The following is a 65,612-nucleotide window of genomic DNA, read 5'->3' on the forward strand; positions in this document are numbered from 1 at the left end:
GCTAGCACAGACATTTGACACTCTGGGGACACATTGCTGTCTGGGAGCTTTTGTACAGGCCTGGCCTCCTGTCCAAATAGAGCTGTGGGCTGAGGGCAAGGTGGGGCTTCTGGGGGACTGAGGGGAGAGACGTGACAGGGCTCTGGGGAGAGTAGGATAGGATGGGGCAGGGGCTTCAGCAAGCCAGGCGTCTCCTGTGACAAGATGGCTTGGCATCTTGCCTGAGAAAACCACTTATCCTGTCTGCATGTGAGATGCCCCAGGATACAGGCTCTGTTACCTAAGCAGCAATCTGGGATGGGAGGTGGGAGCCCAATAGGAAGGAGGTGGAAGCACAATGGGAAGGAGGTGGGAGCACAATGGGAAGGAGGTAGGAACACAATGGGAAGGAGGTGGGAGCACAATGGGAAGGGGGTGGGAGCACAATGGGAAGGAGGTGGGAGACAATAGGAAGGGGGTGGAAGCACAATGGGAAGGAGGTGGGAGCACAATGGAAAGGAGGTGGGAACACAATAGGAAGGAGGTGGGAGCACAATAGGAAGGGAGTGGGAGCACAATGGGAAGGAGGTGGGAGACAATAGGAAGGAGGTGGGAGACAATAGGAAGGTGCTACATCCACGGCTGTCTCGCCAGCGTAGCAGAAATGCTGACTGGATGGGCAAATATTGTCGGCAGGATTGGGATTTGTGCTTCCAGGAGCTGTGTGTTCCAGGCGGGTCCCTGGCAACCAGTTGTGGTGTAAAGCTACCTGAGTTGCCATTAGTATTGACTCGACCTGGCTGTCCTTGGAGCCATATGTGTGTCTTTTCCTTTATCTGTGTGTTCTTTGTGATTCTTGCAGATTACCAATAGATCAGACTATTCCAGGCAGTTGCGGATACAAACAAGACTGCTAAGGACATTTTTGAATTCTGCTCCGCTATTAATCAAAGCCTTAAAAAAGTAGCCAGTTTTGAAATTGCCAGAATCATCATTAGGACAATTCCTTGATGATATGGAACAAAAGGAGTTAATTTTACTAGGATACATCTTAGAAGCTTTAGGCATTTACCTTAGAAATATGTACAATTGTAAACAGAAGACCTAGCCTAAACTGACAATATCTAAGCCTGAGAATTGAGAAGGGAGGAAAGTTGAAGTTAGTGATATAAAGTAAACTTCAGAAAGACTCAAGACTATGTATTAGAATTTTCCTAGCAGAAAGCTTTCCCAGGGAGATAGTAGCCTTTTTTCTTTCTCACTCAGGCACACAAGGTCACTTAGCTCAAACCAACCAGCCACCTGCAAGCTGATAAAGATGGTCTAGCTCAAGGGCAGTGATCTCTTTGAAGGCAAGAGGAGAGAGTTTGTTTTGTATAGTGTGAGAAAGCAGAAGTCCTTGTGCCCAAGTCAAAGCATCTTCAAAGATTCTTTTTGTAAATTATTTTATGCTGTTCTTTTCTGTCTTATGATTTGATGATGTATGCCTTTGCCAAGTTCTTTGATTGTAAAAAATATATAATCCTGCACTGAAGTAAGTAAATTGCAACAGCATGTCTCAACATTGAGAGTGTCTGTGTGTCACTTTCCTCGCCGTATCCTGATTTCTCCTGTGCCTTCGCCCTGATTCCCTTACGGTCTGCGTGGCTCCCCTGAGCCGGTCCGTAGCAGGAAGGAGGTGGGAGACAATAGGAAGGGGTGGGAGCACAATGGGAAGGGGGTGGGAGCACAATAGGAAGGACGTGGGAGCACAATAGAAAGGGGGTGGGAGCACAATAGGAAGGAGGTATGAAGGTACAAAGGCCTGGAGACTCCATTCCCACTCCAGGCTCAACAGCTGCCCAGCCCTGTGACTTTGCATGTCTCATGGTGTCCTTTGGCATGTGTGGGAAGGTGACTTGACGCGCCTCAGATGGGACTGGTGGCTGAATATGTGGAACCTGTGTAAAACGAAGGCGCCAACCTTAGGATTTCAAGATGGCAATGGAGAATTCCTTAGTAGACCTGGGGACTGTCACACAGCCCCAGAGAGTGTCATGCCTGTCTGACCTTTACCCCAATCTCTATTTAAATGTTACCTAATCGTAGAGGGCCTGCCCCCTCTCAGCTTCCATCAAAGCCTTCCACTCCTGGACCGGAAGGATCGATCCCCTGCCCTACCCCCACCCGGGAATGTCAGCTCCCAGGCTTCCTGGGTGGCACCTGGTCTCTGTGGTATCTCAGAACATTCTAGACACCCAGAAAGTACTCTGTGAAGATGACTGCAAAGGAGGGATGAGGAGAAGGAGGGAGGGGGCAGATCTTCAGGCCTAAGCTTAGGAAAGCAGTTTCTTGATTAGAACTCAGTTGTCCAAAGGAAACTATCTAGTGATCTAAAGGCTTTGGGAGAGGGGCTGGAGAGACGGACCAGCAGTTAAGAGCCCTGGCTGCTGTTTTAGAGAACCTGGGTCAATTCTCAGCACCCACAGAGCAGCTGCCGACAGTCTAACTTCAGTGTCAGGGAGATCTGATACCCTCTCCTGGCCTCTTTGGGTACTGCATGCAAATGATTTGCAAACAGATGCAGACAAAACACACAAACAAATTTAAGTTTCAGGCTAGCCAGGGCTACATAGTGAGATCTTGTCTCAGAAATAAAATCAATAGTTTTTCTTTCCCTGAAAAAGAAATTGGAAGCATTTTTTTTTTTCTTAAAAATCCGAGTGCCAAGTTACAGGAAGTGTGAATGATTTTGGCCGTGAAACCAGAACCAGTCCACAAGAAGTATCCTAAAAGGTACTGGGGCCCGGAAGGCACAGAAAATCATTTTCTCTAGAACTAGGGGTCCCACCTTGTTGGGTGAGCTGGCCCTTTATGTATATTTGTCCCTAATCCCTTTATTTACACGAATGGCTAAATTCCCTTTAGTGTTTGGAGCTCTCTCTGTCCCTCACACTCTGTAGTGTACACCCACACACCCATGCCCACTCTGAGTGATTCCCTCCACCCCCAGGGTTTAATTCCTGCCTCGTTTCCCACACATCTCTCTGCCTCTGATCTTCGGTTACAGACAGCACTGCACTGGCTGACCTTTCACCTACATCATTTTTTTGCTTAGGGCAGGATATCTGTGGGGCAAAGTCCTAGACCCAGAAGTGTTGAGTCAAAGAGAAATGGTTTGGGGAGCCACGGTGTAGAACAGAGAACCTGGCCTCAAAACTTGCAGAGGGGCTGACTGGTTCTGTTAGTACACAACCTCCTCTCCCCTTTAGCTTGTGTGGCTGGGTCTGCATCAAACTCCGTGGAGGAAGGGTCTGGAAAGATGGAGCAGCAGTTAAGGCTTGGTGGCCATGAGGACAGAAGAAAGCACTGAATCCCTGGGGAGCAGAGTTACAGACGGATGTGAGCCACTGGGTGGGTGCAAAGAATCAAACAGAATTTCCCACAAGAGCAGCAAGTGCTCTTAACCACTGAGTCATCTTCCCAGACCCTTCTTTCCTTCTCTCTCTCTCTCTCTTTCTCTCTCTCTGTTGAAACAGGATCTAGCTTGGAACTCACTATATAGACGAGACTAGCCTTGAGCTCACAAAGGTCTGCCTGCCTCTGCCTCCTGAGTGCTAGGACTGAAAGTGTGTGTCACCACGTCCTGCCGAAGATTTGTTTCTCATTTTTCAGTGTGTGTGTGTGTGTGTGTGTGTGTGTGTGTGTATAAATGCACACGCAGGTAGCCTAAAAGGCCAGCCTCTTCTAATCTAATCTAATCTAGATCTGGAATTACGAGGAATCTTGAGACCCTTAGCCCCCAACATGGAGGCTAAGAACTGATGTCAGGCCCTCTGGAGGAGCAGCAGGAGTGCTAACCCTTGAGCCGTCTCGCTGGCCCCCAAGGACAAACTGGCAGCGTCTGTGTGCTGTGGGCCTTGTATTCTCTTTCCATGTCTCCCCTCCAGCCCAGGGAAGACTAAATAGCAAAACCATATAAATGTATTAACATGGAAACAGGGGACTAGCAGTGGTGGCTCACGCCTTTAATCCCAGCACTCAGGAGGCAGACAGAGGCAGGCGGATCTCTGTGAATTCGAGGCCAGCCTGGTCTACAGAGTGAGTTCCAAGACTGCCAGGGCCACACAGAGAAACCCTGTCTCGAAAAAACTCAAAAATAAATAAATAATCAAAACAAATAAGTAAATGAGGACAGAAATGAACTTCCACAAGAATTCTTGAACTCTGAATGACTCAAGAGAATGTTTGCTTACAAGCCAAACCCATGTGGGTGTGGTTCCTGGTTTTGGTCTTGTTTTCTGGATAGGCGAAAGGATCTTAGGGTGTGGATGGAAGTTGATCAGCAATCTGGTCTACGTGTGGTCCAGGAAATCTCCCTCATCGTTCGTGTGGGGAGCAAGGGAAGTCAGGACGACCGGATTCTAAGCTGGTTTTTAAAGGCCTTCCATCACCTTTATATGGATTTCGAAAGCAGCTATATTTGGAGAAGCGTTGCTCTCTCTGCTGTGACATACATCCATCAGATGTCCTAGAGAGTTGGTCAAACCGAGTTGCACAGTCTCATTAATTTCTGCAGGAGAAGAAGGAGGTACAGTGGGTGGAGAAGTACATAGGCGCAGCCGTGGTTTAGTGACTAGCACTCAGGGACAGCGAGACTCGGTCAGGCTCCCTCTCCTATCTGGAAAAGGCCCTCTTGAGATACATGATCAGGCAAGCATCCTGCTTCTCAACTACAAACCCAGCCCTAAACAAACAGAATACTTCCCAGTCTCAATGCCTGGTTTCCTGAGGCCTCTCAGAGTTTATATCAGGCCCTGGGCTCTGAATTCACTACTTTCCTGTTTGGAACTGAGAGTCCAGGGATCTTTCATAGGCTAGCAAAGACTGGGCGGACCCTTTGACCAGAAGCAGCTTCCAGCCGAAGAAACAGGGCCCAGAATACAGAGGGCTGGGCCAGCACCCAGGTTCTTTGGTGGCAGTCTCGCCAGTATGCAGCACAGACTGACTTTCTTTGGGGACTACCAAGGGACCCATTGAATGAAAGCGATCTGGCTTGGTGCAGGCAGTCTCTTGCTTGGTTTCTAGAGTCCCTAGGACTCTCCTAGAACCCTTCGGCCTGAGGTAGGATGGTCCTGAACCTGTCTATAGTCCAAGACTTCTAGGCATGAAAGGTGGGTCCTCTTCACTGTTTCCCTCTCTCTAAAGCTTTGCCTGTTTTGCTCTAGAATAGCTGGGGCAGAAGGGAATGTGTCAACTCCCCCCACCCTTCCTCCTCTTAACTTTATTGGAACAGGGTCTCCCTCTGTAGGAGCCCTGGTAGCTTAATACTGTATCTGTTAATACTGCATCAGGACGGTCGTGAACTTGCCACAAGCCTCCTGCCTCTGTCTCCTGAGTACTAAATTTACAGTTGTGGGTCACCCCACCCCCCACAGCATCCATGACTGGCTTCACTCTACCGATGGAGCCACATCACCCAGTTCCTCGGCTTCTCCTGTTACTTGCTTATTATATATTTATAAGCAGGGTCACATGTAGCCCAGGCTGGCCTGGGATGCTCTAAGTAGCTAAGAATGACCGTGCACATTTGGTCCACCTAAGGCCTAACCCCCAAACCCTGAGATTACCAATGTGAGCCACCGGCTCATCCAGGGTCATTTCCACACTTTGTTTGCCAAGGCAGTTTCGTAAGAGGAAAAGGCAAGGTGTGGGAAAGGCTTCCATTGACCTGTAAGGGGGCCTCGCTGTCTCTGGATCAAACCGACCCCAAGGCTGCTCCTGTGTGCTTTCTACCCCTCAGTGTCTGCATTTATATCCAGCTGCCGCAGGAGAACCTTGTTTGGGCATGGTGCTTTCAGAGGATAAAAAGCCTCAGACACAATCACTTTTCTTCTCAAGGTTCTGTTTGTCAGCATCTGGAAGCTGAAGACAAGCGTCAAGGGAGTCAAGAGTCAAGTTCCACCTTGGGAACTTGTCGCTTCAGGTCAAGCTGACACGGTTGGAAGCCCAGACACCTTCCTCCCATAGATACTGATGGAGAACCCCCACCCCCTTTACTGTTCCAGGGACACAGGTCCTCACAGGAGAGACATTCCCCACCCTCTGGTACGCACATTATAATTTGTGGGTTGGGACACACACGGAGTCTACATAAATACCATGAGTTTTAAAATTCAGTTTAGGAAATAGGGAGGGGCCAGACAGTACGTCTTTAATCCCAGCACTCCTGAGGCTGGCGGATCTCTGAGTTCAAGGCCAGCCTAGTCTACAGAGTGAGTTCCAAAACAGCCAGGGCTGCCCTCTATGAAGATGAGGGGGAGAGATGCTGGGGGGGAATGACTGTTTTTGGAGGCTCTCACCTCTCTCTACCAGAGGGACAGAATGCACTGTCCCCACCACAGCTCAGGACTGCCTGTGCCCTTTGCACATGCTAGGTGAGATTGCTGAGTCTCCTCAAGAACCATCAGTCAGCATTTCTACCACCCAGCCCTCACCCCACCCACAGATGGGTAACTGAGGCACAGCCAGCAGAACTGGTTGATACTCAAACTCAAGTATGCCTGTCCTCAAGGTTCTTCTTGTCTTTCATCTTTGACATTCAGGAGCCTCTGGCCCAGGCTCTTCTTTAGCCTCAAGGTCACTGGCATCATCACCAGTAAATATTTAAGCACCTAGTGCTGGAGAGAGTCAGGTTACCTCAGGTCACCCAGATGGCCTGGAGGGCTGGACAAAGGGCACAAACAGAGATAGGACATTTCATGTAAGGTCTGAATGGAGGCCGGAATGTTACGGTCCAGAAAATAACCCTGGGAGCAAATGAATCCTCAGATCATCTGCCTCCTGGAGGTCAAGGATGAGGAGCCACTAATTCAGGCTCTAACTGTAGAGTGGAACCACCTCAGACCAGTTCTAGGTGTTTCAAGTCTAATCAAAATGAGAATCTGGGCACCCCACTCTGTTTTTGTTTTAGCAGTGGGGTCTCATGTAGCCCAGGACGGCCTTGAACTATGTACCAAAGGATGGCGATCTTGAACTTCTAATCCTTTTTGAGTGCTTGGATTACAGGCATGCATTTTTGGTTTTTTGAGACAGGGTTTCTCTGTAGTTTTGGAGCCTGTCCTGGAGCTAGCTCTTGTAGACCAGGCTGACCTTGAACTCACAGAGATCCACCAGCCTCTGCCTCCTGAGTGCTGGGATTAAAGGGATATACAACCACCACCCAGCTACTTTTTAAAAATTTTTTTCAAGAGTTTTGCCTTCTCAGGTGGTGACACATGCCTTTAATCCCAGCACTTGTAAGGCAGAGGCAGGCGGATCTCAATGAGTTTGAAGCCAGCCTGGTCTGCAAAGCGAGTTCTGGGATAGCCAGGGCTGTTACACAGAGAAACCCTACCTCGGGGGGTGGGGGCGGGGAGTTTTGACTGCATGTATGTGTGTGTACTACATGACGCTTGGGCAGTGATCCACCGGAACTGGAGTTACAGATGTTTGCAAACCATCATCTGTACCGGATGATGGGTACTGGAAGGTGCACCCAGGTCCTCCGCAAACGCAGTTAATCTGCAAGTGCTCTTAATCACAGAACTAGTCACACACACACACACGCACGCACGCACGCACGCACGCACGCATGCACGCTCCTCAAGTTTTTAAGCATAGCAGTTCATGGAAGGGGCCGGGTATAGAGAGGAGAGACAAGCGGCTTTTGACATCTAAGGAGCAACGGTGAAGCCCTGGGGAACCTGAGGGTCTAAGGCAGAGAACTCAAGTTCGGACTAGGGACTGGCGTATAGTAGGTGTATGGGGAAAGGTAAGCTGAGCGCAGGCCAGAGGGAGGCATGCATAGCACAGCGAACCCCTGCCTGGACCATGATGTTGAGTCTGTCTGTGTTCATTTTTGTTGTTAGTGTGGGCTGCTTGCTGTTTCTCTGGGCCTCAGTTTCTTACAAGGAGCCAACTTCTAATCATTTATGCTTGAACCCACAGGTCAGCATTGGCCTCGACCTTGGCCAGGGAAGCGGTTCTCTGCAGTGGGCAGCCGTTAGTGGCAGAGACTCACAACCCTTATTCACAAAGGGGTGAGAAGAAATTTCCTGGCAGAATGTTTTCCCAGGAAGATAGTGGCCTTCCCCTCTCCCACCTGGGAGATTCCGAGTACAAGGTCACTTAACTCAGCCCAGTCAGTTACCTGGTGATAATAACAAGGAGAAAGCTGACTCAGCAGGATGGGAGGGAGCAAAAGTCCTTGCGCCTGTGCCAAAGCAGCTTTGAAAAGCCTGTTTGTAGTTATGCCTTTAAAAGCTTACTCCACAGAGGAGATACAACTCCTCTCTACCTCACTGCAGCGGGGTCAGAGATGGGTTCCAAACATGTTTGTATCATGCTGATTAAACCTTGCGTATTACAGTCTGGGCCTCTCTGGTGGTCTCTCTCTGGGGGTCGTAATCTGGGCACAATATTGAGAATAAGTGACAGCTGATCATTCAGTCACACACGGGACATTTGTGTCACCACCACTGTATCCACTAAGGCTCAGGGGACATCTCAGAAGAGGGGGTGGAAAGAGACAGAAGCTGGGGAGGGTGCTGTGACTAGCGGTCTTCTGGACGTGGTCTGGCTGCTATGCTCAGCAGCCCCCTGCAGCTGTGGTTATCTGTACAATGTCGGGGTTTGGTGGCTGGCCCGGACCCTCAATTATTTCTACCAGACCCCAACATAAACTATCTCTCTCTGGACTGGCGGGGAGGAGACGACTCACACGGCTTCATGGGGAGGGAGATTCTCAGTGGTCCCTCATGAAGTCCTGAGTTCACATCCTGAAGAATTTCCTCTAGTTTATTCTCCAAACAGCATTTATACCATAACTTAACTGAGGGTGAAATACATCAGCATTCTGTCTCCTAAGTAACCAGGTGAATGGCCTTTTGTCATGTCCACAACTACCTGTCTGCTCTGTACGCTATTACAAAGAAAGGGGCAAAATATCCTGACCTTTGTTAGGTTAGCGACAGCCTGCCTGGCTGATACCTGACCCATCTCAGGTGTGGCCTATGGCTTGATGGCTTGGCTGCCGTGTCATATAGAAATATGGGCAACTCAACGTGGTCAGCAGTCCAGCAGGACTAAGAGGACTCAGTGGGCTATTGTATCTTTAAGGAGGGTGGGGTGGGCAGAAGCAGGCAGATCTCTGTGAGTTCTAGACCAGGGCTACATAGCAAGATCCTATCTGGGGGGGAGAAAGAGAGAACAAGAAGGCGGAAGACGTGATGGAGGGGGTAAGAGAGCAGGACTGGCATGGATATAATCAAAATACATTACTTATAAACAAGGAGTTGCCAAAGGATAGATGAAAGATGCCTGCTTTGTCTTAATGGAACAGACTGAATTAGACCCCTTCGATCCTAACTAGATGGGCTGGACCCTTCAGTGCAATAAGCCCATTTGGAGGACCACAGGTGGGCAGACTCCACCCACTCTCCAAGCCTGGTGGAGGTGCACACATTGGCATCAGTGAGCATCCCCACAGGACCCTGCCAGACTGCTCGCTCTATAGCAGGACACAGTGTGGCTATGGAAATTTCCACTCGGCCCCTCTAGCCCAGCAGGGAAATGAGGCTGTCCTTTTAGCTTCCAAGTGGAAATTTCCACACACAGAGACACAGATATGAACACACAGAGAGGGGAGGGGTGGGGAGAGGGGGGAGAGGGAGAGAGGGAGGAAGAAAAGGAGAGAGTGCGTACCGGCAGGAGATTCAGTGACAAGGAGCTAAAGACAGACAGTGATCCTCACAGCGGAAGGAGATGTGGGACAGCTTCCGGTTCCTGCGACACAGAGGATAGTCAGGGGTCCAGATATCTATCTTTCTTCTAGAAACATTGAGTACGCTACCTGATCCACATTGGAGCTTACTCCAGTTACCAGGGACACGGTTGCTAACAGGGTAGACATCTCTACCTTCCTGAAGGATATCACAGGGGAGAGAGGGTATTTAAGTTTCTCATTGCTGCAACAAGAATCCTGACCAAAAAGGGCTGCTTATGGAAGGAAGCATCTATTCGGCTCCTCCTCCTCTTCTTCTGTAAGAGCTAGTTCTAGGACAGGCTCCAAAGCTACAGAGAAACCCTGTCTTGAAAAAAAAAGTCAAAAAGAAGGAGGAGGAGGGGAGAGGAGGAGGAGAAGGAGAAAGAGGAGGAGAAGAAGAAGGAGAAGAAGAAGAAGAAGGAGAAGAAGAAGAAGAAAGAAGGAGAGGAGGAAGAGGAAGAAGAGAAGGAGGAAGGAGAGAAGGAGGAGGAGGAAGAAACACAAAGCAGACTGTGCGTAGCGCTCTGTCTTCTACAGTCTGGGTCTGGGTCAGCAGCCCCTAGGATGGTACAGTTCACATTTCTTTTTTTGAGTCCCACCCCACAGTCCACACTTACAGTGGAACTTCCCATCTCAATTCACCCAGTCTAGATAATTCCTTGTAGCTACCCTTAATGAGTATTCACCCCGCCCATGACCTTGGGCTATCAGGCTTGTAGCAGAGGTGGAGTTTCTTGTTTACTGACTTGACTTCTTTAAAAAACAGAGACAGGTACTCGCTCGCAGGTCAGGTCCACCGGTTCCATTCACCCCCTGGCAGAGCGGAAAACCTCAGTGGCACTCTACCTTGTTGTTATTCGTGAGTGTTCCCTAATAAATCTTTGATATCCTTTGATTCAGGCGCTCGTGGATCACACACCTGTGCCTACAGCTATGTCTAGAGATTTATTTGTTCAGCAAATCTGGATCCTGTCAAGTGACAGTATTAACTGTCAAGGAGCAGGGATCCACATAAATACTGTGAACGAAAGCTCGGCAAGGTAGGGGATAAAGAAGGATGTTGGGGTCGGCAGTGGCTGTGTTAGAGAAAGCCAGGTGTGTAACAGCAAGGGAATAGCGGGTGCAAAGGCCCTGAGGCAGGGGAGGGCAGCAGAGGAAGAGCTCGGGGTGCTGGGACCCCGCTGGCCTTGTTATGGACTGGATTTCCCGCTTGGTGACATGGAGACCCCATGTGAGGTGTTTTTAGCAGAGGAGTGGCCCCGATCTTAAGAGGCTTCTCAAAGGCTTCTTCCCTTCCTGTGAGGCCCCCATGAGTGTGTCAGTCAGTCGGGAAGAGATTCCTGGGAGATCTTGTGGCCACCACACCTAGATATGTGAGCGGCCAGCACAGGTCCCTGCTCACTCTCCTCTCTCTATGACTCAGTTTCTGATGGGATGGGAGAAAGCAGCATTGACTGGCCAACTCAGGACCCTCAGCCCCAGAGAGCAGCCCTCATCCTGTCACAGCCCTGGGCCTTCTAAGGTGGGAGCCTGGCAAGATCATGTTGGCAGATGATGAGTCTCGGGTGACAATATCGCACTGCAGGACCAAGCTGGGCACGACTCTGAGACAAGCCACATGGCCTCTCGCCTCCTTGGCCCTTCTTGAGGCAGCTGTGGGAGAGCTGAATGTTCTTTCTTTGTGGAACCCAGGTCCCCCCACACCCTAGGGAAGCACTTAGCCACACCCCAACCTGGAAGCTCTGCCTAGCAGAACCTTCCTGAGCTGCCTCTCATGCCAAGTCAGCGAAGTCCAGAGGCCGGCGGGAGACATGATCCTCAGGCATGGGCACCAGGCACCCACCTCCAGAGAGCCGCCAGCCATGCTGGTGGTATGGACAGATGCAGCGGGGACAGGTACCACCCTGGCATGGTGCATGCAGGGTTTGGCACCTGCAGGCCCTGGGTCACCCCCTGTGGGTTGGATTCTGGCAGAACTTTAGAAAGCAGATGTCAATTCCTCGAGGCAGCATGACGCCTGGGTGTCCAGTGATGTAAGGCGCTGTGTTAGCCAGCACAGTGAGCCAACCAGGAACCCTGATCAACAGATTCCCAATGTCTCTCCTGCCCTATGCTAACCACCTGTATACCTGACTCGTGTTGCCGTGTCCCATGGCCAGCTGTGTCTACGTCACGTCAGAGACGAGCGTGGCAATTTATTTTCAATGGAGCCTTGAGGTGGGGAACTTGGCTTTATAGGATCTCAGGACTGCCCATGGGGCACACTCTGTCCAAGGCAAGGGCAGAATTAGGGGGCTAGTGTGGAGGCTGCTGCAGAAACCCTGGTACCAACAGTAGGGGCCAGGCAGGGCGTGGAGGAGAAGAGGTAGGCGGTGCTGGTTTGTGTTCAAGCACACGAATGGCTTGTCCTTCCACTGCCTGCTCGCTTACTTGTCTCCTCTGCCCTGCAGGACACATGACAGGTGCTCCACAGTCACCACTGCAGTCGGACGTTCTTTGTGAGTACCCAGACGGTCACACTGCTCCCGTCCACCACGGCTCTCAGACCCTACCTAATCGCGGCATAGCTGCAGCTTGTGACCTCTCCATCCTCTCTCTCTCTCTCTCTCTCTCTCTCTCTCTCTCTCACACACACACACACACACACACACACACACACACACACACTGCCACATCTCCAATTGGCCCTTCTACATGCAACCTTGGGTGCAACTCCTCGGGTATTATCCACCAAAAAGATCTCTTAAAGTTTGTACGTGTATGTGCAGTCACGCATAGATATATACCACGTGTGTGCATGCCATAGAGAACAGAAGGCTTATGTGTAGGACCCCTTGGAACTGGAGTTGTGGGCAGTTGTGAGCCACTGTGTTAGGCACTGGGAACTGAACCTGGTTCCTCCCCAAGAGCAAGTGATCTTAACTACTGAGCCATCTTTCCAGCCCTGGGCTCCTTCTATTTTTTTTTTCCTTAAATAACCCCTCATTAACCTGGAACTCACTAAGTAGGCCACATTAGCTGACACTGAACATCCAGGATCCTCCTGCCTTCACCTCCCCAGCTCTAGAATTAGCCACACACAACCACACTGTCTTCACATGGGTTCTGAGAACAGAATTCATGTTTGCACGGCACGCACTTGGCTGTATCATCTCTGTAACACTTTTTCTGCTAACTGTACTCAATCCTCACTTCTTCCACGGGACTCAGCTGCTCCCTTCTCCAGGAAACTTGCCTGCTAGTTGCACATTTCTGGGCTGGCATCAGTCCCACCAACGACCCCATCAGCCCCTGTTATACCATGAGGCTCGTCCACGGTCTGCACCTGGATGGATCATGTGTGCTGTCCTGGGACTTGTCCTCCATTCCTAGCACCCAGCATGTGGTAATCTTCTTAAAAAGCACATGCATGAGTGAAGGGTGCAAGACCCTTTCGGGTGCCTGATCACAAGGGCGGGTGACTAGATCAGCCCGTGCCTAGAGCAAGGAGAGGGAGCAAATCAGGAGACGACGTGTTCCCTGTGAACAGAAGAGGCCCAGAAAAAGGTGGCGGGTGGATGGAGTGCAGCCTCTGGAATCAACAGCTCTGGGTTTGAATCCAGCACAGTCGTTATTAGCCACATGACTGACCTTCTTATAAAATGGGGACAAGGACACCACCCTCAGAGAGAATGTGCTGTGGTATTTGGCTCCTGCAGAAGGTTGGGAGAATTGTTGGTGATTCAGATTGCCTCAGGTCGTGTGTGGGTAAGGACTGTGAGAGCAGGTGTGCCCTACCCCACCCGGGATCTCAAACTCCAGCACCTAAAGAACGTGGAAGGTCGGTGGTGCAGAAATCTGGTCTGTCTTCCAGTTTCCACCAGAGGGCGCACTTCTTAAGGCTGGAGTTCCGTCCACTGCATCATTGCTAGTTCTCAGCCCCTGGGATAGTGTCTGCTATATAGTTCTGCAAATATTATTTTTCTATTGGATTTGGGGATTGAACCAAGGTCTTATGCATTCTAAGCACATACTCAAACACCACCCCAGCCCTTAATATATGTTTTGAATGACTGAGTAGATAACTTGGTATAAGTACTACGCTGCTGCTGATCCTCCTCCTCCTCCTCCTCCTCTTTCTCCTCCTCCTCATCCTCTTCCTCCTCCTCCTCCTCTTCCTCCTCCTTTTCCTCCTCCTCCTCCTTCTTGCTCCTTCTCCTTCTTCCTCTTCCTCCTCCTCCTCTTCCTCCTCTTTCTTCCTCCTCCTCTTCCTCCTCCTCCTCCTTCTTGCTCCTCCTCCTTCTTCCTCTTCCTCCTCCTTCTTCCTCTTCCTCTTCCTCCTCCTCCTCCTTCTTGCTCCTCCTCCTTCTTCCTCTTCCTCCTCCTCTTCCTCCTCCTTCTTCCTCTTCCTCCTCCTCCTCTTCCTCCTCCTCTTCCACCTCATCCTTCGTCTTGTATATGTGGTATGCTATATGTTCATGTGGATACGGACATGCGTGTGTTTGGGTATACACGCATGTGTGTACACATTCAAGAGAAGGCTAGAAGGACAGGAGGACTGGGTGCCTTCAATTGCTCTCCATATTATTATATTTATTTTTATTAGAGACAGAGTCTCACTATGTAGCCCTGGCTGGCCTAGAACTCACTACGTAAACCAGGTTGGTCTTGGACACACAAAGATTCTCCTGCCTCTGCCTCCTAAGTGCTTAAAGACTTACACCACCATGGCCATCCCACCTAACTTTTTTGATACAAGTTCTTTCATTAAACTCAGCTCATTAGCTAGGCAGCGGTGGTGCACGCCTTTAGTCCCTGCACTTGGGAGGCAGAGGCAGGCGATCCTTGAGTTCGAGGCCAGCCTGGTCTATAGAACGAGTTCCAAGACAGCCGGGGCTAGGGCTACACAGAAACCCTGTCTCAAAAAACCAAAATCCAAAAGAAAAGCAAAAAACAACAATAAACAAAAACCCAGCTCATCTATTGACTATACCAACCAGCCAGAGAGCTCCAGGGAGCCATCAGTCTCCCCCTCCCCTTTAACCTTCCAGCACTGGGGTCACAGATGTGCCTCATGCCTGACTTTCAGTGTGGGTGCTGGGACTTGCTACCCTGCCACCCCAACTCCAGATCCACTGACCCTTTCGTCCACGTCACACTCAGCTGGAATCTGCTAACCCTGACCTTATTCAACAACAACGACACGTCAACTAGGAGCCTAAATAGGCAACTGGATTAATTTGCCTTCTGCCACAGAACCCGGCTGGTGAATCCTAGATAACAAGGCAGCTAAATGATATCACCAAGACCTTAGGTCTTTCTGTCCCCTGATTGTCACCTTTATCATGGAACTTTACCTTCTTGGTCACAAGACGATTGTTGCACTCCAAGCATGTCTCTGTTCCAGGTTGGGCATGAGGACAGCAGAAAGGAAGGGGGCGGCTAGACCAGGCTTGGGAAAAGCCATCCTTGTTATCAGGAAAGAATGGATCCCGGGGGGGGGGGGCAGCTGGCAAGCTCACTACAATGGCCAGATGGAGCCCCAGCTTCTCTCCCCAGCATGCTCCCCACTGGCTCCTGGTTAGATTTTGTTTTTTGTGGGTTTTTTGCAGCAGGGTCTCCTGTAACCCAGCCTCACCATAACTTGTAACTCTTTGATCTTTGGATGCTCCCTCCTGCACACACCCGCTTCCCCAGCGCTGCTGCTGCTGCCCATTTATCCAACACTGGGGATTGAACACAGGGCCTTCGTGTGCTAGAAAAACACTCTACCAAGCTGTATCACCCAGTCTCGCTGACTTTTTCGTGACAGCAACAGCGCCTCCCTCCAGTCCCTCATGTCCCCAGGACTTAGGGGTCCCCAGCTTGGGTTTTGAGACAGGGCCTCCCACTAAACCTGGAGCTTTTTAATTAGGATAGACTGAGGCCAGTGGCCTCAGGCCTCCTGCAGGTAAGGACCTGTACACCTGCAGGTGAGGGGGGTTGTGGTGCACAATTCCTGCCGCCTGGGGGCAGCAGCCACCAGGAGCTGGCTGTGGGTGGGGCTGTAAGCCAAAGCTAACCGTTTTTTCAAGAAGCCTAAATCAGATTCTTCTGTGGAAATGTCGGTTAATTCAATCATTTAAGACACAGCATGGGCCAGCAACATGCCTGCGGACCGTTGCTGGCTGCAGGCCACCAACCTGTCAGCTTTTGCCTTTGGGGGTAGGAGGATTCCATTATGAGTTGGGCACCTCCGCGCTTAGTTGGCAGAGCTGAGGCAGAGCCAGCTTTTTGCCTCCAGAAAATAGAACCGACTCTCCTTGGGGTCCACAGGACAAAGCGGGTGACCTGAGGTGGGCCGTGGGAATCATTAATTCAGCACTATTTTTTTTTTTTTACATTTATTTCCTTGATGTGTTTGTGCAGGCTGGAGGTTCTGGGGACTGAACTCAAGCACCTTTACCTAGCTCGCTGGCCCCTTCAGAACTTTTTTTTTAAATATTTATTTATTTACTTATTATGTATACAATAATATTGTCTACAGACCAGAAGAGGGCACCAGACCTCATTACAGATGGTTGTGAGCCACCATGTGGTTGCCGGGAATTGAACTCAGGACCTTTTGGAAGAACAGGCAGTGCTCTTAACCTCTGAGCCATCTCTCCAGCCCCCCTTCAGAACTTTTTAAACTAACATCTCACTATAAACCAGGTTTGAAGACTCTGGGACTCGTGTGAGGATGGCCCTTGCTGTGTCCCAGCTGGATACATGGAGGTGATAGGATAGGTAACCGAGCATTTGTTAGGCGCAGGGTCACAGAGGCTATTAGATCCGACCCTACTACTTTGGACAAGTGACCTCATCTGAGGGTTATGCGGGGGTATTCGATGAGCTTACACAAATGATCACTAACTAAAGTGGAAAAATTTGTGAGAGCGTCAGGAGGCGCCAAGCTCAGCAGGGAGAGCCCTCCAGCCCCCAAGCACAGTGCCTACCTGGGTTTTTTGTCAGTGGGGAGCGCAAGGGGACCTCAGGGGCTGAAGTCCTGACCCAGAAGCCCCTGTATCCCCAGAGGTCAGTCATCCTCTCGTTTGCCATCTGCAGAGATGACAGTCATGGGGCATCTGGCTCTTTCCAGATTTTGTGTGTGTGTGTGTGTGTAGGGCTGAGGTCAGTCTTGGGTGTTCCTCCTCAGCAGCTTGGGATTTGAGACAGGGTCTCCCACTGAACCTGGAGCTCTTTGATTAGGCCAGACCTAGCTTGTGTCTTCCCTTGTAACCATCTTGTCTAGGATTTAGGGGTCAAAGATGTCGGTATAACCCAGTCATGCTGGCAAGGGCCTGCCCAAAGGGCTACCTTTTGGAGCCCATCAAACCCTACAACTAAGCTTTAAAAATCTACATGCGTGTATGAGTCTAAAACTCTTTCCTGTGCCCTTTTATTTTTATTTTATTTTTTCTTTTAATTTTAATTTTGTTTTTTCAAGACAAGGTTTTTCTGTAGCTTTGGTGCCTGTCCTGGAACTAGCTCTTATAGACCAGGCTGGCCTTGAACTCACAGAGATCTGCCTGTCTCTGCCTCCTGAGTGCTGGGATTAAAGGCCTGCACCACCACCGCCAGGCTTCCTGTGCCTTTTTAAATTATTTTTTTTTTTTTTTTGCAATAAGGTGTCATGTATCTCGTTATATAGCAAAACATGCCCTTGAACTTCTGATTCTCCTGCCTCCACTTCCCCGGTACCAAGATTACAAGTGCGGACTACCACACCTGATTTTTAAGGTCCTGAGGGGTGGAACCCAGGGTTTCAAGCATTCGAGGCAAGCACTCTGCCAACTAAGCTCCACCCGCAAGCTCCACTACCTCTAAAGTGCAGAACTCAAGCTTCCACTGAGAGTGGGCCCAGCCCCAAGGATGCCCAGGCCTCGGTGGGCACGTGAGCAGAAGCAGCTGTCATGCTATCTGGTCACAGCAAGCTGGCAGTTTGCCCAGTCAGAAGGCCAGTCTCGGACCTGGCAGGTAACTTCCAGGGCACCTACCCTAACCTGTCCAAACAGGAAAGCACCTCCGTGCAGACAGGGCCTGTCTTCTGATTATTCTCAATTACAGTGAACACTAGGTAAACCGGCTGAATTGTGAAGGCAGCTAGGCTGCAGGAGACTTACCTGGGAAGGTCAGCCAGCACTGGGACCGCAGCCCTTCACTGTGAGAACATGCAGAAGGCAGGGGGCGCTGTATGAGGTGCAGGGATTGACAGAACCTCTTTCCATACCCGCTAGAGTAACAAGAGGGTTGGGAATCGCCTTTAAGGGCGTGGTCCTGGCTGCTTTCGGAACTTTCTCCAGGTGGAGTCTGGATGCATGGGTAAGGTAGTGGGCTATCCCAGGCTAGAGGACACTGGACCGCCAGGTTCCCCACCCCCAGACCCCTTCAGGCTGCCCAGGGCCTGAGGTGGACTCTTAGGTTCAGGTGGGATGGGACCTGCTTCTGACCATTCATTCCTCCCCCAGTCATTTACAGGACAATGTAATGATGGTGTAGCAACAATGGAGGCTCCGCTGGCCCTCCACAGGCTCCAACAGTTGCTGTCCTTCCATGTTAGCGACTGAGTGCTTTTTCTCTTCCATTTCCCGGGTTCAGTTACACAGTCCAGGTGGCTCCTCACTGTAAGTCACATGGACCCATTTTTTAAAGTATTTATTTATTATTTATTTAATAAATAAATTTAAAAATTAAATTTAATAAATAATTAATTAAAATTTATTTATTCATTACGTATACAATGTTCTGCCTGTATGTATGCCTTCAGGGACCAGACCTCATTACAGATGGTTGTGAGCCACCATGTGGTTGCTGGGAATTGAACTCAGGATCTTTGGAAGAATAGGTAATGCTCTTAACCGCTGAGCCACCTCTCCAGCCCACATGGACCCATTTTTCATTTATCTGTCTGTCTGTCTATCTATTTTGGTTTTTCCAAGACAGGGTTTCACCACCTATCAATCATCTATCATCTAATAGACAGATAGATGTCTGTCTATCTATCTATCTTTGTTTTTCATTGTGTAGCCCTGGCTGGCCTTGAACTCACAGAGATCCACCTGCCTCTTCTCCTGAGTGCTGGGATTAAAGGGGAGCGCCACCACTGCCCTACTACATGGAGCCCTTTAGAGCCCTCCAGCCCACACCCTATTTCACCCAGTCCCCCCCCCCAACCATGGGTTCATCTCAATCTAGTCACTCCCCTGTATTTTCTTTCTTAAAGATCCATGCCTTTAATTCCAGCACTTGGAGATGGAGGCAGGCGGGTCTCTAAATTCATCTACCCACAAATGTCTTACCTCCTGGCTCAGTCCTTTTCTACAGAGGCAACCAATATAAAATTCTTAGGGAGAGCCGGGCAGTGGTGGCATACATCTTTTAATCCTAGCACTCTCGAGGCAGAGGCAGGCTAACCTCTGAGCTCGAGACCAGCCTTGTCTACAGAGCGAGTTCCACAGTAGCCAGAGCTACACACAGAAACCCAGTCTTGAACTCCACCCCCCTAAAGCAAACAATTCTTAGGGAGGGACAAGTCTCATTTTCCACTCAGGATGAAAGGAATGCTCCATGGTGGCCGACCCTGGTTATAGTTGACCTACTCTGACCTAAAGAGTCAACGTCATGAGAGAAGCACTGGCACTTGGCCCTCTGGGTGAGAGGCAGGCTCCTGAGGCAGCTAAGTACTCAGGCCTAGGAAAAAGCCTGAGTACTTAGGAAAAACCCCTCTGGGGTGGGGACGCCCCTCAGCAGTGTGCTTACCTACAGTGTGTGGCATCCTGTGACCCTGGCACAGCTTTTTTTAAAAGTGCATTACCACGATCATGATCCCCATGACTTTTTCCACATGGATACTGACAGTCACAGCCAACATTCTTGTCCCATCCATGAGAATTGGGCCCAGGTGTAAATGCTCCCCCTAAGGTCCGGGGTCCTGGTTTTATGTTAAGATGTATCCCCTAGAACAGTGCTGTCATGCTGAGTGCGCACTGTGGTCCCGGGGCCACTGGCTTGGCTGTTAACTGGGGTACGTCCTTCAGACCCACATAATCCTCCCATCTGTAGGTCACAAACATTACTACTAATTCCTCCTCCAGGCTGCCCTTCTGAATTCCATCTGCTCAGTCCTGACCGGCTTGCCTAGGCCAGCCTTCAGAACCTCTCTCCGGTACCCACAGCACCTATGCAGTCACACCCGACTTTGTTTCTCAGAACTATGATGGTCTGCCTTCTGCACAATTTGAAAGTCAATTTGAGGCACACCAACACCGCATAACCATGCCCAGCTCAAGAGCAGAAATGGATCACTCATTGCTGGAAACAATAGTCATGATTATAAATCAGTGTGCCAAATACACAGCTGTTCTAACCATCGCTCCACAGTCAAACCCCATCCCCCAACCAACTCTTAAGACAGGAGGTCCCTGTGGCTCTCACTCATATTTGGGAAACACGGTAAAGTCAGGGTTGCAGAGGCCCAGTGCAGTCACAGGGAGCTCCACTTCTTTGTTTAGAGTGGGGGCTTGCTCTGTAGCCTAGGCTGGCCTTCAATTCCACAATACCCTCTAGTCTCTGCTTCCCAAGTGTTGAAATTACAGGCACAAGCCATTAAGCCTGGTCCCCAAGGCACTGTTAGCCCTCCTGCAAGCAGGCTCTTACTGTGGATGCTTAGCTTCTAAGAGCTTTTATGCCGATGTGAGGCAGCTAGAGTGTATGTAATTAAAGCTATTTCCCAAAGGGGATAGGAAAGCTGCCCAGGCATTCCCTGACCCGAGGGGCGGTGTGCTGTGCTGACAGTAGCAACGAGTGCAGCCTCTGGACACAAGGTGTCTGCCTCGATGGTCCTTTCCCACTCTACAGGGGTCACCACAGCACTCGCAGGTTTCATGAGTATTTGGAATTTCAAGACCTCACTGAGGAGGAAGGAGCATTAGCTGACACCTCTCTACTCCCAACTGTCCTGTTAAGCAGAGAAACCATCAAAGACCTTAAGGTCACCGCTAAACTGTGCTTTAGAAAACACTATTTGTGCCTGTAGTCTTCCTTTTTAAGGGGAACAAAACACTGCTTGTTTGCACATAAACATCTGAAAGAAAATAACAGCTGATCCGGGTGAGGCACCACACAAAGCCGTGATTGTGGAAGGACAATTCAGAGACGGGAGCAGAGAACCGGCTGTCTGCAGCAGCCGCCCTGCCGGTGCGAAACAGTCACAACGGGTCACTACCTGAAGAGAAAGGAGTCACTGCCACCAACAGCACTGTGCAGTTTATTAACCATTCAAGTACAGTAGCATCTGATAAGATTGGGACAGAATTGGGATCGCAGGTGTGAACAGATATCAGCATCTAACAGGTCGGAAGAAGCCACTACACTCCTCACAAACGTCTTCCACAGAGGCAATACAGTACTAGCCATTAACCCAGCACACCGGGTGTGCTCAAGTGGAAAAGATGCAACGAGAAAAATAGCTACGTTAGAAAGACCAACACTTTAAAAAAGAGTAAAACACTTTCAGTTTCTCCCCTTGAGCCCCTAAAACATCTCACGGTCTGGATCTACCTATACGGTCCTACATCAGCTTCTAGAATATTTGTCAGGAGGGAAAGTAAAATGACACTGGCCAGTACAGTCTTTGGATATTTAGGAAGGGGTCGGGGAGAAAGTCAGTTCTCAAAACAAATTAGTCAGCCTCGGTCTCATCCGCAGGGTCTTTGGATTCTTTGTTCTTCCGCACCTCTTCAACGTGCTTGTCCTAGGAAGAAACTCTGTGTAAGTGTCATCTGTCAAACAAATCATTTGCTGAGTCCTGTCCTGCCCACCTGGAGGTCCAACACAACCTCAGTCACTAACAGCCCCTGAGAATCCCACGACATCATCATCTTCAAACTTGCTGGGCCTCTTGGGATGACAACAGCTAAACCTCTAACTGCTTTTCCAAGGAATACAAAATCATGCTGAGAATTCTAGAACATTCTATCTTAAGATGAACTTTCTTCTTACTGAATGTGATGACAAAAAGGAACCAGTCTTATTTTATCAAGACAGTTCAAGCTCCTAACTCCTCTATAAAGAAGACACCAACCTTCTCTCGCAAACGCTCCAGCTTGGCAGCCATCTGCGCCTCCCGATTCTCTTTGTTAGCTTCCATCTTGTGGGTCAGCTTCTCCTCTGCCATCTTGCTGAAGTTGTTGTTCTCCTCGATGGCTTTCTGAAGCACCTCCTTCTCATGCTCCCGCTTCTCAGCGAGCTGCTTCAGGACTTCTGCCTCATGAGACTGCAAAAGAGTTCAATAGCCCTCAGAAGTGCCTCTGGCTAGAACTGCGACAGAGACTATCGTCAGGGGACGGGAAGAAGAAAGGGGCCTTGGAACTAATGCTCAAGCGAGGAGCTGAAATATCTTCTGAAGCAGTGAAAAATTGCCTTTGTTTTCCAACCAATGTTTGTATTTACTTTGGAAAACTGTCTGTTCAGGTTTTTGTTTTTGAGACAAGATCTCATGTAGCCTAGACTAGCCTGGAACTCTCTATGTAGCAAGGGCTCACTGGAACCTATGATCCTCTTGCATTTACTTCCTGGCATTGGGATTATAACGATATACCACACCAACCTAACTTGTCTAGATTTTATAAGGAAATCTTTCTAAGATACGAAATATTTAGAGGACTTGAGTAATCTGCTTAGGAATGACACTTTAATAAATTTCTGCTATTTAACTCCAAAGGTTATGAAGAGAAAAGGGCATTGTCAGCTGGCCGTGGTGGCACACACCTTTAATCCCAGCTCTCACAGACAAGAGGCAGGTGGATCTCTGAATCTGAGGCCAGCTTGGTCTACAGAGTGAGTTCCAAGATAGCTGCGGCTACACACAGAAACCCTGTCAAACTTCTAGCAGTGGCCAATGAACAGATTCAGACAGATTTTGAAGAATGAACTTGCAGGGTCTAAGCACAGGGCATTTGCCACTGGTTTTGCCGCCAGATGTCTTCCACAGCACCTTTGTCCGGATGGGAGGTGCACTACTTAGGCGGTCACTTAGTAGGGGCTACTGAGCCCAAGACCCAATTTTCCTGTCCAGTCTCTGGCTATACTGCTTCCTCTTACTCTAACTCCAACCTACATCAAAGAGCAGGCAGATGGCACACCAGGGTAAATGCTATCAGCTTTTCATTAGCTTTTTGGGACAAGGTCTCAGACTTTAGGCTGGCCTTGAACTCACAGCCTCCCACCTCTGCCTCCCAAGTGCCGAGATGACACAGCACCAAGGTCTGAACTTGGGACTTCAGGCATGCACTCTACCAAGTGAGCCCACCTCACGGTCAGGCTGGCCTCCAGCTGCGAAGGATGACCGTTAACTTCTGGCCCTCCTGCCCACACTTCCCAAGTACTAGGATTGTAGATATACCCAGCTGACCCATTCTCCCTGCAGACAGTAAGTACTGACAACAGGGTACAAGAACTGAAAAGGACACGTGCTATGGCAGATAAATGTACATGTATATGTTAGACCACAAATTATCCTGGGGTGCTCATGTGTGATGGTTATTACTTTACACTTTACCTTTTTGTGCCTTAGATTCTCCAACTTAAAATTATATCCACTCACCTAAATCATAGCTGCTGGGGAGATTTAATGAAAATTTATGTAAAATTCTTTTGTTTATATTTTACACGTTAGTGTCTTGCCTGCATGTAAGTGTACTGCAGCAGGACCAGAAGAGGGCACTGGTCCCCTGGAACTTGAGTTAGGACTGCTGTATGCTCCAGGCAGCTGTACTGGTAATGGAACCCGGGTCCTCTGTAAGAGCAGCAAGGGTTTTAACTGCTGAGCCAACTCTCCAACCCCTATCTAAAATCCTTAATAAGAATCCTGCTGAGTGGATATTTCTGGGAAATGAAATGATCATCTTAAATTTCCAGTTATAATTTCATTTCTCAACTCTTATAATCATATTAACAACTGTTAAATTTTCTCATTTATTTTATGTGTATGGTCTGTGTGAATATATGCACATATGCATGTCAGGCCTTCAGAGGCCAGAAGGCAGCATCAGATCCCTTAGAACTACAGTTCCAGGCAGTTGTGAGCCACCCAACCTGGGTGTTAGGACGTTCTGGTCCTTTTCAAGAACAAGCACTATTCACAGCTGGGCCATATCCAGCCTCTCATTAGGTCTTATTTACTTCATGTGCATGGTTGTTTGGTTTGCACATTTATGAGGGCACTACTTCTATGTGTGGTGGCCATGAAGACCAGAAGGCACTGGATGCCGTGGAAATGGAGCTATGAATGGTTGTGCGCCACCATGTGGGTGCTGGGAACCACACATGGAAGGACAGCAGTGCTCCTAACTGAGCAGCTCCTCCAGGCCTCACTGTTACAGCGATGGTCCTTTATAGTGGATTGTTTAGAATGAGAAAGAGTTACAATGCCACATCCCTGAAGTTTGGAGTTTTTATTGATAGCTCCCAAAAATCAAAACTAAGGAAACAAAGGATTACCTGCCAACAAATACCCTGTTTTCCAAATAGCAAAATCATGAGCTTCTGATGGAACACAGGTTTTAGGTGGAATTCTGCCTCCAGCACTCAGGAATAGGATTTAAGGAAAATGACTTAATAACACCATTTTCCAGTATGTTAGCTGAGACAGTTCCCACCACGAAGGCTCCATTTGTTAGAGAAAGCTCAAGTCAAGGATCTGGCTCCTGATAGGAGCTCGTTAAGGGATGGCTGCTGCTTTCTTCCAGCCATCAATCAGCACAAGGACATTTCCTACTTACAATCACAGTATAGCCACAATTCTTTTTTCCTTTCTCTGAAAATTAAACCAGTTTGCCTCGTTACACTAATAAGTGTCCTGTCTCCTGTAAATCGTCCGGTTTACCTTGCGCCGTTCTTCTGCAGCTTCTAATTTCTTCTGAATTTCCTCCAGGGAAAGATCCTTCTTCTTTGGGGGGGAAAGGGGGAAATCGGGGACGGACTCTTTTGACCGAGGGCTGAGAATCAGCTCAAAAGCCTGGCCTGAAGCACGCTTCTCCAGTTCTTTCACCTGAATATCTGGAGTTGATCAGATTTATGATAAATGAGGAAAACCCAGTAGCTTATTAAAATAAAGAATTCTATAATTTTCTAAAAATCAACAATTTAATAAACAGAATTAAGGCTAGGCTGTAGGTAAGAAATCAAATAACATCTCAAAAAAAAAAAAAAAGCTCAACATTTTGGGCTAACAAATACCATTGAGGAGGAATTAGTATTTGACAACCATTTTTAAACAAAGAATGAAGAAAACCTCACAACTTTGCTTTGGACCAAGTCATCTAATTATAAATGATGATGAGCTTTCCATATATTTATCCACATGATAAAATTCTTTAATTGCCTTTTTTATTGTAAATTCAGTTTGAAAAGAACACAAATGCCCAATAAAAAGCCTAAGACCTGCACCACTTCCAATTCTAAAGCAGTCAGCCCATCCGTTTCAGATTTTCTCAATCAATTACCTACCAGACGATGCCATGTCGAACAGAAGACAAGAGACTGGCCGTGCACCCTCTACAATCCACTGGTAAGGAGAGCCCTGAAAATTATTTTCAAAGCACGCAATCAATTTCTCTGTATTTCTCTATGTGAGCAGCACAAAGGAACCTCAAATCACACCCATGACAATGTCAGGAAAATCGTTAGGTGAAATCAAGTGACATCATTAAAAAAAATCATCTAGAAACACCGAAACATATCAGGAAATTTAAACTGGATAATATTGGCAGCAGAAAATTAAATGATGTTCTTAAAAGAAAAAAAAAAAAAAGACCTGTAACCTTAAAATCGAGGTTCAGTCACAGGGTTGAAGGATTCCTTCCCATAACCTCATTTTTTTCCCATCCAGCGTAAGATATTCCAGATTCAACCCAACAATGAGATCGGAGCCATCTTAATTCTGTGTACAACTCATTGTGCAATTGAAATACCCACCCTTGCTTTGTCTGTGTCTGCCATGGTGGAGAACACCCAAGCTAGCAGCCAATGGTATTCAAGTCCCATTGTTCCTAGGGTTTAAGCTACTCGCCTAACAGTGGGAAAATGAAGTTTTATGAATCTCTAGGCTTCTTTTGACGGCAGGGTCTAGCTATCTAGCCCAGGCTGGCCTTGAAATTGCAATCTTCTTGCCTCAGCCTCCTCAGTGTAGAAGGGTGGGGTTTAGCCCAGTGGGTTAGCAGTGGCTTAACATTTGCAAAGCCCTGGGTTCGAGAACCACGTGAAAGGGGTTGGGGACATTATTCTGGGTGTTGGATTAGATATATGCCACCACACCCGTCTTAGGTTTATCTCGTTTCCTGTCCTATGTTGAAAAAAAATTTCGACAGCTGTCGATTATTTTTTAAAGAGATTCCCACTCTTTTAGGCTCGAAGCGTATGATTAAAGGTTCCAAATGCTAGACATTGAAATCCAAGGCACCGAAAGAAAAAAAAAAAAACGTCTAGCTGTAGCACAGCACCCAACGCAGCACCTACCCAGCATGGGCGTGGTCCTGGCCCGGGCGGGCAAGCTAGCGGCCCGGGCCAATCAGAACCCGCCCTACGCTCCGGCCCCTGGCCCCGCCCCTCTGCTCCCCGCGCCTTTTCGAATCTCCGCGAACCTCTCCACACTCGGGAGCCCGCGCGCGTGGGCAGCGACAGGATGGGCGGGGCTAACGGTTCTCCGGGGTGGCCCCGCCCCTCTCAGGCTGGCAGCGCGCGGCCATCTCCCCCCCACCAACTCCCGCCAAAAATACCTCGCGGCTACGCAGCCCTGCGGTGGCTGCAGCGGGATCGGTCGCACCGCCTCCACCCCTCCAGCTCGAGTCCCCAGAGCTGCCCGCGACCTCCGCCACGGAGCCCGGGGAGCCTGGGCGGGCGCCGCCCCTCAAGAGCACGGGCGCCCGCAGCCTTGCTCTCCATCAGACAATGGGGACCCCTGAAGAGCCGCGCCCACCGGGCGGTGGAAGCAGGGGACGGCCCACGCCCCTATTGTCTCCACGCTCGCACCCGAGGCTGAACCCCACAGCTGGCCGCGCCCCCTCCCCACCAAGCCGCGTCCCCAGGGACCAGGGACAAAAGCCGAGGCTCCTCCCGAGCCTCACACAAAAGACAGACGCCCCCCGCCCGCCAGGTCTCGGGGCCCCCGCCCCTCTAAGTGTCCCCCGTGGCGGCCCGCCGCCTTCCTGGATGGTCCCTATCCAGCCATCTCCGCTGCCTAAGCCAAGCCAGCACCCACCTGCACGCTCCGAGCCGCCTGGCCACACTCTGAGCACCAACAGACCTGGGCGCGCACAAAAGCGCCAAACAGCGGCACGTGACCTAGCCGCGGGGCTCCGCATTGGCTGAGTGTGACGGCACGTGCCGGTCCCACCCCCAAGCCTGGAGTGCCCCGCCCCTCTGGAGCGGAGCATCTTGGGAAGTGTAGTCCAGGCCAGTGGGCAGGAGGACAATGCAAGGGGTGGGGTGCTCCGGAGGGGGCTTCCCCCAGGTGTGAAACCCGGCTGGACCCCGGGTCTCTGCGCGGAAGAGCACTTGTCTGTGGCCGCAGGACTAAATAGGCTACGGGACTACATCTCTAGAAAAAGAGCAGGGCGAGGCACGGCGCAAGGGAGGGGTCGGTCCTAACCTACTTTGGTCTTATAGACCTTGACCGTCTGGACTCCGTCTGCTGAGCCGCACTTGTCAGGTTCGCTCCCTAGGCAGTGTCCTTTTTGATGCCATACCCCGCCCGGTCGCCCAACACGCCCGAGCCCCTGTGACAAGACAATGCCTCTCCACCCTCCTGCACGGTCCTCTACCCTTGGCGTCCTACCACGGACACACGCCAGATTGTCACCTGTGATGCAACATCGCAGTCGCTAACCCATTTCGTGCTGACAGGTCACGGGCGTGGTCCTTCCCTCGTCTGTTTGCATTCTCCCCCTTCCTCAGCTTCCCGAACTGGAAACACTGGGATCTATGCAGGACTGCGTGAGGCTCTGGAATCTGATCTTGGGTCTAACAAAGCCACTAAACTTTAAAGGCAGACTCCATCTGCCCTGCCAAAGCCTTGCGGTGACAGGAAAGGGAAGAGCGATGGCAGTTCGAGATACACCGGCTGCAGTAAAGAGCAGCTTTTGTTCTGAAAGCACGTGCTCCCCAAAGCGGGGCTGGGCTCTTTTGAGAATGTAAACAAAAGGAGCCACAAGGTCACAGTTCCCTCTGGCCTGGATAAAGCAGAACTATAACAGTGACACAAAGGAAATTAGCCTGACCCTGTCTCCCTTAGACCCCTTCTCTCCTCTGACCAATGCTGGGTCCCATGTGGTGGTCATTTCCCCAAGGCACCTGCTCCAAAACGCTATGCAGAAGGGATAATATTTTATTAATGGGTTTGGTCTCCCAAAAACCAAACCACACATAAAACGACCTCTGTGGAACCACAGTTCTAATTTTAAACAAATCCTACATCTGACTAACCAACAGAAAAGTACCCAGGATAAAAAACAATAGGTGCACAGGACAATGAAAACTGTGTTATACAGGCAGCAGACAACGCACAAAGCAAGCAACTGGCAGGGTACAGTTGCCTGAAATATGCTTATAGAGGCACATTTTCCAGCAATTGCTCTTGTGTGGGGTCAGTCTCCCTCTGCCCCCACCCCAGCCCGTCTGAATGGTTCTTGCTTAGGGTGTGAGCTGCAGGAGCCGATTCTGCACGCCGAAAGGCTTCTCTCTTTCACAAACACAGCCTCAGAACAGCCAGTTTTCTGAATGGATCTCAGAAACCATTTAAACACTGGACAGGAACGAGGCTACATCCTTTCTGAACATTGACCGCAGGGGTAACACGAATGAGCAAAGACCTCCAATGCCAAGAGGTTCTGGGACCTCCTGAACCAGCACTTCTGTCTTCAAGTCTTTGTACTGGATCTGGAGATGTGCGTGGCAGATCCCACCCATGTGATGCATTTTTTCCCCAAATATAAGTAATTGCCACCCCAAAATCTCATATTTCTATTAATGTTGTGACAGGGAAAAATTAATCCTTCAAAACACTGATTATTTTAAAGCATTGATACCATCCCACCCCACCCCCACGCACACCTTTCTCCCCAGAGCAGATGTCTATTTCCATGGAAACCACAGCTAGGCACGAAGTAGATGTTAGAACTCATGGAGATTTTTCATCTCTTTTAGCAATGCCTCTGGGCTTCTGGATTTGTTGTTGGGTGCCTGCTTGTGTTGGCATCTGTGACAAGACTTGAGATTCTCGCGGCTGCTTAGGAAGATGGGGGTGGGGTGAAATTTCCTCCTGGAATGACCCTGTGCATAGCAAGGTGCTTGCCAGTGCCGTGGCAAGGTCCTGTTCTTTAGAATGGATTGGGGCTGCTTCTCTGAAAGCCAGTTCTCCCCAGCGATTATGGCTGGTGTCCAGGACTGGAAAGGGTAGCCAGAGGCTTTGCTGCTCCACTGTGGAAAGGGCCCCAACCTCTCTCTCCCCTAACACGAGCAAGATCTCCGTCCGCCCTCTCCAAGAGGCAGCGAGGGGTTAATGTTTCCGACTCCGAGCTGCCTGTCTTTGCCTTTGAGAATTATTTTTTGCTTCTGCTCAGATGGTTTGGTAGGATTGTGATGGGGCCGGCTGTGACTATGGATTAGCACAAAGTGAAGTCTAGATATGGCAGCTGTCCAGCTTATTTGATCTGTGTAGACAGCCAAAGGAGAGTACTTCAGGCTTCAAAGCCCAGAAAGGATGTCTACACGGATGAAAACGTACCGGGCTGTTGTCAGATCTCGGTTACTCCCAGAGAGGCGACAGCCTTTGTTCATTGTTGCTTCTGAGGCCATAGAGGTTGTCTCCCACATAGGCGTCTCTGAGGTCCACCGCTGCTCCTGGGGCCTGTCTTCGGCCAGGGGGTGTCACGGGAGAAGTCAGTTTTAATGTTGAAGCTTCTTTGTTCCCTGTCTCTAGTCCTCGGGACCCAGGCTGTTTCTGTTCAAACCCTGTCTTTGAGCATATTTCACACATCTGTCTCCCTTAATGGGTAGAGGCAATGCCATGTCTTGTCTGAGTGTCCAGTACAGGGCTTCATACATGGTGAGGGTCTAGAGGTTTATAGAGGAGAGGTAGAAGAGTTCTCTCACACCCAGCTTCCTGTACTGAGCTGTTAGAGCCTCCATCACAGGAGTGGGGTCTCTGAGGATGCACCGAAAGCCCTGAGCACAGAGCCTCGTTCAGCCTTGGTGCTGAGCATGCATTAACCAGCATTGCTATAGTGAAGTTCCTTGATTGCTAGAAGTTGTTGAATGAATGAATGAATGAATGAATTAATATTAAACTTTTATCTTTAGGATTGCTATTGTCCTTACTGAGTTAAATCTTCCCATGGAATTATTTTATTTCTTTTTATTTCTTTTTTTAACTTTATTTTATGTGCATTGGCATCAGAGCCCCCTGGAACTGGAGTTACAGACAATTGTGAGCTGCCATGTGGGTGCTGGGAATTGAACCCTGGTCCTCTGGAAGGGCAGTCAGTGCTCTTAACTGTTGAGCCATCTTTCCAGCCCCAGAATTATTTTGTTTCTAAAGCTATTTCTTCTCATGGTGCTAGGGAACAACCAGGGCCATCCATGTTTGTGCTAGGTGTTACGGTGTGGAAACGAAATGTTCCCCTAAAGGGTCGTGTGTTGACTGCTGGGTCTCCAATTGCAGCAGTGTTCAGAGGTGGGGCCACTGTAAAGCAAGTGCGATGAATTCATAGCTTAATGACTTCCTGGAGGCACCAGAAACTTTAGGATGTGGGCTTTGGTTGGAGGGAGTAGGTCTCAGTAAGTATGCCTTTGAAAGGGGGTGTTTGTGTTTGCCCCAGCCCCCTCCCCACCCACTCCTTGGGGACACTGGAGTATGTGTCTGCCTCCATAAGGAGCACTTTTCTTTCCCGCCTCCCTTCTACCTCAGAGTCGATCAATGGAGCCGGTGACCAGGAGCAAAACCTCTGACACTCTGAGCCCAGATCCACCTTTCTTTCTTCAAGGTGACTTTCTCAGATGTTTTGCCACAGTAACAGAAAACTAAGACATCAAAGGACCCTCTTTTTGACTTCATCTTGGGGGGTTGGGCACTGAACCAGCCAGCATCTTCAACATACTCTACTAAGCTATGTTCTCAGCCTCTCACTAGGGGATTTAATTTAATCAGTCAATCCTTTGCACTGCTGGGGATCAAACCTAGAGCCTTCAGCAAGCTAGGCAAGCAATGAACACCCCTGCTTTCCCATGGGGGAAAGAGAGAGAGTGTGTGTGAGCTGTGTATGTATGCGTGTGTGAGTGTACATGTGTGTGCACGCTCCATTGTTCTCCCCTTTCTTATCTTGAGACACGGGCTCTCACTGTATATGGGAAAGTTCAGCTTTTATGACTGGTCAGTGAGCTGTATAGATATGTCAATCTCTGTCCATCAGTGCTGGGCTACACACACACACACACACACACACACACACACACAGCTCCTTATGTGGGTACTGGGGGCTCTTAGGTCCTCCTGCTTGTAGAGCAAGCACTCTTACCTACTAAGCCATCTATCTGTTCAGCTCCCCATAGAGTATGTTTTCTTAAATTCAACTAATTTCACACGTTTCCTAGAAAACATTCATATGATTTAAAAATAAGACAGTTGTGCAAGGACACATAGCTATAATCCCAGCACTTGGTGCAGAGGCAGGGCTATTGCAAATGGGCTACATACTGAGACCCTACTTAAAGAAAAACGGGATGGGGGGAGTTGGAGAAATGACTCTACAGTTGAGAGCACTAGTTGCTTTCCCAAAGGACCTGGGTTCAGTTCCCAGCACCCACATGGCAGCTAACAACCATTTATAGCTACAGTTCCAGGATCGAAGGCCCTCTTCTGGCTGCCAGGGCATTAAAGGAACAAGCAGACAAAACAGTCACTTAGAAAAAAAAGTTTTAAGGCGGGGAGCAGATAGGACTGCCGAGAGGGCTCAGAAGATAAAGTGACTTGCCCTCAAGTCTGAGTTCGATTCCCAGAACCGATACAATAGAAAGGACTGGCTCTCAAAAATTGGTTCTCGGACACCCACATATGTGCTGTGCGGCATACTCACACACATACCACATAGACATGAACACATGCGCATGCTCACAAAATAAATGTCATACATTTTTAAGTATAAAAATCCCTTCTCTTCAAGGACAAGAGAGCTCCAGAACAGCGAGGTCTACACAGAGAGATCCTGTCTCAAAAAAAAAAAAATTAAAATATCCCTCCTACTTTATTGATCTCTATCTGCCAATTTCTTCACTTTCCTCTCTGTCCACAGTGATCATAACTTTAGCTTTCTGTGTTTCACAATGTCACAAGCATCTTTGTAGTGACAGAAGCAGATTTGTTGATACGTACCCCTGATCGTTTTCACATGTGGCCAGGATTCTTCTGTGTTTAACTGTTTCGTTCTCTCTTAACAACACACGCCAGGGTCTTTCCACTCTTCCTACATCTAGCTTGCCTTTTTCTGCTATCCACAGTACTATTCCATGACTGAGTGCAACCACGCTCACTCCGTAGCCCCCAGGTCATCCCCAGCAACTTGCTATTTCAAACCGTTCTGTGGTGAATGACCCAGTACACCTGACATTTCCCAATGTAGGTGAGCCTATCTGCAAGACACACCCCTAGATGTGGATTGCAGCGTCAAAGAACCAGCCCGTTTGGAATTTGGGTAGTGCCAAATTGCCTGCCACGAGTGTGGTACCAATTCAGCACTTACCATGTGGTGGTTTAATTCATTTTCTCAGTTCATTCAAGAGCGGTTTGAAAGGCTTTGTTTCTGGAAATCTCAGGCTCCGGGGAAAGCAGGGGGAGGAGAAAAGCCACTGAAGACGTGGCTGTCAGTTCCTCGAGTATATTAATAACCCGTATAAAGGCTCAGAGAGAAGCAGCTGAGCTCAGAACAGCTCAGGCTGCACCAGAGTGATTGTGTCAGGTCTTGTGCAAGCGTCTGCAGGTGTCACTCAGAGGGAGAAGCTCTTTGAAGGCGGGGTGTATTTCATTGTTATTCTCTGTAACCTCCCCCCCCCCCACCTCGCCGCCCCATGCACACAATGTCTGGCACGGATATTACTTGATCAATTTCAAACTACATCTCTCCTAAATTTTTTTCTGATCCTGAAATATTAGGATTATTGACAGTGACTTTTCTTGGTGATAATTTACAAGTGTTACTGTCACGTGTGGAAATGTGTCTACACTATGTGTGTGCACAGAAAAGTTAAGATAAAGATATCACTGTCCCATGTTCTTTGTTAGATTTGCTTTTTGCTTTCTTTCTTTTCTTTTCTTTTTTTGTGAGGGGGTGTTTGATACAGGCTTTCCCTTTGTGTAGCCCTAGCTGTCCTGGAACTTCCTCTGTAGACCAGGCTAGCCTTGAACTCATAGAGATTTGCCTGCCTTTATCTCCCCTCTGCCTCTGCCTCCCGAGAGAGCTGGGATTAAATGCATGCACCATCACGATTGGCTCTTTATTTAATTTTTGATGTTTTGAGACAGAGTTTTCCTGTGTGGCTCAGGTTGTCTCAAACCCACAGTCCTCCTACTTCAGCTTCCTGAGTGCCGGGTTTCCAGTGTGCACCCCCACACCTGACTCTTCCTCCATGTTTTAAACCTCATCTGTGTTTATGGAAGGTTCTGCCTTCTTCTAATGATTGCTTTTATGGAGTGACTCTCTAATTTTCTCCTGAGCTCACTATCCTGAGGCCAAAGAAAGGAACTTGGTGGCCTGGACACCCTGCCAGAAGCCCCCTGCCAAAATGATGGTGTATGTATGCCAGCTCCTTCCTCTCAGGCCCAAGCTTCCTACTTGTGAGTGGAGTGCACACAACTCATGGCTAGCTCTACAGCATACGGTCCAGGCATGCACATGGGGCTGGGAATGGGAAGTGAAGGGTCTGACTTCACATGTATGTGGTGCTTCAGGGAATCCAAGAATTTTCAACTTGGGGCTGGAGAGATGGTTCAGTCAGCAAAGTGCCTGCTACACAGGCATGAGGACCTGGATTTGGATGCCCAGAACTCATGTGAAAAGTCAGTCACAGAGGGGCATGCCAGTAACGGGACACCAGGTTGGCTGTGGGCAGATTCCTAAAGTCCATTGGTCAGCTAATGTCATCCACTTCCTGAGCCTCAGGGTCACTGAGAGACCCTTTAGAAAATAAAGATTGAGGCTAGTGAGATGGACAGACAGACACAGTCTCTCTCTCTCTCTCTCTCTCTCACACACACACACACACACACACACACACACACACACACACACACAAACACACACTGTAAAAATGGAGATATAGCTCAGCAGTATACTTTTCCAGAGGACCCAGGTTCGATTCCCAGCAACCACATGACAGCTCACAGTTATCTATAACTCCAGTTCCAGGGGATCTGACACCTTTTCCTGACTTTCTCAGGCACTAGGCACACAAGAAGTGTACAGATATGCATGCCAACAGCATACCCACACACATAAAATAAATCATTTTTAAAAGTCAAATTAAAAAATAGCCAGCCAGGCAGTGGTGGTGCATGCCTTTTATCCTAGCACTGGGGAGGCAGAGGCAGGTGGCTCTCTGAGTTCGAGGACAATCTGGTCTACAGAGCGAGTGCCAGGACAGCCAGGGTTTGGAAAGATGTCTCAGTGGTTAGCGCATCTACTGCTCTTACAGAAAACCCAGTAGTTCACAGTAGCCCCATCAAACATTTCTCAACAGCTCCAGGGGATCTGGCGCCCTCTTCTGGCCTCCAAGGTACTTGCACTAGTGTGCACATACCCATCAAGAAAAAAATGTTGAGCACAAATAAGGGGCTGGCATGGTAGCACATGCCTTTAGACCTGGTACTTGGGAGACAGAGTTAGGTGGAGAGTGAGTTCAAGGCCAGCCTGGGCTTTTTTTTGGGGGGGGGGCTTGTTTTTTATTTATTTTTTATTTATTTATTTATTTTTTCTAGACAGGGTTCCTCTGTGTAGCCCTGGCTGTTCTGGAACTCAATCTGTAGACCATGCTGGCCTCGACATCACAAAGATCTGCTTGCTTCCTGAGTGCTAGGATTGAAGGTGTATGTCACCACAGCCCAACTTGAGGCTAGCCTGATTAACAAAGCCAATTCCATGATAGCTAAGGCTACATAGAGAAACACTGTCTCAAAGAACCGAGAGAGAAATCAAGGAAAGACACCTGACTCTACATACAAGCATTTATATAAGTACATATACAAACATACAACAAACACTCCATACATGTACATGCAATTTTTTTTTTTAAAGAAAGTTCTCTACTCAAATATGTATGTCTAGGCTGTACAACAGTGGGAGAATAGGGCATGCATTTTTAAAAACTGGTTTGTGGGCTTGATCTGTAACTGAAACACTAGAACATACGATGTGTGGGCTTCTCTCTTCTACTCCTGGCTCAGCGTCAGATCTGCAGAGCTTACATCACCGGTCCAACTAGGCCACTCGGAAGCAACAGAGCTTCTTCGTCTAGTCTGGCTCTGTCTCAGCAATCTGAGCAATCACTCACCCTGCATTATCTTAACAGCTACTCCTGTTCTTTACAGATGAGGGCTGTGGTCAGAGAACTGAAGACGTTTGCCCAGAGAGACCCAAAGTGTCACAGAGGGAATTCTCATCCTGAGCTTTGTACACTGGTGCAGGTCCCATTCGGCACATTTGTGGGAATTCAAAGTGTGACTCTCCCATCTCATGAAAGCACCCGAAGCCCCTGTACCACTGGGGTGGTGTCAGGACCACGTGGACTAATAGATGATGCTGACCCTAAGTAGGACATTCGCACTGCTGCTAACTAAACAGCTGGCTAACTGCCTCCTCCACCCTCACACTGGCTTGCTTGTTTGCTTGGTTGGTTGGTTGGTTAGTTGGTTTGAGTTTGGTTTTTCGAGACAGGGTTTCTCTGTGTAGCCCTAGCTGTCCTGGAACTCACTTTGTAGACCAGGCTGGTCTCAAATGCACAGAGATCTTCCTGCCTCTGTCTTCCAAGAGCTGGGGTTAAAGGAGTGGCCCAACCATCAGGCCTTTTTTCTTTCTATTCCAAGATCTTAGGACTCCAGCTTGCATGGGGAGTCTTGTCTCCTTAGCTGATGTCATTTCTTTATTGGGGTGGTTGGGGTGATTGCTTTCTACTGCTTTCCCCACCCAGTCTTTTCTGAACAGTCAAAATGCAAACGAGAAATAAATAATGTGAACTGGGTGTGGTGTCTGTGTCTATAATCCCTGCCCTCGGGAAACCCCAGGCAGTAAGATTATTGCAAATCCAAGGATAGCCTGGCCTACACAGTGAATTCCAGGCCAATCTGAGGTATAGAGTGAGACCCTGTCTCCAAATCAGAGGGAAAGCAAGAGATCCAGAGAGGAAAGAGAAGATACGGGGGTCGGGAGATGGAAGATGAATGCTCGCACCTCTGCTGGGCTTCTGCGGCTTCAGGGGAATAATTTGACTGGTCCTCATCATGGGACTGGGAGAATGATTTTATCCTACCTCGTGCCATCAAATTTCACTTATTTATTTATTTATTTATTATTTATTTGAGGGATGGTCTCATGTAGCCTAGGCTGCTCTTGAATTTCTAATCCTCCTAACCCTATGTGTCCAATGCTAGGATTATGTGTGTCCCCACACTTGGAAATTTTCCATTTTCGATCTAGTCTATTTATTTTTATTTGTTTACTTTTGAGACAGGGTCTCCTGGATCACAGTCTGACCTTGAGTCCTATGTAGCTGAGGATGACTGCTTTTCCAATCCTCCTGCCTCTACCTTCTGAGTGCTAGGATTACAGGCATGTGCATATATTGTCACTCCTGGTTTACGAGGTGCAGGGGATAGAAACCAGGGCTTGGGCACGCTGGGCAAAATGCTCTCCAAGTGAGCTACATCGCCAGACCCTTGGTTACTCCCTCAATGAGCTCTTATGGGCAGAGGAGAAGAGCTAGTTTCTTTGGATTCATTATATTTCAGGGCTATTCTGTAGCCTCCCACAGGAAACATTCCCAGTCCCTACAGGCTTCCTAAACAATCAACACTGTCAAGAATCAGTAAGTCAAGGGGACTGAAGTTACAGCTGTCCCCAGAAGTTAAAGGAAGGCTGCTGAAATCACATGCCCTCCAGGTGGGGTGGAAGTCTACACTGAGTGGAATTCAAGCTGGAAAGTAGTGGAGGTGGCTGGAGTGTTGGGCGGAGAATCAGAGATGCTGAGTAATAAGAAGAAATAGCAGGTATTTCCTCCAAGGGCCTCTCCTAGTGAAACTCCGACCTCCATCCGCAGACAACAGTGACTCACTCAGGCCCATCTCTCCACCAGATTAGGGCACACACCAGCTAAGATCCCCACAGAGGAACCGGGACAGAGCAGTCCAGCAGGAGGCCAGGGCTGGGAGGACACAGCCTGTGAATATGAGGGGGATGTGGATGGGTTAGCCCCTGTCTGGGCTGCCTTAACAAAGTGTCTCAAATTGGGCGGCTTCAATGAATGTACTGTCTCAACTTTCTAGGGCTGGCAGCCTGAGGTCATGGTATCATGGGGCTATTCCAATCTTCTTTGGGCTTCTGGTACCTCTGCTATAGGTTGATGGACACACCGAGTTCTCCTTCGGTCATTGCCTCATTTTCTCATCTGCGTTTGTCTGCCTCTGAGTCCACAAATGCCCTACTTATCCCGACACCAATAGTACTGGATTGGTGCCCAGCTTGATGACATCATCCTAATTTGGTCATCTACCAAGACTCAACTTCCAAATAAGGTCACTAGGATGGGGGATGGGAGATTCAGGACTTCTACATTTTTTTTAGGGGGCCAGGGTTCAGTTCAGAGTGGTGTATTCTACTCAGTTTCAAAGATGCCTATCTTAGAGCCACGTGAGTCAAGAGATACCTTCGGATATTTAAATATTGACATCTAGTCAGCTAGAAATAAGTTTTCCAGTTGAAAATGAGTCAGCCTTTGCCACTAATGCCCCACGGGTCTTTCTAAGCTTTGATAATCACCTGGTGCCCGTGAGATGAGTCAAAGCACATGATATCATCCATAGCCTATAATGGGTCTTTTCCTGTCCCTCCATCCGGCTAACAAATAGTGATGCAGAGACTTCTGGTTAATTATGAAAACTCAGCCTATAGCTTAGGCTTGCTCCTAACTAGCTCTTATTACTCAAATTAATCCATTTATATTAATCTACGTTCTATCATATTGAACTTCCTGTTCATGTCTCCTGCACACTTAGATTCCTCCTCCTCTTCCTTTCTCTCCCTGGAAATCCCGCCTTTGTCTCCTGCCTAACATTTGGCTGTTTAGCTTTTTATTACACCAATCACAGCAAATACATTTTCACACAGTGTACAAATATCCTACAGCAATAGTTCAACTGTTGCTCACCTCGAGGGTCCCTCCCTATGGGCTCCATTACACCCTCAGCCAGTACAACCCTGCCAGAGTATTTACTGTCTCTCAGCTATGACATGGTACAGGCTGTACCTTGTACCCCTCTGTGCCTTGGCACGTCTGTCTCTCTGCTTGTCTTGCTCTGTCACCTCCAGCCTATGGAATTTCCTAGCCATCTTTGAAATGCTTTCTTGTTGTCGTTAGTTTTCTAAAGCCTTCCCTGGCCACCCCATCCCTCAGAGTAGCCTCTTTCTTCTGTAGGCCTCTACCACCCCCCGAAGATTCTCTGTCATAACACAGTCTGTTTGCAGTTACCTGATTGCACTTCTGCCTTCTGCCTGGACCAGGACCCTGCTGATGGAACAGGACTGGGGCACCTAATACAGCCTCTGGCACATAGCAGAGGCTTGGTGAGGGAGGCTGAAGGGAAACTCTGCTTAGCACTGACTAAGAACCAGCAGAGGTCCAAAGGAGCATTCTGTGGAGTCCTGGTCTTCGAGGTTCTTACATTTGAATTAGCTCACACGATATCCCCAAAGAATATGCAAAGCACGTAGGTAACCATGACAACAGGCAGGGCCAGAGAGACCCCTCAATGCATTCTCATCTGGAACCTAAAAGATTGTGTTCGATGGCTTAGTAGAGAACTGTTTTGTGGAAAGAAAGGCAATTATACGGGACAAATCTTCCACAGGGCCAAGCAGACAGTGCTGGAGAGAGAGTTCAGCAGTTCAGAGTACCCTTGCTCTTGCAGAGAACCCGGGTTCCATTCCCATAACCCACGTGGAAGCTCACAACCATCTGTAACTCCAGTTCCAAGGGATCTGATTCCCTCTTCTGGCTCTGTAAGGTACCAGGCACATACATGGTTTATAACACACATGCAGATAAAATACTCTCACACATACAATAAAATTTAAAAATGATGTATAAGAAAATCTTCCCTGCAGTAGGATCTCCCTGGACCCTTATCTCAGGGGTGAGGGGAAGAGTGGTGCTCGGTCCAGGAAGAGATCACGGCAGCAGGCCTGGGGAGCAGTTTGAGAGAGGGTACCGAGTTGAAGAAGGAGGAGAAAGCATGGAGGGGAAGACCAGGGAACCTGCACTGGGTCACATCTTGGCTCATCTGTGCTTCTTGATCCCGCCTGTCAGCACACACATGACAAGTCTGCAAGTCTGTTCTACCTTCCCATGGCAGCTCGCTCCTTATCCCATCAAACCTGCCTCCTCCTTTGTCTCTCTGTTCTTCATTAAAACATTATTTCTTGCTGGGCTGTGATGGTGCACATCTTTAATCCCAGCATTCAGAAGGCAAAGACAGGCGGATCTCTGTGAATTCGAGGCCAGCCTGGTCTACAAGAGCTAGTTCCAGGACAGGCTCCAAAGCCACAGAGAAACCCTGTCTCGAAAAAAAATATTTCTTGTCAGGTAGTAGTACTGGTGCATTCCTTTAAGCCCAGAACTCCAGAGGCAGAAGCAGAGGCAGAAGGATCTCTGAGTTCAAGGCCAGCCTGGTCTGTAGAGTGAGTTCCAGGACTACACAGAGAAACTCTGCCTTAAAAAAGCAAGAAAGGAAAAAAATAGTTTATAACTAGCCTAGACTATAGGATTGTGTTCCCACCAAAAAGAAAGAAAGAAGAAAAGAAGGAAGGAAGGCAAGAAAAGAAAAAAGTAAAACAACAAAGCAAAGAAACAAAAACTATTCAGAAAAATTACACGGGACTGGAGAAATGACTCAGCAGTTACAGGCACCGGCTACTCTTGAGAGGGCCCAGGTTCAAGTCCCAGCACCCACGTGGCTGTCTGCAACTTCACTTCCGGATCTTCCAATGCCCTCTTCTGGCCTCCTCAGACACCAGGCTTTAAAACAAAGGCAAGCAAAATACCTATACACATAAAATAAAAACTAAAAGCACACATGCCATCTGCACTGCTTGTTTGTATATGTTAGTTTAACTTACTAGAAATCAAACTTGTAGATCCAACCCAGGTGTATGCTCTGGACTATCGACTCATTCATCAGCTTCTACCCTGCACCTCCGCTTAGTTGTATCCACATAGATGTGTCCTGAACTGAACTGAACCCCTGCCTTCCACTCTGCTCTTCTCATTGCCCCCTGTATCACCTCCCCCCGGGCACAGGAAGGCAGCTTATATATTTATTTTCTGTGTCTTTTTCCACCCCCACTCTGGGCTTAAATGTAAGGAAGGTCCCTGGCAATAGGAGCTGTGTCTACTTTTCACTATTGCCTGATGCCTGTTGAGTTCACTACACATGTTTGGTGTCCAAAAAAATTAAATGCATTAGGGGCTCAGAGTATTGTGGCTAATAGTGTGGGCTCTAAGGGTTCCAGGGCGGGGGCGTGAGCTAAGAGGGGGGATATAAGTGAATATGAATGCATCATATACATGATTGAATTGTCAACGAAAACATTTTGAAAATTTCTTGATGTAGGGGAAGCTGTATAGATAGCTTGTTGGTTTCTCACTGGCTGCTTTTCCAGAGGACCTGGGTTCAATTCCCAGCACCTATATAGTGGTTCACAAGCATCTTTAGCTCCGGATCCAGGGCATCCAACAGCTTCTTTTGGCTTCTGTGTGCACTATACACAGGTACATTCAGACAAAACACTCACACATACAAAATAAAGAAATAGATTCTCTGAGAAATGTAGGGTGCTGGGACATAGTTAAGAGTGCCTGGGCTGGAGAGATGGCTCAGAGGTTAAGAGCATTGCCTGCTCTTTCAAAGGTCCTGAGTTCAATTCCCAGCAACCACATGGTGGCTCACAACCATCTGTAATGGGGTCTGGTGCCCTCTTCTGGCCTGCAGACATACACACAGACAGAATACTGTATACATAATAAATAAATAAATATTTAAAAAAAAAGAGTGCCTAGTGTTAGCCAGAGCAGATGTGAGGATCACAGTTTGATACCCAGGACCCAAGATAAAAAGCTGGGCACATGGCCTGCCATGGTGGCACACACGTTTGATCACATCACTCTGAAGGCAAAGGTTCTAAGTCCAGACTGTTCTACATGTTGAGCTCCAGGACAGCCAGGGCTACATAATAGAGATACCCTTCTCAAAACAAAAACAAGCAAACAAACAAAAAACCCTGGGTACATGCTTGTAATCCCAGCACCAAGAAGGCAGAGACAGGAGGATCCCTGGGGCTCATTGACCAGCCAGTTTAGGACTAATCCTTTAGTCCTAGGTCCCAGTAAAAGATCTTGTCTCAAAAAACAAGGTGATTTGCTCCTGAGGTTGCTGGAGATTGACTTCTGCCCTCCACAGGAACTCACAGACTTGCACACACCAGCACTTCTGTGACCACGTACACGCACACATACACACAAAATGGAAATATCCATATTTAAAAGGCAGTGAATTTTGAATGATGTTCATATGTCTTTGTGAAGGATTTTGCAAAGGTTTCCGAAGGGAGCTATTTGTTTAGAAATTGCATTTGATTTATTTTGTGGCATAAAAGAAATAGTGAAAGTGTGGACTCTGAAACCACAGTCTGTAAGTTCAAATCCTGGTTCTGCTCCTTAACAGGAAGGAGCAAATCCCTCTGATGTATCAGATGAGCATCAGAGAATTCACCCCAGAGACTGAGTTCGAAGCTCTTAATCTCTCTGTCCATTCAACAGATAGGGAACTGTGAGATGCCGGAGGTGTCTTTCGGAAGGCAAATCTCAAGGAGGCCACAGTAGATAAACCATCAGCTCCGAGCACTGAGTACAGCCAGCCCTAACCCAAGCAGGGGAACCCTCTAGGGCAGTGGTTCTCTGTGGCGTCTGCCTTCTCAGCAATGAAGACGCAACACCGGACTCTTCTTAACTGCAGTTTATTCAGGCCCTTAAAATAATCTTCTCATCCTTTTGCTACCTCTCACAACCTCTGGCCCCGGGGAAAAGCCAGTCTGCACTTAAATAACCTTTGGGTAACCAACCCCAGCAAGCTACGTGGGAGACGCAGATAGGTCCAGAAACGCGGAAGCAAGCCAGATCTTAGCGTTAGCCATATATGGAGTTGTTACACACCTGAGAGCATTCACCATTGGAAAGGTGGAAGGTGGGAATCAGCGCCACCTGTCACGCGGCTCTCTACAGTTCTCAACCCTCCTAATGCTGCAACCCTTTAACACAGCTCCTCATGTTGTGGTGACCCCCAACCGTAAAACTACTTCATAACTGTAATTTTGCTGCTGTTGTGAATAGCAATATAAATACCTGTGTTTTCTAGTGGTCTTGGATGACTACTGTGAAAGGGTTGTTGACCCCCAAAGGAGTTGTGACCCACAGGTGGAGAATTGCTTGTCTAAGGGAAGGGACATCTGGAAGAGACAGGAAGGAAGTTTGCAGACAGAGAAAGGGGAGAGGGTGCTGGAAACAGGAAACAGTAAGAAGCCTAGCACGGCTGGGGGAAGCTGGGAGTGTGCCCTGGATGGCAAACCCACGGGGGTCAAGTGGACTTGAGACCAGGGAGGGGCCTGAGGCAACAGAGCAAGCTCTGTGGCTAGAGTGGGGGTACAGGTACTTTAGAGGCCATTGCTTAGAATCACAGGACGGCGGATTCTTTGAGCCAAGGGATTTGGGGAGCCAGGCATCCTTGACTCTTTCCTTCCGCTAGTGTTTTCAAAACTAATGAGAGGAGCCAGGCAGTAGTGGCACACACCTTTAATCCCAGAACTCGGGAAGCAGAAGCAGGTGGATCTCTGTGAGTTTGAGGCCAGCCTGGTCTACAAAAGCTAGTTCCAGGACAGGCCCCAAAGCTATAAAAGGAAACCCTGTCTCAAAAAACCAAAATTTGTTTGTTTTGCTTTTGAGACAGGGTCTCTGTGCAACCTTGGCTGTTCCGGAACTCTGTAGACCAGGCTGGCCTTGAACTCACAGAGAGCCGCCTGCCTGCCTTTGCTTCCCAAGGGCTGGGATTAAAGACTTGTGCAGTGTGGCATCACCACCCAGCCCTGTGAGTATGGGGCGGGGGCATCTGGGCCACGGTGTATGTGTGGAGGCCAGAAGGCAACCCACTCAGCCCTCTTTTTCTACTCTGTGAGTCCCAGAGATTGAACTCAGGTCATCAGGCTTGGCAGCAAGCATCTTTAGCCACTGAGCCATCTCAACCGTGGCTGAGTGTTTTCTCACAAATGTACAACTTAGAATGCCTGAAGTGATCTGTGAATGACTTGCCTTTCGAAGATATTTATATGAAGTGCAAGAGTTGGAACCCAGGACCTGGCATGCTGGGAAACTCTCTACCACTGAGCTACACCCCAGCCCCTGAATCCTCCTCTCCACTCACTTTCTGCAATCGCTGCCCTCTCCCCAGAGACAGTCACTGTTAGGAGTCTATTTGTCTCTCATCCTTTCTTTTTAAAAATAATATTTATGAGTTTGAATATAATTATAAAAAACAGAGTTTTGTTTGCCATGTTGCAAAAATTATATTATGTTGTGTGCTTTATTCTGTATTCATTCTTTTACTATTATTTAATATATTTTAAGCTCTACTTACATCTTTGCACATAGATAGCTGTTGCTTCCAGCTTCCTCTAGTGACCCATAACCCTCACAGACTCTTTCTTGCTTACACATTCTGTAATGCTGGCCATTGAACTATAGCAAAGGTTTGCTTTTTAGATACAATCTAAAGAGGACAAACTCCCTTTACTAGGCTAAAAGGAAAAATAGAATGGCAGGCGCGTCGTGAACATTTTTAGTTTTATTAGGTGAAGACAAATTGGTTTAGTCTAGTCTCCTCTCCCCACTCACCTCACCCATACCTCCCCTGGTCTGGCTTTAATCCTTCCCTTTGCTTCCGCAGTTGAAAAGACTGAAAAGTGGGGGTTGAGTCGTGGTCTGGGGTAGACCGTAGACTAAGCCTCAAGGTCAGTGCTTCCCCTCCGCACTCCCCCAATCCCCTCGCCCCCCCCCCCCGCCCCGCGCCAAACAGGTGGGGCCATGTGAGGAGCACAATGCGGTCGGCGTCTGCTTTCCCTGGAAAATCAAGTCGGTAGAGAAAGGAAAGGGAGGGTGGGGGGAGGGCACGGCTATGATGTTCCAACATGGTGATGACACCACGAGTGGAAATTTTTTGCAAATCCGCCCAGAAAATGGCTTCGCCCCTTACGTTGGAGCTGCTCCCAAGCCACCTGCAGCGCGCACAGCTGCACACTGGCGTTGTCCTTGGCTGGTCGCGGGCGAAGGGGGGGGGTTGGGGGGGGAGCCCTGGCGTTTCGGCCGCTGACTTGTGGGCGCTGCAGCTGGGTGCTGGGGGCCGGAGCACGAGGCTCAATGGACTCCAGCGAAGCCCGCAGGGACCGTCCGGAATGCGGGCGCAGGTGCGAGCGCGGCTGCAGCGCCCAGTGACCAGCACGGGCCAGGGACGCTTTGGCGACCCGGTCAGCCCTGTGGAGTCCCGCCGAAGCCCTCTGGCCCCGGGGCGGGGGTCTGCGCTGCTCACCCCCGGGACTGGGAACCAGCTCTCCGCCCCCTGCAGTGCCGCAAAGGCCAGCGCCAGCCTTTGAAAGAACAAAGCCGCGGCCCCGCCCAGCCGCCTTTTCTCAGCCGGCAACCCTCCTTTCCTCAGGTCTTAGGCTTGACCCTGGCAGCTGCCACCTTTTGAGACCGTGCGGGGTGGGGTGCGGGCGTGGTTGGGTGGGGGGACAGCTCGTTACCGAGAGCCTGTCACTCCCTCCGCCGAACAGTTCTAAGGCAGAACGGGCTCACAAGGGGGAGTCCTGTGCCAAGGTCACACGGGAAAAGTGGTAAAACTGGGGTAAGAAAATTCCCAGATCCCGATTTTGAAATGTTCGTTTGGTTTGGGGTTTTGCAGACACGATCTCACGTAGCCCAGGTTGTACACAAATTCTTTATTAGCTGAGGCTGGCTTTGAACTCCTTGATTCTCCTGCCTCCGATTCCAAGTGCTGGGATCGCAGGTGTGTATCAATGTATTTTAAGATTAAAGAACTGACCACTTTAAAAAAAAAGATTTAAAAAATCACTTTTGCTAATTTTAAATAGATCCTTTTCAAGAAGACGACTGAGGACAGACACTGTGCAAATAGTCAACCTGTTTCACTTCAAGTGGGAGGCGTGAGAGTGCCACTGAGAGAGCAAACAGGTGTTTCCCAGCTGGCCGTTTGTATGAAGAGCTGCTAGCCTTGTCCACTGCCTCTGATGATGAAATGGTCACTTATAAAGGAAAAAGCAACCGCTACCGAGAGGTCTGTAGGAGGCCAATCTCCGGGACACGGACACGGTTCCACCTACAGGAATCTATTGTTCAGATGTGTGTGGAATGGTTTATGAACAATGATACTCATTATTGCACTGGCCCAATACTTAAAGATGAAAAAAAACCATAAACTATGTCAATAGAATTGATTAACTTAATTAGACTACATCCATCTAAATGAATTCTATGCAATGTTTTTCAGAAAAATCAGGCGGTTTTCATAAAAAAAACAACCAATAATTTATGTGAAAAAATGTAAGATTAATGTCTCCGATACACTCCATTACTACTGTATGAAAAGGAGGGTGTGTTTAAAGTTTCCCCATTAAAAACCATACACAAAGCTGGGTGTGGCAGTACACGCCTGTAAATCACAGTGCTTGGTCGGTTGAGGCAGGAGGATTGCAAGTCGCAGGCCAGCCAGCCAATGTGACTCTCACAAACAAAAACATACCAAGTGGATATCAGTTGCTATAGGGAAGAAGCATGCTGAGGGGCCAGGAGGAAGAAGAGGTTCTTTTCATTCACGGAATCCTCCATTCCTTTGGAATTCTGTGTCATGTGCGCACATTAGCAATGCAAAATTCAACTTACAAAATAGGTTTCCTAAGATCTCTGGTTTTGGAACCGGTGCTTCTCCTTCCGAGAGTGTCGCTTAAGAAAATCCTTGACAATACCATGGCTGGCTGACATCCGTGGGACGCCCGCCTGTGTCTGAAGCGAAACAGTGGAAGATGGGGAAGAAGGTGGGGGAGAGGCTGGGAAGAGGGAATGGAGGGGAAACTTCAGTTAGAATGTAAAATCAAGAAAATAAAGGGGGAGAAAAAGAAAATCATTGGAATTAGGACATAGAGTAAAAAAAAAATCACTGAGATCATGTAGTAGGAAAAAAATGTGGGCAACTTAAAGACCAACAACAGAGGAATAGGATTTAAAAACTAAGGTATGTTCCTATAATAGCCATCGTAATGTCATAAAAAGATTGTTTTACAAATACCTTAGTGATGTAGGGAAATGCCCAAGAGTTTAGAAAGGCTGATTCAAAATGATACAGTCTGGTTGGCCGGCTGTACCAATAACAGCATCAGCAATAGGGCAGAGAGGTGGCTCAATGGTACGGTGCTTGCCCCAGGAGCCTGGTGACCCAAGTTTGATCCCTAGGACCCACAGAAGGTGTAAGGAGAGAATCAACTCTATACTACCCAGTTCACACACACACACACACCCCACAAGTGAGAGAGAGAGAGGATAAATAAAAATAAATAGTTGGAAGAAAAACATGTCCCAAATTTTGTAAACACTTGTGACTGCTGGATAAAAAGATTGAGTGATTTTTTTCCCCTCCCTGCATGGTTTTCAAAATTTTTTCTTCCCCAATGGATAGCTTTGTCTGGAATAATTAAAAAACAAAACCAAAAAGCTTAAAAATAAGTCCCCATGGTATTTAGGAAAATTAGATACACAGACATGTTACCCCAGTAATTCCACATCTAGAAATAACTTACCCCCCCCCCCACACACACAAGCAGCTGTATGAGTGCCCAAAGCATTATTATTCGTATTAACAAAAGACTATAAATAGCATGTGACTCTTCGCGCTGGTGCAAACAAATCGCCATGCTCTGTAATGAAGAGTGTGGGGCGGCGGCGGCTGCAGGACGCAACTGTGAGAAAAATTACAGGGACAAAGCGATGTGATGGCTTCATTTATGCTTGAGAAAGAAAAATGGAGACTCTAGGAAGACATGAAACCGTTACTGTCGGGAGAAAGGAGGGGTTCAACAAAGGCCACTTTATCTCTGGTGTTTGCGTCTTTTATAAAAAGGGGTTCTGGTCCGGGTTGGGCGGACAGCGTGATTCAGTACGTAAAGGCAAAAGGCACTCGTGACCAAACTTTGATGACCTGAGTTCTAACCCTGGGGACCCACATAGTAGAAAGAGAAAACCAATTTCTACAAGTTGTCCTTTGACTTCTGCACACATGCTGTGACACACACACACACACACACACACACACACACACACACACACGCATGCACACACGCATATGCAGGCACATGTATTTTTTAATTAAAAAGGTGCTCTGGTATCTTTGTGTAATTTATAAATAGTAGTATTATGGGGTGGGAGTGAGCACACAGAGAGCTGGAAGATTGCACAAGAGAATTTATTATGGTTTGAAGTGATGGTTCGTTTTCTCATTGCCTTTGTGTTCCCTGGCGCACGCTTTTTTTCTTACATAACACCCACCCCTGTCTACACTACCTTCACATTCAAAACCGCTGCCCGCTGCCCAGGAAGCCCAGGCTCATCTGCGCTCTGCTCCGTCCTCTCCTGCTCCTCCACTCCCGTCTCTGTTCTCTTACATAAGGACCCTGCTCACATGCACAGTGCAGGAGCTCAAAGCCCCAGATAACACCAACCCCGCATCTCCTTTCACAGAAGATGAAAGCTAGATGCTGGCAGTCCTGCTGGGAAAGAGACCAACGGCCTGGATCCCAGGCCCCTCCCATCTTCAGTTTCCCGAGATAACCTGTTGGGGAGGTGGGGAGCGCTGGTCTGCTCAGGTCCCAGCCTGAAGGATGCCTGCCAGGCAGCAAATTAATGATATCAGTGTAGCATCAAATGAGGGGACAATAAACCCTGTCACTTGTCCTTCTGCCTCGGAGCTTGGCTTCAGCTTGCTCCCTACCCAGACAATGGCTGTTCACAGACTCTCTGACCAGCCAGGGAGAGTGACAGAAAGCTGGGCAAACTGGCCTCTGGTGGCTAACACACTGGGATTCACCTCTAAGGACATGGTCCCTCCGGGGAAGTGTCTCAGAAACCCTCCCAGGGCCCCAGGCGTCAGCCCTAGAAGGTCTGTTTGCGCCAAAAGCTGAACAGAAGGCAACCGGTATCCTGGGGTGGGCGTTGGCCTAGAGGCAAAAAAAAAAAAAAAAAAAAGGAGGGGGGTGTTATCTTATCTCTTGTTTTGTGACTTGGCTACTGTGGAGATCCCGGGAGCCTGAGAGCTGGGGACTGACAGGGGCCTCTGCGTCCGGGAAGAAAGGAGGGTACGCACCCCTCCCCCACCGCGGTTGTCTTCAGATCCTAGATGTAGAAGCTGCAGTTTCTTCTTCCCTAGCAGCTGCTGCCTGTCTGTCTCCATGGCAACCAGGCCAAAAGACTAATTTGCCAGGGTCCCAGCTCTGGAGCTTACCTTAGAGCTGGCTTTTCAACTTGTGTTTCTAGAAGCCAGGCCATTGCTACTCCCTGGAGTCTCTGTCACCATCGTCCCTGTCCCTGCCACTGTGTGGGGACAGCAGGCTCAGTGCCAGCCAGAAAGACACTCCCTGAATCCCTGTCAGGAAACACAAAGAGTATGGTACCCACTGACTTTCTAATCACCAATGATTTGTGTTTCTAAGACCACCAGCCTCCCCCTTGATGCTCTGGGCTACCGAGTAGGGATCTGTAATCACACAGGACTTAGGGGACAGGCCATATGCCAGGAGGTCACCCAATGGCACCCTTTCCTTTCCCTCAGACGCCTCTGTGCTCTTACTGGTCTAGGGCTGGAGCCGAAAGTCTTGTTGTGGCCTGTCTGGTTTTAGGAAGACAAGATAGAAATAAAAATAGGCCTGGGTCACCTGCCCCAGAGGTCATCGAAGGACAGGCAGTCAGAGATTTACATATTTCCTCCTTGGACGCGGTATAACGTCATCCTCTACTGGGGCCATTTTCAGTCACACAGCTAGGTTCCTGAGGAATGACTTTGGGCTCCTAGTTTCCTGCCTTAGCCTCCCAAGCACTGAGATAGTGAGCCTGTGCCATCATGCCCAGCCCTCCCTGCCTTCCTTCTAGACTTTACAACTTCCTGAACACCACAAGGAAAACGGAACCTCTTTCTAAAAGGCCTCCCATCAACAGCCGGGTAGCCTGGGCTACACAGCAAGATCCTGTCTCAAAATAGACAGGTTTCATATCTATGAGTCATAATTATTGTTTAGATGGGTGTCCTTGGACCCTGAGAAAGTAACAGCATCTGGTACAGGAGCAGGAATTTCTCAGTGCTTTTCTAGTCAGGTGGGAATAAATGAATGGAAAGAGGGAGGAAGCCAATTGGTGCCTCCAGCTCCCATTTTGTTGTTGTTTGTTTATTTTATGTATGTATGTATGTATGTATGTATGTATGTATGTACAATGGTGTTCAGCCATGGGTGTCATGTTCCCTGGAATCACAAACAGTTGTAAGCTGCCATGTGGTTGCTGGGAATTGAACCCATGTCCTCTGAAAGAGCAGCCAGTGCTCTTAACCACTGAGCCATCTCCCCAGCCCCTTGTAGCTCCCATTTGAATGAAGATGTTCAGAATCGTGCCTTGAGGTTGTGCAGTGCTTTCAATGTTTCCAAAACGCTTCTGACTTTGCAAGTTTTATTTGCTTCTCACCACACCCAAGAGGCACACAAAGAAAGGGAACCTGTGCCCTGTAGTTGACAAGGTCCCCAGTGCTCAAGATCAGAGAGAAGCTGAGTTGCCAGAAAGCCCTGACCCCCTGGCCTGGGTTCACTTGACCTCCTCCGCCAGGTATAAGTGCCCTGTAAACTTCTGAAATGAGAAAGCTGGAAATGGAAGAATCCTGTGACTTGGAGGGGGATGGAGGTCATTTCTTCTTAGCATAAACCCAGTCAAGGACTGTAGGGAAGGAACATTCTAGAACCATGGAGGCAAGGACTCAGAACCTGCAGAGCTGTGATGTCCACTTTCTTCCCACGTGATCCTTTTTCTTGTGGAATGAGGAGGAGAAGTGAGCTAGGATCTTGTCATACGGTCCAGACTAACCTTGAGTGCACAGCCCTCCCGTCTGAGCCTCCCAGGTGCTGGCCTCATACACCTGCCACCGCACCTGGCTGCCCACTTAATTGTGTTGTTTGCTTTCCTGGAGCCTCAGTTTCCTCAGTCACAGGTGCCTCTTTCATGGAGCTATTACAGAAACGGTGGGGATCCCGGGTCAGAAAGAACATGTGTCCTGTGACGTATCATATGCCTGTCAGGGGATGGTAGGGTTCACACTGTGGGGAGGAAAAGTCCAGGGTCTACCCCTGATTGCCAACTGAGGAAGGGCAGGGCGGAGTTCATGTCAGTCTAAACCAGCAAGGAATTTTTTTCCTGTGTTCATGAAAAAGACCCATTTGCTCCAGCTCACAGATCCAGCAACTTCTGGGCAGCAGCTCTCCCCACATATTCTTTGGCTACTTTTTGGTGTTGGAGAATGCTCTTTGTTCCCAGCCTCCCAGACCGGAATAATCAATCACACAGAAACTACACCACTTGGCCTATTAGCCCAGGCTTTTTATTAACTAACTCTTTTTTTAAAATATTTATTTATTTATTTATTATGTATACAATATTCTGTCTGTGTGTATGTCTGCAGGCCAGAAGAGGGCACCAGACCTCATTACAGATGGTTGTGAGCCACCATGTGGTTGCTGGGAATTGAACTCAGGACCTCTGGAAGAGCAGGCAATGCTCTTAACCACTGAGCCATCTCTCCAGCCCCTTAACTAACTCTTATATCTTAAATTAACCCATTTTTATCAATCTGTGTACCAGCACGAGGCTGTGGCTTACTGATAATGGTCCAGCGTCTGTCTCCTTTGGCAGCTTACATGGTGTCTCTCTGACTCTGCCTTCTCTCTCCCTATCTCTGCTTTTATTTTTTGCCTGACTTTTCTCTGCTAACTATTGGCCAAAACAGCTATAGCCATTAACCAATCACAATAAAACATATTTACAGCATACAGAGGGGAATCCCACATCATCTCCCCTTTTCTGTCTAAATAAAAAGGAAGGTTTTTGTAATTCTTGCTTGATACCTGTTTTGTTATATGTAATTTTACTATGTTAAAGTTAAAATATTCCTTTTTATTTAGACAGAAAAGGGGAGATGATGTGGAGTTCACCGCTGTATGTTGTGAATATGTTTTATTACCCATTGGTTAATAAAGAAGCTTCTTTGGCCTATGGCAGAGCAGAATATAGCCAGGCTGGAAGAGATAAAGTAGGCAGAGTCAGAGAGATGCCATGTAGCTGCCGAAGGAGGACACACTGGAACCTTACCTGGTAGACTACAGCCTCGTGGCAATACAGATTACTAGAAATGGGTTCATCTAAGATATAAGAGTCAGCCAGGAATATGCCTAAACTATTGGGCAAACAGTGGTGTCGTAATTAATACAGTTTCTGTGTGATTGTTCCAGTCAGGGCATTCGGAAACGAAAGAACAATCTCTGACTGCTACTTTTTACATGGTCTCATGCATCCTAGGCCAACCTTGACCTCACTATACAGCTGCTGACGACCTTGAACTTCTGACCCTTCTACCTCTACCTCCTAAGAACTGGGGTAACAGGTGTGGTGTGCATGGCCATGCTGTTTACTCAGTGGTGGGATGAAACCCAGGACTTTGTGCATGCCAGGCCTCATCTGTTCTTTTCAACAACTTCTCAGAGTAAGAACACTGGGGCTTAAGCCCAGGCACTGAGCATGCTCAGCAAGAGCTCCACCACTGAGCTCCACCCAAGTCCTGGAAATAGGAAATAGTAGTCTTTCCGTTTTACGAATGAAGAGACCAGCTCAGAAAGACAAAGTAACACATCCAGGGTGGCATGGCCATTAGACAACAGGTCCAGGCTTGGCCTGAGTAGTATCAGAGGCTGTCTATTTCCATAGCTGGGACACAGGGTTGGAACACAGCTCAGGCTGAGGCTGAGGCACCTGCAGTTCCATCCTGACTCTCGGACTCTCACCCTTCCTGTCTTCCCAGTTCCCCATGGGGCTCCCCGTGGTACTCCTTCTGCAGAGTAGGACTCTCAGTCCTGTTCTTGGATGTCTTTCCTTGGCGCCAGTGTTTGCAGTGGAGGGTTTTGGGGAACCTCTGTTCACAGGTGCTATCTGAAAAGGGAAAACTCATAATGATTAAAATAATGAGGCAGTTGAAAGACACCTCCGGCCCCAGCTGTCCTCGGGGGAGCCTGGCATCCTAATCTAGACTTGGCCTGCTGACTCCCTCAGAGTGTGTGTGATGGGCGGCAGGCAGAGGGTGGGGGTGGAGGGGGGGAGCTCATTTACTTATGAAGTGATGACATCGAGGCTGATCCTGCTGCGGGGAAGAGAGGACATAGGCCAGGACAGGAGATTGGAGATGAAAAAGCAAGAATTTCAAATTGACTGTAAACATGACATCATTCCTTTCGGGAATCAAGACTCATCTCTCTGCCCTGGCGTGGGGATTGAACCCAGGGCCTTGCACTAACCCACCTTATTTGTGAGACCGAGTCTGTCATTGGTCTGGAACTAGTACGCTAAGTGACTGGCCAGTGAGCCCTGGGGACCCATCTAGCGGCGCTGCTCCAATTCTAGGATGATCAGCACACACCACTTCACCTGGTATCTGGGCATCAGACGCAGGGACTCACGGTTGCTAGGAAACCTCCTTATCCACAGAGCCATCTTCCCACCCCCAAGAATCTCTCCCCAACCTACCCCTTGTTTTGTTTTTTTGGTACAGAGTCTCACTACGTAGCCTTAACTGGCCTCGAACTCTCTACGTAGACCAGGCTGGCCTTGAATTCACAGGGGCCCACCTGCTTCTACCTCCGAAGTGCTAGGATTAAAGGTGTGCACCACCACGCCCAACCTAGGAGTCTCTTTTTAATGTGGGAATATGCGCCTGCCTTCAGAGAGCCGCGTCTTCACTGTTTACTCATTTTTCTCTTTCAAAGAGAGGAAGCCTGAAGTCTGGGGAGTGGGATGTCGGAGTTCACTGGTGAAACCCTGAAGGCCCCCATCCCTCACCCAGGAAAGAGGGAAGGGAGAAGGAAAAGAGAAATGCCAGTGGTAGCCTGACAGGCAGCTTCAGCCGCCTGGCTCTGTGGGTGGGAGAATCCTCCCTTGGAAGAAAGACAGTCGTGGGGGGCTGAGGAGGGGTCCGTTATCGCCTGTTCCTTCAGGTTCAGGCATGGACTGCTAAAGCAGATGCTATCATCTAAGGATTCATGGGCTGAGCCAAGATAAAAATGGTATTTAGCAGAAGAGAGAAAAATGAATTCAATTCCCAGTCCAGTTATGAGTTAGATGCGGCCGTGGGCAGAATAGCAATGAGCTCTTTATTTTGAGCAAGTGGTAAGGAGATGAAAATAGATCAAGTGTTGAAGCAATCCAGGCTTTTTTTTTCAACCAGTGGATTTAAGACCACTCCTTTATTAGGCAGGGAGGAGAGAGAAATATGGTCTTTGAAAATGAACCCTGGGGACGACAGGGTGGCGTAGAGGTAAAGGGGCTTGCTGCCCAGGTTGACAGTCTGAGTTCGATCCCTGGTGCTCACATGATGGGAAGAGAGAACTGACTCCCCCAAGTTGTCTTCTGACCTACAAGTGCAAGCCATGGCAAATGCATGCCCACTCATAGAAATAAGTAAATAAGTAAATAAACTTAAAAACTTAGACCAAAAAACTAATCTCCTCTGTGTAGGTAAGAGCTTTCGCAATCCTTTCTAGACAAGACTTAGTTTTCTTTCTTTTTTTTCTTCCTTCCTTTCTGAGACAGGGTTTTCCTTTGTAACAGCCCTTACTGTCTTGGAACTTGCTCTGTAGACCAGGCTGGCCTCAAACTCACAGAGATCCACCTGCCTCTGCCTTTCCAGTGCTGGGATTAAAGGTGTGCACAACTACCTCCCGGCAAGACTTAGCTTGCATCTTGGGGACGGCTTCCAGAAGGACAGGTGGACTTCAGTCCCTCTCCCGAGCTTTTGGATCAAAGCAAGACGCTGCAGAAACAAGGGCACCTGAGAGTGATTCCCACGTGAGACCTGGTGCCGGATACATTACACACATCATGGCCTCTAGACTTTGTCACGCCCTTTGTTCTGCAGCACTAGGGTTCAACGGAAGGGTATTGACTAGCTTTTCTTGTCATGCTGACACAAACTAGACTCACCTGAGAAGAGGGAGCCACTCTTTCAACCAGGCCTAGTGCTGCACACCTGGGATCCCAGCCCTGGAGAGGCAGAGGCAGAGGCAGGAGGATCAGAAGTTCAAATCTAGTCACAACAACTCAGAAGGTTTCAGGCCAGCCTTGAATATGTGAGACACTGTCTCAAAAACAAAATAAGGACTGGGGATGTACTGAGTCAGTAGGATGCTTACCTAGTGTACACGAGGCCACGTGTTTGAGCTCTGGTACCCATAAACCAGATGTTGTGGGACATACTGGTAATCCCAGTACCCTTGGGAGGTGGATGTAGAAGGAGGGCCCCCTTTTTTGTCCCGGCTGCCTAGAACTGAAGTAATCACACAGAAACTGTATTAATTAAATCATTGCTTGGCTCATTAGCTCTAGCTTCTTATTGTTTAACTCTTACATCTTAATTTAACCCATTTCTATTAATCTGTATATCACCACGAGGTTGTGGCCTACCAGCAAAGTTCCAGCACATCTACCTCTGGTGGCAGATCCATGGTGTCCCCTTACTCTGCCTTCTTCCTCCCAGCATTCTGTTTAGTTTTCCCCCACCGAGCTCTGTTCCCCTATAGCTCTGCTATGGCCCAAAGCAGTTCCTTTATTCATTAACCAATCAAAGCAACACATAGACAGAAGGACCTCCCACAGGTGGAGGCAGGAGGACCAGAATTCAAGGTCATCCTTGACTACATAGGGAGTTGGACATCACTTTGGGCTGGAGACCCTGTCTTAGAAAAACTAAAACAAACACTAGCAAGATAACTCAGCTGGTAAAGATGCTTGCTGCCAAGTTTGATGACCTGAGTTCAATCCCCAGGATCCACTCAGTGGAAGGAGAGAACTGAGCCCTGGAAGTTATCCTCTAACTTCCATACCTGTGCTGTGGCACATACACCACTCCCTGCATATAAACATAATCTATAAGTTAAGAAAACAGAACAAAAAGTCAGCCATGTAGTGAGTGCATGCCTGCAATCCCAGCATTTGGGAGGCAGGAGCAGGGGGATCATCACAAATTTGAGGCTAGCCTGGTCTATATAGTAAGTTCCAGGTCAGTCGAGGATATAAATGCAAGTCTTGAAATAAGACAAAGTCAAACCAAAACAAACCAAATAGTTCAGAGGAAGGATTTGGACAAAGGCCCGCCTAACACCCAGACCCAGGCTCTCTCAGTGCCATAGACACTTTGGTTCAATTGTTGCTTCATGGCAAGGCCTCCCTGACTGACTTACCAGGAAGTGCCTTGTCCCTGGCAATCAGTGTCCCTGCCTCTTTCCTTTCTGTTCCATCATTAGACCTGGTAGATTCTTCCTCACCTGTTTGCTTATTGAATAAGGCCTCATTTCATAGCGCAGATTGGCTTCAAACTTATACAGTCCTCCTGCCTGCCTCAACCTCTAAGTGTTGTGGTTTTGAATAAGAATGGCATTTGCCAAGGAGTGGTGGCACACACCTTTATTCCCAGCATTGGGGAGCCAAGGGCAAGTGGATCTCTGTGAGTTCAAGGCCAGTTTGGTCTATAAAGCAAGTTCTGTGGGGGTGGGGAGGAGAATGGCCCCATAGGCTCAAATGTTTAAATGTTTGAATGTTTAGACATCAGGAAGTATCGGTACTTAGAAGGATGAAGATGTGTGGCCTTATAGGAGGAAGTGTATCACTTGGGGCAGGCTTTGAGGCTTCAGAAGCCCAAGGCAGGTCTAGTGTGTCTCTCTTCCTGCTGCCTATGGATCTGGATGTAGAACTTGTAGCTCCTTCTCTGGCACCATGTCTGCTGTGTGCCTCCACAGTCCCTGCCCTGATGACAATGAACTAAACCTTTGGAACTGTAGGCCAGCCCCAATTAGATGTCTTCCTTTATAAGAGCTGCAGTGTTTATAGTGTCTCCTCACAGCGATAAAACTGATGAAGACAATTGGGATCACTGGTACGTGCCACTTTTGATAAAGAATCCAGGAACCTTTAGGGAGCCTACAGTTTCTATGCTCTGCAGGGATAAAAGGAAGAGGACCAGGTGCAGGGCACCCTGGGAAGAAAGGGTGTTTACAGGAGGTGGCATCCACACCGCAGGAGATGAGATGGGGCAGAAGGCGCTCATTCACAAGTCAGTTTTAGCATGCACAGAGCTAAGTGAACAAGAAAAGGGCGCAGGCAACTGGAGAGTGGGCCGGGGGTGAGGCTCAGTGTCTGGGTAGAACCGCTCCACAGTGCCACATGGCATGGCTTGCCCACATGCTGCCAATGCTTCCTCCTGCCCCTTCATCTAGAAAGATAAAAGGCTAAAGAAGGTTTGCCCACAGCACAAAACACTGACTAGTCCAGGCAAGAGGTTTACAAAGTCACTTGAGTGAGGTGTTTCTTCAGTTTGCCCAGGCTTGGCCTCAGTGGGTATTAGATAAGATCACACTTGGAAAAGCCTTGCCTGTGGCAAAGCATGGCATCGTGGGGGTGAAGTAGAAGAGTGGCTCACACTACCCACTATCAAAAAAAAAATCTCTTTTTAAAACTTTGGTAAACACAACAAACTCTCTGAAAAATATACATTTGACCAGGAACTGTTTGGCAAGCAGTTCCGAGAGTGTTAAGTCTTTTGGAGCCTACTAAACCAGGAGTTGGGTACCAGTGCTAGGAGACAGACTGAAAAACTTTATTGGTAAACATTCACATGCCTAGAGGAATGAAGTGTTTATGGGACAGGAGTCAGCAAACGGCAGAAACCCAGGAATACTAACGGGCAAATATAGGCTGCCCCCGTTCAAGTCCTGCAGAGAGAGTGGTACCCTGGCCCCCAAGCCCCTGTATCTGTCCCTGGCAATGATGACTTGGGACTACTGTGGACATATTCAGTAGAGTCTTTGCCTGGTGTCTCTCCCTTCTCTTTTTGTATGTGTATATATTTATTCATGTTTGTGTGTGTGCTGATTCTTGTGTACACATGTGCATGTGTCTGTGGAAGCCAGAGGTCAACTTCAGGGTGTTTCTTGGATGCCATCCCTCTTGTCTTTGAAGATGGAGGTCTTTTAGGAGGACCAATGGAACCGAATCAAAGACCCAGATATCTGATATCTGGTGTGTCAATACACCTACGAACACCTGATTTTTGACAAAGAAGCAAAAAAGACATGATCTCCTGAGTAAACTCAGACAGTGACGAGTTGCCATGTGGGTGCTGGGAATTGAACTCAGGACCTCTGGAAGAGCAGCCAGTGCTCTCAACCATTGAGCCATCGCTCTAGCCCGTTTTGCAGTTTTCTATACTGAACCCATTATGCATGAGTGTCCTCCAGTAAGATCCACATGTGAGGCTAGAGATGTAGCTTGGTCAGTGGCGTGCTTGCCTAGCATGCTTGGGCCTCTGGGTTTCATCCCCAGCACTACATAAACTGAGCCCTGTCATGTGACCCAGTGCTCAGGAAGTGGGAGCAGGAGGGTCAGAACTTCAAGATCGTTCTTGGCTGCATAGCGAGTTCAAGGCCAGCCAGGGCTGCATGAGACCCTGTCCTCGTCCACCCCGCAAAAGGCACATGTTGAAACCATCGCCTGTGATATAATGATATTGGGGATGGGGGCTGTGGAAGACAGTCCACTCCCGTGATCTCTTCTCCCCCAAACTGCCTTCCACAGCCCCCATCCCCAGTATCATTATATCACTTCCTTCAAGGACAGTGATCTCTTCTCCCCCAAACTGTCCTTGTAGGAAGAGGAAGGGACAGGAGGTGAAGATCAGTGGAAAGGAAGAAAAAGCTGCCCTGTCCTTCTACCACGTGAGAGACAGCAAACAGGAACACAATGGACACCATCCAAAGTGGGGAGCCCACTAGGAACCAACCCACCTAGTGTCTTTTTTTGTTGTTTTTGCTTTGTTTTTTGAGACCAGATTTTTCTGTGTAGCTGTGATTGTCCTGGAACTCTCTATGTAGACCAGGTTGGCCTCGAACTCAGAGATCTGCCTGCCTCTGCCTCCCGAATGCTGGGATTAAAGGCGCGTGCCACCATACTTGACTTCAGGTAGCATTAAACTTGGCCTTCCCAGTCTCGCAGGTAGTGGGCCTCAGTGGCTGTTTCCGCCTCCTAGCCTGGTTCATCATTGTCACTGCAGCCTGCGCTGAAGACACAGCATCTGTTTCTCACAAATGAGGAGGTGGGGTGAGAGGTGCGAAACACAGGGGGGCAAAGGAGGCCCAGAGAAATTCAAACCCAAAACAAGTCAAAATAGGGGCGTCAGGCAGAGACCCAAAATGGAGAAGGGATGGCTCCCTGGGGCTTTTCTACAGGGACCTGGGGGGCTCTGGCCTTTCTCTGGTTTAGAATGGGGTCTTCCAAGCTCTGCAGCTCCAGGCTGTGACCTGGTTAGAGCAGAAAGGTGAAACTACTCCCCTGCCTCAGTTGTGTTTCACACAGGGAGTCTGGAGCACCATGACAGGGCCCGCGGCTGGAAGTCCTGGTGGAAGTGGCTGCCCCCCCCCCATCTACCCTCACTGGCCAAACCTGCAACTCAGGGAGGAAAGGAATGCAGTGTGTGGGAGACCAGAGGAGGGCGGAGCATTTGCTGCAGGCTGTAGATGAGGGTAGAGTCAGCCTGGAATCTGCCCTGCTCAAGACTGTGCCCTAGCAGATAAGAGCCTTGGCCTGGGAGTTACCTCAGGAATCCCAGTCAAACTGTGCCTCACAGAAGGGCAGCTGGGGTGGGGGGTGAGAGTGGGGAAACCAAGGGATTCAGGGGACATTTTGATACCAGAGATACCAGATAGCAACGGTTTGCTATCAAAGCATTGACTAGAATAGAAAACCAGGTTGTTTCTGCAAGAGCCGGCCCTTGCTTGCTTTCTGAGGCTCACCCCAGCCTGAGTACCATTTTGCCACCACTGACCTTCCTGACTGTGACCAGGCCTCTGACCCCCAGTCCCCGATGAATCATTCCTGGTTTCCAGAACTGAAAACTGGGGCAGGCTGAGGTTCAGAGTGGAAGTGGGACGTCTGCTTTGCAGGTATCACTTCAGGGTAAAAGTTAGAGACACATTAGTTCAGGGGCTGGAGAGAAAGAAGGCTGGCTGCTCTTCAGAGGACCCGGGTTCCGTTCCTAGTACCCATTCTGCACAGCTCACAGTCACCTGTACCCTCAAATGCAGGAGAATCTGACACTCATTTTTCTGGCCTCTGAAGGCTCCTGCATGCACACGCACACATACAGACTCTCATAAATAAAAATGATAGAAATAAAATCTTTTAAAAAATGCATGACTATCTGGTCTCATAAATGAATGTCCTGGTTGGACACAGAGGCATGCCAGTATGTCCACGATCGAACGACCGCTATGAAGTGTGAGAGGGCATGGAAGGTGCTGGAAGGTTTTCTTTTCCTTTTCTTTTGGTTTTCGAGACAGGTTTCTCTGGGTAGCAGCTCTGGCTGTCCTGGGACTCGTTCTATAGACCAGGCTGGCCTCACACTCACAGAGATCCTCCCGCCTTTGCCTCCCAAGTGCTGGGATTAAAAGAGTGTGTGCCATCGCCCAGCGGAAGGTTTTCTACACAGAGAGATTCAGGAAAGCTCCCAGGTGAAGCGGTCAGAGGTCTGAGGAGGAAACTGCAGCAGGAACGGCACACCTGACGATCCTTGTAAAGTTACCTGTGGTCTTTCTGGAATCCTTTTCTTTGGCATGCGCTCTGCCCTTCTGCCTCTCTTTGTGGTCTGACAGGCAAACACAGCCCAATGTAGACTCTCAGGTGTAAGAGGCAAGTGAAGACACAGTCCTAGCCAGTCTCAGGACCCACCTCCTGTTCACAGGGACAGGTCTAAGAGGGAGACACACGCCCAAGCAGCACCAGTTTGCACCTCAGGGAGTCCATTAATCTGGTCCCAGAGAGAAAGTAGAGCCAATATCTTCTAGGATTGTGGTCTAGAAAGGATGCTGGGAGCTTGGGGTTGCCAGCAACCATCTTGCCTCCACGCGGAGAGTTGATAACTCTACTTCAGATTTCTTACTTCAATAAGTCCCCTTGTTGCTTAGACTCGATCAAATCTGGAAGTGAACTCGGTTGCTTACTGACAGACCATGTCCATATACCACACACAGCACAGTCACACAGTCACACAGTCATACAGTCATCCTGGAAAGGGACCCCCTGTGCTCTAAGAGCCTGCACAGCCAACCTCCCACACTAACCAACACCTTATCTATTGTTGTGGTTTGACTGTAAAGTGTCCCCCTGCCGGTCTTATGTGTTTAAGTACTTGGTTCCTAGCCAATGGTTTCTAGCCACTTGGTTCCAGCCTCCAGTGTTTGGAGGATTGTGGAAACTTCTGGATGTAGGGCCTACCTGGCAGAAGTGAATCCCTAGGGGCTTGGGCTTGAACTGGTAACACCTGCTACCAGTTCAAGCCCAAGCTCTCTCTCTCTCTCTCTCTCTCTCTCTCTCTCTCTGTCTCTCTGTCTCTCTCTTTCCAGATTCACCCCAGGGGTGAATGAGCCATCCTGAAAAGCTCCACTCCCCAGCCGCCATGCCCTCCCTGTCATGATGGACTCACTGTGTAGCCTAGGATCACCTAGGACTCTGATCTGAGCTCAGTATTAGGTCTTAAGTTAGTTTTCTAAGGATGCACAGCTAGTAAGTGGGCGCCTAGGGCTGATTTCGTCTCTGACCGCAGTGCTCTCGGAAGCAGTACCTGTTTATTGGGCACCGCGTCCCATGTTGGGTGGGTCTCTTTTCCACAAAGTGAACATCACTTAATCCACTTCTCTTGCCTAGCACTACCCTGGTACAGTCCGGGCATCTTGGTTCTAGTCCACACCTGCATTCATGAACCTTCATGGCTAAGCCTCTGATTCTTCTTTTTCTCTCCTCTTTTTCCATCTTTTTCATGTGTACATGGGTAATATGTATGTATGCACATGCATGTTTTTGCATGTGTCGGGTGCACATATGTGCAAATACAGTGGAGACTTGAGATTGATGGCCAGGGCTTACCTTTGATAACTCTTCACTGAGGCAGGATCTCTCAATCAAACCCAGAGCTCACTGATACAGTCTGGCTAGCCAGCTAGCTCCAGAGAGCCCATATCTCTGCCTTCCTAGGCTGGAACTGCAGGCGGCTACCACACCTTCCCAGCATTTACGTGGTTCTCTGGGTCCCCGAACTCCAGCCCTCCTGCTTCTGCAGCAAGTGTTTCCACCTCTGAGCCACCGGCCCAGGCTGGATTCCTTATTATATTATTTATTAATTATTATTTTTTTTTAAGATTAGAGAGAGAACACTATATTCCCTTTAAGGTCGACTGTCCTGCCTCAGCGAAGCCAGACAGCCATGCAGGTGGGGGAGAGGACACAGAAGCCCACGTGACTGCAAACAGCGTCGGCCCACAGAGAGCCAGAGGCGCCGGAGGATGAGGCTGGGTCTCTGCAGCATTAGTCACTGTCTGTTCCCTTCCCAGGAGACAGGGGATCAGGGACTGCAGGATGATGAAAGGGAGAGAGGCGATGTCAGAGGACAAAGTGGGAGATCAGAGCCGCCCAGCCAAGAGAAAAGAGGCAAGAAAGGCCAGGTCTCCAGTGAGCAGGGGTAGGGTGTCAGGGTCGGAACATGAATCCACACCTCAGGGTGTCTGGGCTCTGGCTCTCGTCCTGGCTGTCAAAGCAAACAGACATAAAGCAGTGTAGTCTTTGACAAGTTATTTCAATTCTCTAATCCTCAATGTCTACATCTAAAAAAATTAAGGTGGAGGGGATCCAACCAATGTATACAAAGAAATGTACAGGGTGCCGGCAGTGGGAGCAGACACTTGTAATCCCAGCACCTGGGAGGTGTAGGCAAGAGGACCAGGAGTAGCCAACCTCGTCAACATAGTAAGTCTGAGGATAGCCTGGGCTATGTGAGATCTTGTCTCCAAACAAACAAACAAACAAACAAACAAACAAACAAACAAAAATAGGGAGGGACAGCCTGGCCTGGAGAAATAGCTTAATAAGTGTTTGCCTTTCCAGTATGGGAACCTGAGTTTGATGCCCAGAAACCATGCCATAAATAGATAAGGCCAGGGGTGGTGGCAGGCTTGTAATCCCTGTGCTGAGGAAGTGAAGACAGACAGACCCTGGGACTCACTGTTTCCCCTCCTGATCAGTTCTAGACCAGTGAGAGGCTCCAGCTAAAACCAAAACCTGACCCGATGTCCTCTGGCTTCTACACACACACACACACACACACACACACACACACACATGCACACACACATGCACACACACACACATGCGCCCTAAGTAAAATTAAATAAATAACCAGGCATGGTGGTGCCTCTCCTTAGCCCCAGCCCTCTGCTCAGAGGCTGTGGTACGCACTCTGTGAGTGAGTCCCAGGCCAGCCGGGGCCACACAGTGAGACCATGCATGTAAATTCCTTTTCTGTTGCTGCCACAAAACACCACGACCAACTCAAGGCGAAGGGAGTTCATCTCGGTCTGAGCTCCAGAGGAAAAGAGGCCATCATGGCAGGCAGAGGCATGGCAGCAAGTGGCAGCTGTGGCAGCAGGAACAGAAAGCTAAGAGGTTGCATCTTATCATCCTACGTCAGTGGCAGCCCGCGTAGGCATTCTAGGCTAGGCTTCTTCCTTGCACGAAGGCTTTATGGTACAGTTGCTGGAAATTATGGGTGTCATAGTAAATGGTGTGTGTGTGTGTATGTGTGTGTGTGTGTGAATAAAACCTGAGCAGTCATGAGGGTCTCTAAAGTATGTGTGTAGACTGTAATCTGGAAGATCTGGAGTTGTAGTGATATTTCATTTGTATTTTAATAAACCTGCCTGAAGTTCAGAGAGCAAAACAGCCACACTGATCAGCCTTACAGACCAGATAGTGGTGACACATACCTCTAATCCCATCTAATCTATGGTAATACTAGTCTGCCATAAAAACCAGGCAGTAGTGGTACATGCCTTTATTTGTTTGTTTGTTTGTTTATTTATTTGTGTTTTTCAAGACAGGGTTTCTCTGTAGCTTTGGACCCTGTCCTAGCACTCGCTCTGTAGTCCAGGCTGGCCTCAGATTCACAGAGTTCTGTCTGCCCCTGCCTTCTGAGTGCTGAGATTAAAGGTATATACCAGCCAGGCAGTGGTGGCACATGCCTTTAGTCCCAGCACTTGAGAGGAATATAAGATGGGAGGAGACAGCTCTCAGACACAGTCTTATTCTGAGATTCCTGGAGGCAGGATCACCGTTTTGGACTGAGGTAGAGATAAGAGCCAGTAGCTGTGTGTTTTGCTTTTCTGATCTTCAGGTTGAATCCCAATTTCTGTCTCTGGGTTTTTATTAATCACGCTACATGGAGCTGCTTGCTTTCACAGACCCTTGGGGCTTGTGCACGCTAATCAAACACTCTACCAACCGAGTCACATACTCATCCTGAGATTCTAACCTGAGTCTGCCAACTACTTGCCGAATATCTGTGAACTCTGGTTTCTTCATGGACTAAATTAGCTAATTTACCATCCAATTCTAAAATGTCATGGTTCTGAGTTCTTAGCTAGGATTTATTCTTATTCCCTAAAACAGGCTAATCTGCCTAAGTCACTTCAAGGGGATCCTGACCTTGGCTGAGTGTCTGCATGACATCCCATCCTGGGATCCACCTGCCTCGGCTTCAGGACTGGGGTTAAGGCATCATGTGACACTATAGGCATGCGCCACTACAGACCTGCACAGCTACAGACGTGTGCAGCTACTTTGGCTTTTACGTGGGTGCTGGGGATCCAAACTCAGAACCTTGTGCTCCCACAGCAGATACTTCACTGACCCAGCCTAAGAACCTCTTTGTTTTTGTGAGATGGCAAAGATTAGGAACGAAAGCACGGGCTTTGGAGTCTATATTCTAGGTTCAAATCCTGGTCCCATCACCCAAGATGCTGGTGGCTTGGCTGGTCCAGTAAATCTCCAAGCCTCACCTTCTCGACCCAAGCAATGGGAATGACACGGACTGCCTTATGGGAATGAGCGGAGGATGAGGAGATGCAGAATGCAGAAAGCACTTAGCACAGTACCTGGCGCAGAAGTGAGGTGCTTACTAAGTAGTAGTTCATCCAGCAAACGCAAAATATGGCACGCCTTGGCATTGACAGCTAGGTTAGTGTCTGCCTGTCCGTCCAGTGCTCTGTAGACAACAAAGGCCATTCCACTTTACTTTTAGTCCAGCATAAGCACCCTGAGGTGGGCAAGACCCGAATGAGTGACCTCGCTTTACCGAAAAAGAAACAAAAGCTCAGGTGGGTCCATTGGCTCGAGATCAAAGAGCAAAAGAAAGTGTCTGTGTCTGGATTCAGTCTTGGGCGTGACTCCGTGACGGCGAGTAATTACACATGCACACCGGGCAGGCTGAGTGTCTCGGGGCCATCTGGCTTCGCAGCTCGAGGAGGGCTGTGTTTCCACGCGGCTTTTTTTAGATGAGAACAAGCTGGGAAAGAGGAGCTGGCAAAGCGTTTCCCCTCGCTTTCAAGACTGGTGTGATCTGCGCTCAGCTCTGCCCTCCTTCTCATCCCCAAATGTTCCTTGTCTCTGGCTTCCTGACATCCCCTGAAGCTGCCCTTGGCTGGCTGGTCGCTGGCTCTGCCCTGGCCCCACAGCTGGGGTTTGGGAGAACCAAAGACAAGAAGCAGGGACAGCTGCTGGAGACATCAGAGAACTGGGCCAGCACCAGCTGGTCACAAGTCTGGGTAAGGAAGGAGAAGCTGATGGGGGCAGAGGGCAGGATTCCTGCTTCCCATGTCAGTCAACGAAATGCTCTTTCCATCCAACAGATGGGCCCCGGAACCATGTAATAAAGTATAACATCCAATACGGCACAGACCGCAGCTCTCCCGGGAGCAGCCTGCCGAGAGATCAAATGTTAACTGAATGCAATCAAGACACTTCATTGAAGAGGGAGGCTGGCTGGAAGTGGTAGACCAGACTGAAGCATTAGCGGTATTGAGACGTGCAGAAAGGGGGCTGGGAGACCCTTAAAGTCAGTAAAGCACCCTGAGGGAGGCCAGAGGATGGAAAGATGTGGGAAGATTGGATAGCTCCTGGGGCAGAGCAGACACGGAGGAAGATTTGATTTTATGGGGCAGGGAGCATCCTGTGAACTGACAGACAGGACTGAAGGGGCCTC

The 65,612-nt window shown here is 48.8% G+C and overlaps 1 protein-coding gene and 1 long non-coding RNA gene across 2 annotated transcripts; one reads left to right on the forward strand and one right to left on the reverse strand.

Moving 5' to 3' along the window:
• The first annotated feature begins 4,864 nt into the window (after nucleotides 1-4,864).
• On the forward strand, nucleotides 4,865-8,370 carry LOC125406247 (uncharacterized). Its single transcript, XR_015737969.1, has 3 exons — nucleotides 4,865-5,132; nucleotides 5,860-6,066; nucleotides 7,948-8,370. It is a non-coding gene; the product is annotated as an uncharacterized LOC125406247 (long non-coding RNA).
• Nucleotides 8,371-21,009: 12,639 nt separating this feature from the next.
• On the reverse strand, nucleotides 21,010-27,105 carry Stmn1 (stathmin 1). The gene is made up of 5 exons (XM_048443152.3): nucleotides 27,021-27,105; nucleotides 25,271-25,343; nucleotides 24,648-24,820; nucleotides 21,846-22,037; nucleotides 21,010-21,515 (listed from the first exon to the last, which is right to left on the reverse strand). The coding sequence occupies exons 2-5, from the start codon at nucleotides 25,281-25,283 to the stop codon at nucleotides 21,444-21,446; spliced, it is 450 nt and encodes a 149-aa protein (XP_048299109.1). The 5' UTR covers nucleotides 25,284-25,343; nucleotides 27,021-27,105; the 3' UTR covers nucleotides 21,010-21,443.
• Nucleotides 27,106-65,612: the final 38,507 nt, after the last annotated feature.

This window comes from Myodes glareolus, chromosome 6, assembly GCF_982192425.1.
Source record: "Myodes glareolus chromosome 6, mMyoGla1.1, whole genome shotgun sequence".
Classification (NCBI taxonomy): domain Eukaryota; kingdom Metazoa; phylum Chordata; class Mammalia; order Rodentia; family Cricetidae; genus Myodes; species Myodes glareolus.

Bases quoted from the DNA above. Each gene is read 5' to 3' on its own strand.
- Stmn1 (XM_048443152.3), bottom strand. The intron at 22,038-24,647 runs GTAAACCGGACG...ACTCTTTTGCAG, and splicing joins CTGCAGAAGAACGGCGCAAG to TCTCATGAGGCAGAAGTCCT. The intron at 21,516-21,845 runs GTTGGTGTCTTC...GTTTCTTCCTAG, and splicing joins TGGAGCGTTTGCGAGAGAAG to GACAAGCACGTTGAAGAGGT.